This window comes from Pelobates fuscus, chromosome 1 (assembly GCF_036172605.1).
Source record: "Pelobates fuscus isolate aPelFus1 chromosome 1, aPelFus1.pri, whole genome shotgun sequence".
NCBI classification, from domain to species: Eukaryota; Metazoa; Chordata; class Amphibia; order Anura; family Pelobatidae; genus Pelobates; species Pelobates fuscus.
The window spans coordinates 158,384,437-158,456,525 of record NC_086317.1 but is presented as its reverse complement, the minus strand read 5'-3'; the positions used below and the strand labels follow the sequence as shown (position 1 = coordinate 158,456,525).

Sequence of the window (72,089 nt, the reverse complement as noted above, 5' to 3'; positions counted from 1 at the left end):
TGGCTCTGTGTGTTAATGAATGTGTGTGTTTCTGCTATTGAGGGTTAGTCAGTGTGTCAGTACATGTGTGTTTGTGTGCAGTGAGTTTGTGTGGGTGTCTTTCAAAACGTAAAAGTTTAATTAATTAAATAAATAATAAAAAAAGAAATATATATATATATATATATATATATATATATATACAGGGAGTGCAGAATTATTAGGCAAATTAGTATTTTGACCACATCATCCTCTTTATGCATGTTGTCTTACTCCAAGCTGTATAGGCTCGAAAGCCTACTACCAATTAAGCATATTAGGTGATGTGCATCTCTGTAATGAGAAGGGGTGTGGTCTAATGACATCAACACCCTATATCAGGTGTGCATAATTATTAGGCAACTTCTTTTCCTTTGGCAAAATGGGTCAAAAGAAGGACTTGACAGGCTCAGAAAAGTCAAAAATAGTGAGATATCTTGCAGAGGGATGCAGCACTCTTAAAATTGCAAAGCTTCTGAAGCGTGATCATCGAACAATCAAGCGTTTCATTCAAAATAGTCAACAGGGTCGCAAGAAGCGTGTGGAGAAACCAAGGTGCAAAATAACTGCCCATGAACTGAGAAAAGTCAAGCGTGCAGCTGCCAAGATGCCACTTGCCACCAGTTTGGCCATATTTCAGAGCTGCAACATCACTGGAGTGCCCAAAAGCACAAGGTGTGCAATACTCAGAGACATGGCCAAGGTAAGAAAGGCTGAAAGACGACCACCACTGAACAAGACACACAAGCTGAAACGTCAAGACTGGGCCAAGAAATATCTCAAGACTGATTTTTCTAAGGTTTTATGGACTGATGAAATGAGAGTGGTCTTGATGGGCCAGATGGATGGGCCCGTGGCTGGATTGGTAAAGGGCAGAGGGCTCCAGTCCGACTCAGACGCCAGCAAGGTGGAGGTGGAGTACTGGTTTGGGCTGGTATCATCAAAGATGAGCTTGTGGGGCCTTTTCGGGTTGAGGATGGAGTCCTACTGCCAGTTTCTGGAAGACACCTTCTTCAAGCAGTGGTACAGGAAGAAGTCTGCATCCTTCAAGAAAAACATGATTTTCATGCAGGACAATGCTCCATCACACGTGTCCAAGTACTCCACAGCGTGGCTGGCAAGAAAGGGTATAAAAGAAGAAAATCTAATGACATGGCCTCCTTGTTCACCTGATCTGAACCCCATTGAGAACCTGTGGTCCATCATCAAATGTGAGATTTACAAGGAGGGAAAACAGTACACCTCTCTGAACAGTGTCTGGGAGGCTGTGGTTGCTGCTGCACGCAATGTTGATGGTGAACAGATCAAAACACTGACAGAATCCATGGATGGCAGGCTTTTGAGTGTCCTTGCAAAGAAAGGTGGCTATATTGGTCACTGATATGTTTTTGTTATGTTTTTGAATGTCAGAAATGTATATTTGTGAATGTTGAGATGTTATATTGGTTTCACTGGTAAAAATAAATAATTGAAATGGGTATATATTTGTTTTTTGTTAAGTTGCCTAATAATTATGCACAGTAATAGTCACCTGCACACACAGATATCCCCCTAAAATAGCTATAACTAAAAACAAACCAAAAACTACTTCCAAAAATATTCAGCTTTGATATTAATGAGTTTTTTGGGTTCATTGAGAACATGGTTGTTGTTCAATAATAAAATTAATCCTCAAAAATACAACTTGCCTAATAATTCTGCACTCCCTGTATATATATATAGAAGGTAGTAAGAATGGCAGCACTCACGGTCTTCAAATAAAACTTTCTCTTTATTCAACAAGGTTAAAACATGGGATCAGGGGGGCGTGGCTGGACGAGCACCAGAGCAGACGCAAACCTCTGGAGCTCCGAGACAGAGAGCAAAATATAGCAGAAAAAGAGAAATACAGGAGCACCACAGGTGACATCCCTACTCACCCTCCAAAAGAGACTAACATGGGGCGCAAAAACTGAAAAAAACTGCCGCCAGCGACCCTGAGAATGCCGGACATAAGGCTCTCCTTTGAGAGACCTGCAGCCGCGACCACGGCTCCCGCCAAAATGGTGCCCGCGGCCCGAGTTGAAGAGGAGGCCTCAGAAGCGTCCCAGGAGGAGGGAGACATATCCACCTCACCTGAACCGGGAGAAGACTACCCAGAAACGGATTCCGACGAGGACTCCTCCCCAGTGACTAAAGGAGACATTAAAAACCTCCTGCAAAACATAAGGCAAGTCTGGAAAGAGGACTTAAAGGAAGCACAAGCAGACATAGGAGACCTCCGCAAGAGGATCTCCGACATAGAAAATAAAGAACAGACTAGGGAACACCAGATGCAGGACACCCACGACCAAATCGAAGACCTGGCCACGAAGGTGCAGAAACTTACCCGGTCGGTGACCGCACTGGAATCCCGCCACAGACGCAAAAATGTCCGCATGCGGGGAATCCCAGAAACAGTGGGTGACGAAGCCATGATGCCCTTCGCCCAGAGATTGGTGGACTCGATAGGCCTGAAGAGCAAAGACACCAAAGGGATGGTGGTCTCAGCGTTTAGAGTAAGGAAAGCGGCAACAGCACCTCAGGGGGCACCAAGAGACACAATAGTCATTACCAGATACATTGGGGTGAGAACCGCTATCCTCAACAAACCAGAGAGATCAAGGTGTTCCGGCTCGAGGGCTGCGGTGTGACGGTTTATGGGGACCTTCCCTTCGAAGCGCTGGTAGCGAGAAGACAACTGGCACCAGTAGCCAAGAAATTGAGAGAGGCAGAGGTCCGGTACCGCTGGGGAGACGATGGAACACTGAACATCCAAAAGGAACACAAAACACTTCGGCTGGAGAAGACCCCACGGCGTTTTGGAAAACTATGAACCTACCGGGCAAAGAACCAAGAAATACTGAGGCCTGACTCGGAGTGTTCCAGCAAAGACGTTGGAGAGCCAGAGGGCAGAGCGGCCCTATAACAAGAACTGTCCTATCACCTGCCCAACCCCATACTAAGCTACATGACTCATAGGCCACACAAGACTCACATAGAGAGAGAGAGAGAGAGCCCAACACAAGGACGGACTAGAAGATAATCCATGACACTCTGTCCCTCAGACACTTTACAAGACACACTAAGAGACGCAACACCACATAGCCCTGAAGCCCAACACCATAGATGCACATAGCTACACGAGACTACACAACATAGCCGAAACATAACAACCCACAGTAGACGAGAACACACACCAGACAATGACAAAACCCGACTGAAGGCAACCTGTGTGACATATTTGAAAGAGCAACAGAACTCTGACCTATAGAAGAGGCAAAAGAATAATACGTGCCTCCAAGACATACTCTGTATCAGTTGTATTCTATGATGAAAAACACTCAATAAAATACAAATTATAAAAAAACATGGGATCAACGTTTCAGTCTCTCTGGGAATACTTTTCAAAAATGTGTGTGTGTATATATATATATATATATATATATATATATATATATATCAATACATATGTTGCTACACATGTGTGTGTGTATAAACAAACAGTATATTGACCAAAGCATTGGGACACCTGACCATTACACCAACAGGGACTTTTATGACATTGCATTCTAAATGCACAGAACGTAATGTGTAGTTGGTCCACCTTTGCAGCTATAACAGTTTTCACTCTTTTTTTGAAAGTTTTTCTCAAGATTTTGTAGCGTTTCTGTGGGAATTTTTGCCTATTTATCTGGCAGAGCATTTGTGAGGTCGGCACTGATGTTGGACCAGAAGGCCTGGCTTGCAATATCCGTTCTAGTTCATCCCCAAAGTGTTTGATGGGGTTGAGGTCAGAGCTCTGTGTAGGCCAGTCAAATTCTTCTACAACAAACTTATCCAACTATGTGGACTTTATGGACCTCGCTTTGTGCACTGGGGCAGAGTCATTAAGATTTCCCTTCACTAGAAGTAAGATGCCTAGCCCAACCCCTAAAATAAAACAGCCTTGTTCCACCCGGGAGACATTTAGTGACAACAATCTTCCGCTCCTGCTGAAATTGACACATCCACTTTAGTTTCTGTGAGTGTGTCAAATCAACGAGGGTTTACAGAGGCACGCAGGCAAGGACGCATGTTGGGGGGTGGCAAAATGCATCTTGTGTAGTCAAAACACCTTGCACCAGTCCTGCAAGTAGGTCATGGTCATTCTAGGGTTTCATCTATTTTGATATCCCTACATAAAAATGGTCCTCTTTGAGCTATATGAATGTTGAAAAGATGTAGTTAGCACCCCAAAAAAACATGCATGACAATCCCATAAAATGCATTTTAAGGACAAGCAACAGAACATATCTTAAAAAACACTACATGGTGTACTATGATACTGATACAAGAGCATACCAGAAGAAAAAAATTATCTATTTTTTTTCTGAAAACAATATAGATACCTAGAACTAATAAGCAGCAGCCACTTTTATCACTTAACAGGAAACTAAACTTAAGAAAGGGATAATACATGTACTAAAATTCAATCTACCTATAAAACTAGAATGTACAGCTAATTTTAGATACAAACAATAAAAGCGGAATTAGAAACATAACTGACTTGCAGACATTTGAAATTTGCTTTGAATTCACTATTGATTTTCAACAATTCACACATCAACGAGTTACCTTGACAATAGGTAATTGGACACATATATAAAATAGTTTCAAGGTTGTATAGGTTAAAAATGTACAAAGGAAATAGTTAATCATTAGTAACTTTTACTGGAAAAGTTTCAGTGTAAACAGAGATATAATTTCTGAGGGCTCAAATTATGTTGTGTAGCTCTGCCTGAGAGTATTCTTTTTTTGAATGTGGAAAAGAAATATGGTGGATGTGTAACAAATTTTGCAGAATTTGTGGATGTAGACACCTCCTTCTGGAGAGCAATCCAAATAGTTCTGAGATGGGATTGCCCTAAAGTAGCTCATCAAATGCCTTGTAACTACATATTTCATGATATTTTGCATTCTAAAGCGTGTATCAAGGAAGTCGTAGCATTCTGCAACATGTGGGAATCTACCTTTTAGGTACACTTGATCAAGGATGTTTGGCTTAAAACTAATTGATATATGTAACATTAGAATTCGGGCATAAATGGGCATGTTAATTACAAAGACAAAACATTTTTTATTTTAAATGTGTATTTTTTTAACTTGAATAAGTAAAATGAAATAAACAAACAAATATTTTAGTACAAATTAAAACTGCAAAACTGGAATAGCTAACAATTGGTTAGGCATGTTAAAGTAGGAAGACAATAATATTACGTGCATCCAGATAATTATCGCTTGTTATTATCAAGATGCCACCAGTATTTACAGACTCTTGAATGCAGCGTTTAGTTTCAGGGAGGAATGTTTCTTGTTTATTGTTATAAAGATATATAGAGACAAGTTAAGGAGTACACAATTACTTTCAGCCTTTCTGCTTTTGAACAAGTTAAAACTCACCACCTATGGACCTGTTTATTTCTCTCCATTTATATATATATATATATATATATCACATTTGAACAAATATAAAACATAAATTTATGTAAGGACATTTCTGGCACCAAATCTACAATAATGCATATGATAAACTAATATAATATAAAAATATATATATAATCCTCGACCTTGAACACCTGATCTTCGGAAGATACCACCCATCTCTTCATATGTGTTGCGGTCACCGGCCCGCCGACCCTCACGGCCGTGCCCGACCGGCACGGCCGCGCCGACAACACAAGCTTACCTGCTCGTCGGCGAGCCCGGAACCGCTCCTTCCGTTCTTTCGGGCATCACGCCCGAATCAAACATGGCGCCGACCACGTGGTCGCGCCTAAGAGTAGCTCCGCCCCCGAGAATTATACCAGCGTGTGCGTGACGTCACGACGTCAACGCACACGCACGTTTTGGGGTCAGAGGTCGCCCTCTGACCAATCACAGCCTAGAGAGGGATATTTAAACCCCTAGCTTTTCCCAGTACTTTGCCCTGTCGTGGTTTCAGTTTCCTGGTTTCCTGAGAGTGCTATTTTCGTGTTTCTGATTTCCTGGTATCCTGATCCTTGGCGTTTCCCTGGTTATTCTGATCTCTGGTTTCCCTGACTTGGCTTGTTTAATCGGTATTGAGTATTTTCTGGCTTCCTTGACCTCGGCTTTCCCTTTGACCATTCTCTGTCTTTAGCGTATTAGTCCGGCCATTCTAAGGTCCAGTTTACGCTCTATCCTGTTATTTTCCTTTTCTTACTTATGTATAGGTTTACATAGTTTCTGCGTGCTGGGCCACATTACTAGCCGTGACATTACGACAGGGCCATGGATCCTGCAGAACTATGCAAACATATGATCGCCTGTGAAAATAGGGTGGAGGATATGGACCACAGGTTAGACCAATTTGCCCAGGCATTTCAGACCTTGCTCCAGAGGACTGCCTATTTAGAGGTCCCTCCTGTACCACCTGTGGTTCCGCCACCTGTAGTGGTTCCCGTACCACATAAACCACCGTCCATAACCCTGTCACCACCCCCTCGTTATGGAGGTGATTCTAAGGAATTCAGAGGTTTTTTAAACCAAATTGAATACCACTTTGAGGCCTCCCCAGGTTCATTCCCAACAGATAGATCAAAAATAGGCTATCTGATGAACCAATTAACTGGAAAAGCCTTGACCTGGGCTAACCCCTTATGGGAAAGTGGTGACGCAGTAGCCCGTGATTACAGTGCCTTTCTTACGGCTTTTAAGGCTACGTTTGAACCTAAAGGCAGGGAGAAGAACGCTGCCAAAGCCCTTATGAGAATCAAGCAAGGCAGTCGTTCTGTAGCCGATTATGCCATAGAGTTCAGGACATTGGCGTCTGAGGTTGATTGGACCAATAGTGGTCTGGTGGCTGCTTTCTCTGAAGGTCTAGCTGAGAGTATACAAGATGAGACCGCAGCTAGAGACCTTCCGGTTAATCTTAATGAGTTTATTGCCTACATGATAGACATTGATAACCGGCTCAGAGAGAGAGAGAAAAACAAACAACGTAACAGACGTTCTAATTTGTCCATAGCTCCTCGTTTCTCTAACCCAGTGGTGAGCAGCCAAACGCCTCTTCCAGAACCTGAACCCATGCAATTGGGTAGCGCTAAACTCACTGAGGCAGAGAGACAACACAGACGTAACGAGGGGTTATGTATGTATTGTGGCAAGAAGGGACATCTAAGATCGTCATGCCCGGTTCGGCCGGAAAACTTGCACACCTAAGGCACGTACGGGGACCGACCTTAGGTGTGATGTATATGTCCCCTAAATTGACTAAGAACCGTTTCCTTGTCAAAGTAACCTTGTCTTTTAAGAACACTACTGTTCAGTGTGAGGCTATGATTGACTCTGGGGCAGCGGAGAATTTCCTAGACAAAGAATTCTCTGCAAAACATCTCCTGCCGTTAAGACATAAAGAGAAACCTATAGCAGTCGAGGCCATTGATGGAAGGCCTCTTACCCAGCCTTTCATCACACACGAAACTCTGCCAATCACTGTCTCAGTGGGTATTCTCCACTCTTCTGTGCCATAATAGCAGACCAAACTCAGGCACCTGTGGGAAAACCCCCGGACAAACTGTATGTGTCACCTCAGTTCCGAAAGAAGGTACTAGATATGTTCCATGACAACCTCACAGCAGGCCATCCTGGAGTCCATAAAACTCTCTCTGCCATCTCCAGGAGGTTTTGGTGGCCTGCTCTTAGAAACAATATCAAAGATTATGTTGGGGCATGTCAAATATGTGCCGTTTCTAAAGTTCCTCCTAGATCGCCCCCTGGACTGTTACAACCACTGCCCATACCTAGTGCTCCATGGACCCACTTAGCCATGGATTTCATTGTGGATCTACCCAGTTCAAACGGGTTTAATACAGTCCTTATGGTTATCGATAGATTCACAAAGATGGCACATTTTGTCCCATTTAAAAAATTACCATCTGCTCAAGATCTAGTTCAAATATTCTTGAGAGAGATCTTTCGGTTGCACGGTGTACCCAAAAGCATAGTATCTGACAGAGGTACCCAGTTTGTTTCTAGGTTTTGGCGTTCCTTTTGTAAACAATTGGGCATCGAACTCTCCTTTTCGTCAGCATATCACCCTCAAACAAATGGAGCAGCAGAGAGGGCGAATCAGTCTTTAGAAGCCTATTTACGTTGCTTTATAAATGCCAATCAGTCTAACTGGTATGAGCTCTTACCCATGGCTGAGTTCGCCAGGAACAACGCCACTCATGAATCTTCTAATCATAGTCCATTCTTTGTAAATCAGGGTTATCACCCCGCTGTTTTTCCTTCTGAATTCTCAGACACGGAAATTCCTGCTTTGAACACCCGTTTAGAATCAATTCATGATACCTGGGATTCCGTCCATTCAGCTCTGCAAAAAGCTTCATTATGAGCAAAGGTCCAAGCTGACAAAAAACGGGGCGCTAATCCTGTCTATCTTCCAGGTGACAGGGTGTGGCTCTCCACAAAACATATCAAACTTAAGGTCCCGTCCATGAAATTTGCCCCTCGGTACATAGGTCCCTTTCGAGTTACCCAACGTATTAATCCAGTGACCTATTCTTTGGCACTTTCGGCTCATATGAGAATTGCGAATACTTTCCATGTGTCTCTGCTCAAGCCCCTTACTTGCAATCGCTACACCAGGTTATCCACTCCTCCTCCGCCCTTGGTAGTGGGTGATCAAGAAGAATACGAAGTCCGTTCTATCATGGACTCCAAATTATCCAGAGGTGTCTTGTCCTATCTCGTTGACTGGAAGGGTTATGGTCCCGAGGAACGTTGTTGGGTTCCTGCTGACCGGGTCCATGCGCCCCGTCTTATCCGGTCGTTTCACAACCGCTTTCCTCTTAAGCCGGGTCCTTCCCGCCCGGTGCGCGGTCTTCGAGTGGGGGGTACTGTTGCGGTCACCGGCCCGCCGACCCTCACGGCCGTGCCCGACCGGCACGGCCGCGCCGACAACACAAGCTTACCTGCTCGTCGGCGAGCCGGGAACCGCTCCTTCCGTTCTTCCGGGCATCACGCCCGAATCAAACATGGCGCCGACCACGTGGTCGCGCCTAAGAGTAGCTCCGCCCCCGAGAATTATACCAACGCGTGCGTGACGTCACGACGTCAACGCACACGCACGTTTTGGGGTCAGAGGTCGCCCTCTGACCAATCACAGCCTAGAGAGGGGTATTTAAACCCCTAGCTTTTCCCAGTACTTTGCCCTGTCGTGGTTTCAGTTTCCTAGTTTCCTGAGAGTGCTATTTTCGTGTTTCTGATTTCCTGGTATCCTGATCCTTGGCGTTTCCCTGGTTATTCTGATCTCTGGTTTCCCTGACTTGGCTTGTTTAATCGGTATTGAGTATTTTCTGGCTTCCTTGACCTCGGCTTTCCCTTTGACCATTCTCTGTCTCTAGCGTATTAGTCCGGCCATTCTAAGGTCCGGTTTACGCTCTATCCTGTTATTTTCCTTTTCTTACTTATGTATATGTTTACATAGTTTCTGCGTGCTGGACCACATTACTAGCCGTGACCACATCGCACAACCCCACCTATAGCTCAACGATCACACACTCCATGGATCATTGAGATTGTGTAAAAGACATATTGGACCTCTCCTCATTCATCTCTCCACTTACTCTCATCCTACGCAAAAAGATATTCCCACCGGGCTTTACACTTAAAAACTTTGCACACTATGAGGACAGGGATATTACATGTCTATGACATCCATATGCCAATAATAAAATACTAGAATACACTGACATCCCTGAGCATACTTCACTTATTAATGTTAACTTCTTTAGCTACATGATGCTTAGAAGTTTAGCATCCTTCCCCACCTTCCTCTTACATCTTTTGAACATGACTATACACACCCACCAATCAGAACAGGTAAAATCCTAGTAATATATACACTCTTGGCAATGCATATTACACAGGTTCTTTACATGGGAATCAGATCTAAGACCCCCGACAAAGCCACGGACTGGGCAGATATTTTGGAGGCAACAATTTAAGCTGGAGACAATGCGGTGAAACCGTCTCCTTTCTACATTACTGGTTGACATATCAAAAATTGGGTCCAGTCTGCCAAAGTGTAAAGACAATACTAAGCAGGGTGCTAGGTAAGCCATACCACATGAATACATGGGCTCTTACTTTCTAAACTAATTGACCCTTTTACTAGAGCTGAAAATAGTCTAGCACCAAGGATAGTGCTGCATATTCCTTCCCTTCATGAGGCAATTAAAAAAATAAAAATAAGATAGTATCGATATGGATCGGCTCACATCACAGATCAATGATACCCCATATCATTTCATAAAACTTGCGATCCTTGGCTGGATGATAAAATAATATAGCTGGTACATAAATACCTGAATTATTTCATGATATTTTTACTAAACTCACCAAAGTGCTAAAACCCAATGACCTCTTCCCTACCAGGCTTCCTTTCCCTATTATCTTAATCGTCTCTTGCCAACGGGGTGATGGGAGCACGGGCACAGACCAATCTGCATAGAAATATCTTCTCCTATTCCATCATACAAAGCTACATTTACTCCCACACTTCTCTCCTACTCTCTTACCTCCAAACACACTGACACTTTCTTCTCACCTTTCCTCTCTGACCTAAGCTAGTACACCGTGGCATGTTTCCACAACTGGATAAATTCATTATGCCATAGTGACCAACTTCTGTTTATAACGCTAGACCCCAATGAAGGAGTCTAACACTCCAGAATCCTTTACACACTGTCTTTTTAATGGTCACCTACGGGACAGCACGCTGGTCACCTCCTGTGACTACACAATTTTAAACTGGTCGGACGGGACAATGATTATTTTGCACAATACACTAGAGCACAGCTTGATGGTTCTTACAGCATTATAAGTTGGGATTACTTGAAACTTGATTCATGGTATAACTCTTGTTTGATGTACTACTATTGTGGAATGTAAACTATGATGCATCTGTAACTATTCCTAAAAACAAAAACAAATTAAAGAATACATTTTTATATTTTTATTTTTGCTGACAAGCAATGAGCAAATATACTGATTGTGTATGGAGTGCTGGATTTCTCTCTCTCTCTCTTTCTCTTTCCTACCTGTTCTATGCTAAATTTTGTGTATATTGTGTGTTAATATTGTTTATGTATTTTATTGTACTCTAATGTATCAATGCAATGTTTTGTGGACCCAGGACATACTTGAAAACGAGAGAAATCTCAATGTATCTTTCCTGGTAAAATATTTTATAAATAAATAAAATATAGTTAAAGGATCACTATCGGATCAGGAACACAAACATGTATTCCTTACCCTATAGTGTTAAAACCACCATCTAGCCCCCCTGGGCCCCTCATGCATCCATAAATATAGCACAATCTTACTGTATTCAAGCCAGAAGCTGTAACTCTGCATGCTGTTTTCCTAAAAGAAAAACAAGCAGTCTGCTGACATCATCAGAAGTGGTGGCCTGATCCAATCACAATGCTTCCCCATATGTTTGGCTGAGACTGACAAGGAGCCAGATCAGGGGCAGAGCCAGCATGATTCAAACACAGCCCTGGCCAATCAGCATCTCCGCATAGAGATGAATTGAATCAATTAATCTCTATGAGGAAAGTTCGGTGTCTGCATGCAGAGGGAGGAGACACTGAATGATGCATTTTAGGCAGCCATGACCCAGGAAGGATCTCTAACAGCCATCTGAGGAGTGGCCAGTGAAGTTATCACTAGACTGTAATGTAAACACTGCATTTTCTCTGAAAGACACTGTTTACAGCAAAAAGCCTGAAGGTAATGACTCTACTCACCAGAACAAATTCAATAAGCTGTAGTTCTGGTGACCATAGTGTCCCTTTAATACAATGTTAAACAAAAATATGCACACCAGTCAAGCCATAAGACTTGTTTTCCTATATATATATACATATACAAGGAATAATTTACTGAATTACACTTATATTTACAAAAAGATAATAAATAGAAGTTTGCACTCATGGTCTTCATTAAAATGTAGCGTGTATTTCCATAAGTTCATTCCATAAAGTGCTTGTAGTGATGCAATGTGTCAACGTTTCAGTCCCTGCATGGGAGTTTCCTCAGGACATGCTTGCTGAGAAAAGGAGCAACTGTGAAAATGCTATTCATCAAGTTTCCATACACTTGCACTGCAAGCTTTTATTTTCTAGCAAGTGTTTCAGCTGCACATACGCATAGTTACTAAACATTTCAAATTAATCCCCTACTAGAGCCATTTCCTGGTTGAATGACGTCACTGCAAAAGTAGTGGATGCAAGATTTTCTCAGAAGTTTGTACATATGGAGCTATGTGCTTTTTTATGTATTATGTATATTTAACAAAGGGGTGTACCTGTATTTATTTATGTACTTATATTCTATATATATATATATTTATTTGACAGTGCAAGTTTTAAAGTGATCATGTAGCACATTTTTCTTTATTTGTCTTTGTAGGACCTCTGCTGGTGTATCTGTGTACTGAAAAGGACAAAAAAAAAACAACCAAAAAACCGAAAAGCACTAACCAGAAACTGGAGGAGCGGGGGAAGAGGCTAAAAATAATTTTTAAATAACATTTTTGCCTCTTCCCGTACCACTTCTGGTTCCTTCAGTTTCTGCATAGAGCTTTTCACTTTTTTGTTTTTACCTTAAAATTAAGATTAGTTCTGGAGCTTGGTAGCCGCTGGGTACTTACGTTTACGGCAAACTGTGGACAAACATTGCTAAATAACATGGTACATAATATATATAGGTTGGCTGGCTTAGAGGCTTATTGCCGGTTTCTGCGGGTATTGCTCGATAGTAGGTCAGGCAAACAGAGTATTGGGGGTAAGCTGTGCATTAGGTGGCCTGTAACCATAGCCGGAGGCAGCGCAACCAATGCCCACTAGTGGCAGCCTGCAAAACCGGGGGAACCTGAGTCCATCTTGCTGTAAGTGAGAGCACCGCCGGTCCCAAGTGCCGGTGTGATCATGTACTTTACTAACCGCTCCGCCACAGAGTCCACTAACTGGGTTGTGACCTACAGGCTGTCTCAGTGCCCGTGAGTTGTAGCGCCATATGTGAGCTCTCCGACTGAGCAGCATGCCAGCTTGGAGTCGTCTCTCTCGTGAGTGCCGTGCAGGGACACAGCTGCGAGGTGGTAGGGTGCGTGTTTGGTGGCGTTGTGTGCTGTGCAGTTCAGTGCTTTGGGAGTCTGCTGGCGGGCCTGTCGGCGAGATGGTCGCTTATCCATGTGGGCGATGGGTCGATAAGCCGCCGCTTCAGCTCCAGTCCCCTGTGCGATAGGTATAATGGGGTGGGTGGCGTTAAGCTCTAAGCACCTCCAGAAGTCTCGGCAGATGCGGTCAAACTGATCTTCAAAGCACTCTCTCCACGCCTGTGTCTCTTGGCTTTCTTGTGGTTGGTGCTCGGCAGCCCAGGGGTGTATCTATCACGAGGCAAACAAGGCATTTGCCTTGGGCGGCACTTGTCAATGGGGCGGCAAAATGCCTTGTTTGCCTAGTGAGAGATACATATTTCAGCTTTAGATAAAAGCTGTAAGAAGAAAAAAAAAAAAACTATCAATCCGACGCCCCCTCGCACTTGCCACTCTCTCTCTGCTCTGCTCTGTCCCTGCTTCCTGATTAATGTCTGTTGCCATGGAGAGCAGAGAGCAAGCCGACCTCCCACAAGAAGCAGCATGCACCCTTCAGAGCCTCCTTCTATTCCAGCCGGGCAGCACATGCGGTCCGTGGAGGAGGAGTGCAGACATGCTGTCTGAATAGTTAAGCTCCGCTGAGCTGTGACAGGGAGAAACCGGGAAAAGCTGCAGTCTGTGGGTTTTTTTTTTGGGACTCTGCAGAGTGGGTGAGTAATTTAAATTTAACATATGAATGTCTTTTTTTATTTTTTTATTTTAACAGCAATAAATCCCCCATATTATTTTTTTGGCACTGTTTATAATTATTATATAATTTATTTTATTATTATTTTTTTATTATTACAACTTTTTTTTTTAAAAGGTAAATTGACTGTCCTCAAAAGTCACAATAGGTTCTCGCCTGATTGTCCCCATATGCACCCCCCTGTCCTGCACAAATTTAGTCAGGACATCCAGACATGCTATGTCTGTTGATTTTCACTGTCGCTATATCTGTTGATTTTCACTGATGCTATGCATGTTGGTTGATTTTCACTGACGCTACACCTGTTGGCTGATTTTCACTGACGCTACGTCTGTTGATTTTCACTGACGCTACGTCTGTTGATTTTCATTGACGCTACGTCTGTTGATTTTCATTGACGCTACGTCTGTTGATTTTCACTGACGTTACGCCTGTTGGCTGATATTCACTGACGCTACGCCTGTTGATTTTCACTGACGCTACGTCTGTTGATTTTCACTGACGCTACGTCTGTTGATTTTCACTGACGCTACGTCTGTTGATTTTAACTGATTAAGGGGGTGCCGAGTTTAGTCTCGCCTAGGGCAGCAAAAAACCAAGATACACCACTGCGGCAGCCATGTTGGGCCTTACATGAGGTCTGCATTCCAGGCCGAGGGATTTCAGGATTAAAGCCTGTTGGTTTCCCCAGCGGGGACCGGGATAACCCCCATGGCCCAGAGGGGAGGGGGATTCAGGTCGTAAGGAGAGCTGCTGCTTTTTGCGGGCCTCATGGTGGGAGATCAGCCGTTTTCCAGTTAGGCCTGAGCTGTAAAGTGTGGAGAGTTCACCATAGAACTTCACGAGGCGAGTGTTCATGGGTCTCCACTCGGTTCAGCACTGCTGTTTTGCTGAGCTGGGCTGCGTTTGTCGAGATTGTGGCATATATTTGCCTATATTATGCTGCGTTTATGCCAGAGCTCTCTGCAAGCACGTCTGGCTAGCTCATCTGTCAGGCCCCGCCCCCATTTAATTATATTGTAATATGTTAATGCAAGTCCATAATTAAAATACTGCACAAAACCATTTACATTTCTGTCTCACAAGATATGATTATCAATATAAAATGCTGTCTAGATAACTTTTACCATGTATTTGCTCACACAGTCAAGATCTAGATGCTTTTTGGTTGCCGCTACATGTAGAAGGGCATCAGCGGAAGCTGGTCCATACGGGCAGGTGGGGTAGCACATACCCCAGTTTTTATTGCAATAAAATAACATCTATTGTTTTGGTAAGGTCTGATGTTAGAAAAAAATCTATAGTGATAATAAGTTATGCAGTTTAGACTCACCATATACAGATTGCTGGAAAAGCTGCTGAAATGCTACTAATCAAGTAAATTATTTGGGGCATTTTTAATGCTACATTATTCTGGATATATATCACAGAGACATGCTTAGTCGCCTCTAACATGGTTTCTGTTGGTTTTACATTGGGGCCATCAAATCCTTGATGCCTAAAGGAAAGGCATCAGTGTTGTCCTGCTTTCTAGGAATGTCATTGGATAACAGCCCTCTGTAGATCACATCTTACCTTCCATTTACCACATTTACAAGCCAGGTCCCCTTGATGCCGAGGGGGAGAACTTGGTCTTCCTCCTTCTACTGTATCAGAGTGTAGCAGTGCATTACCATGATAACACTCACAGTGCCGGTGGGAAGGAGGATGGACAAGCAGATTCTCCCATTGGACCACCGAGGATCAGGAAACTCCCCTCCCTTACCAAAGGTAAGCATTAGGGAGGGGGGAAATAACGTTTTTTAAATATAACTAATATAATAAAAAATATAATAAATTATTATAATTTATTATTATTTTGTAAAAAGTAAAATAAATTTATGTTTTATACATATATATTGCCCCTATCCCCCCACTACTCCCCCATCCCCCATTACAGTTTGTACCTCCACTACTGTCTCTATCCCCTTATCACATCCCTTATATTGACATATTGTGTTAAGCCCAACGCTACGTCACAGTACCCCAATATCAGTGGTCCTACACTAATTTTAACATGGGAGATTTACATGCTAGCTTGCAATACTTACAGCTTCAACTGCTTCTATGGATTCCTCAATTTATGCTTTCCTGTGATCACATCCAAAGGGGGGCACCCATAGTTGAACAGGAATGACAAGTCAGCCAGATTAATATTACTATAAATATATATATATATATATATATATATATATATATATATATATATAATTTGGAACAGGCCAGCTCTCGCTTAGGGCTTTACCCTACCTTGGACGCCAGCCTCCATTATGTACAAAGGCCACAGAACCTCCATACAATACTCAGACAGACATGTACGATATAATGTGTCATTCAGCACAAAGAGCCATAGAGACATGAGATAAAGATAGGGCTACATACAAAGAAAGGGAAATATATATAAACGACAGAAATAGAAAACTATAAAAGATTACTGACCCTTTTATTGATTAGTGAAGCAGGCAGACATACACGACAATCAAAACACATGCAAGTCTTGCCATAGGGAGAAGGATGTACAAACTTGCCCAATTAAAAAAACAAATCATGTTGTGTATAAAAAAAGACATAACTATTTTGTTTAATTTTCTTTATTCATGTTTAGACCATCAAACACAAATTGCATTTCATTCATAAATAGGGAATAAAATAAAATAGGTTTTCTTTTGATAAATCGAGTACAACATATGTAGAGTACAACATATAGTGACTTAAATGTTATAATGGAATGATCAGTAGTTAATTGAGCACATATTAAATAGTAGAACTGAAATAAAACTTTTATTTCATCCTAATGGGAAGATTGTTCTAGCTGTATTAAAGGAGCACTGTAGTGGTTATGATGCTGGAAGTGTCCTGTAGCCCCATGTAGCTAGAGCGCAGCTAAGCGGAAAAAGGCCTTGACAGGGGTTAGGAGGCGGGCTTAGGAGGAAGTAAGCAAGGGTTGGATTATGGGTAAGTAGGATTGGCTATTTAAATGAGCAGCCATTTTAGGTGAGTCATTCTAACTTTCTACCTGGTTGAGTTTGTCCCACCCACCCTCCCTTTGTTTGTTATGTGTTTATTTAACCCGTTTCTTTCACAGCGGCGGGACGGGGAGCTGAAGGAGAGGAAATAGGCTCCCCTGGATGAACGTGAGGTGGAATAACAGATTGTGGTCATCGGTGGTTGAGAGGTTTCGAGTCCTGGAGGTGACTCAGAACCTGGTGGGGCAGGGGTATCCGGGTATACCCCTGCCGTGGTTAATGGTTGGTTGGCACTTTGGAATGTTGGTGTATGTTATAAATAAATATGTTATAAATATGTATAGGTGTTATTATATGGGGGTCATTGCCTTTTGTATGGTAGCCGAAGGAACAGGATGCGAGGGGGCGGAGTATGGGGGGCAATGACCCATGTTAAAATATGTTAATTTATTATTGTTATTATTATTATTATTATTATTATTATTATTATAATTATTGGTTAATAAAGCTGTGGACAAATTTCCCCATAATACTTAGTGTCCGTGTGTTATTGGGTTAGGTTATGGGGGTGGTTTGTCCTGGATTCCGACTGCCCAAATGGCGACTATACACCTGTCATGTCACCCTATGATTTAACAACAATTTAACTTTTTACCTGGGATCTCCTAGCTGCCAATCCTTGCCTCCTCTCAGCTGGAAGCTCTTTGCTCTCAACTAAGCCTGGCGGTGTTGGTCGTTCTTACCCAAAGAGTTTGACCTGCACCGCAGGGCTTAGTTCAGGAGAGCTAATGGAAGCTCCTAAGCAGAAACTTTTGGTTCTCCTAAAGGCTGAAAGGAAGCATGGAGTTGGCCCTAAGTAAGAAGTCAAATCGTATTAATCTGTTTGATTACTTACATTGGGGGGTGCCAAGACACTCTTGGTACCATAACCACTACATTGTGCTGAAGTTTATAGTGCTTGGGGTGTTCATTTAACCCATCCAATCTTTTGGAGTATAGACTGAAGGGAGAATGTAATTCATGAATGTAGTTGGACCAAAAGCTCTTACAAGGATTCAGTTTAAAAATCTACTTAGTCCCGGGGGCGGAGCCTAACCTTCAATGGAGTAAGACGCACAAGCCCTTAGCTCTCTCACCCCGGACAAGTAATCTGCATCCATCAGCTACACAGCGGGTGCTTCTCGCCCCCACAAATCACTCACAGACTCCCCACCACCTCCACATTACTCGGACAGATGGGGGGCACAAAAAAACGGAAGGATTCCACACCATCCGTGGCGACGATGTTTTGCGCCAAAGAGGACCGACGGCCATCTTGGGCCCAAAGCCAGGCAGACTCCGGCTCCGAAACCGAGGGGAGTGAGGCCGACCAACACCCTGCGACCACCCCCCTCACCAAAGAAGACCTCCGGGCAATTCTCAGGGAAACGTCGGCGGACATAAAAGCCTACACAGCAGCGGCCCTGGAAAAACAAATTGCAGGCCTCAAAGAAGAAATAGAGGCACTGGCCTCCCGCACGACACACAATGAAAGCTTACTGAAAGAAACGCTGACGAAAACCGCAGCCCTCGATAAGGACACAGGGATGCTTCACGACAGGATACGGCCTGGAGGACCTTAATAATCGATCCCGCAGGCAAAATATCCGCATCCGGGGTCTGCCGGAGTCTGTCCAGCCAGACGCTATACTCCCCACTATCAGGGCGATCTTTCAGTCCCTCCTGCCTAACGCTACAGAACAAGACCTATATACAGAACGGGCACACAGGGCCCTGCGCCCTCCAACCTCCAACTCAAACACAACGAGGGACGTGATAACGAAGCTCCTACACTTCCTGGTCAAGGAACATCTAATGCAAGAGGCAAGACGCCATCCGCCCATGTACCAGGGGCAGCAGATTCAATTCTTCCAAGACCTCGCACCGTCCACGCTGAGGAAACGCAGGGAGCTGAAACCTCTCACAGCGGCGCTAATTGAAAATGGCTGGCGCTATATGTGGGGGCACCCCTTTAAATTAACGGTGAAGAAGGGGAAACAAACCTACACCCTCCACCAGGTCTCCGACATGAACGACTTCGCCGACCATCTAGGGAACTCTCTACACCACCTGCCACCGGTTTCGAACCCCACCCCGACGGAGAACATCCACCGCAAAGGAGGTACCCGATCGCTCCCTGCATGTCCACAGCCCAAGCGGAGGCCCTCACCCTCACCACTGGGAATGGAGCCATCAGACACTTGAAACGCCACGCCAGCGCCACCCCAGAGCTTATACTGGGCACCAGCTTCCCACCCAAGGTCGCAGACCCAAGGTCGCAGACCACGGACAATGATTATCTGGTAGTATACTCTACGTTACACCACAATTGAATATTGTTAAGTTACACCTGTTAAACTTGTTTTACAAAAAGATTAACTGTACGGGCGGTAGAGCCCAGAGCCCCGGTCGCCCCGGGCGCACAGAGAGGGTCACACATAGATGACCTATAGATAGAGCTCGAAAACCCCTCTTTGCGCGACGGGGGATTAGATTGTCGCCTCACGAGGCCTCATAGTTCACTGCAGTTATAAGAGAATTAGCACATGCCACTGTCCTCCCGACTGGACCATTCGGCCCGGGCCCCCAGCCGCCCTGAAAAGCAGGAATTCCAATATCAATAGACCGCGGCTGAATACCACGAAACAGAAATGTAGGGGACAGATTATAGCTCAAAGTCCTCCCACGGCACAGCTAAGCCCTGATACGCCCATTATAACTTGTATACCTACCGACAAGGACTGTAACGTCCTGATTTCCAGACCCCTAGAGAGCAGAGAGCTTAAGAATTGAGGACCGCGACCATAAGGGGCTAGGCAAGCACTAGAGGAATTGACCCTATCCCCACATTACACACTACACAACCCCTCATAATCAGAGACCACCCGCTAAAGAGGCAAGCGTTTCGTACGGGTCAGCTAAACCCTGGCCTGCAAGCACAATAGGCACTCAGACCTAGCCACTAATGGACCACAACCAGAGGCCGCATCACCCAATACAGGGAGGACAGATGGCATGGCAATATCATATCATATAACACCTAAAGGCGTCTACGCTACAGTAGTTATAAACATGTCTCCAGGTCTGAACCGCACAGTCCGACATCAAGCCCACCCCAAGCACAGGGAGATCAGATGGCATTGCAATGTCCTACATTACGTACCCACAGGCCAGCAAATGTTACAAATGCAGGCCTAGAGGTCAGAACCACCTTCTCCGACTAAACACCTACCCTGCATACAGAGAGGACAGATAGCATAACATTGATCTATGACAATTTTAGATACGCCAGCTAAACTGTTTGTTTATATTACCAATGTTATAACTGTATGTCCCCAGGTCAGAACTGCATTCCAAAACTCAAAACCTACCCTGAACATAGAGAGGACAGGGAGCATAGCAACGGTTTATAGTAGGTCCAGGTACGCTGGCTAAATCTGAGATCCATGTACCAAATGTGATAAATGTATGTCTCCAGGTTAACACCGCATATTCCAGGTCAATGCCTCCCCTACGCACAGAGAACATGTATCATACTGACAGCGGCACAAGCAGGTGGGGGACTGACAGTAACGCCTCACCATACGATACCCAACCGCAGCCAAAGGGCACAGGTCACAAAAACAGGCCCTCCGGTTGGATCTGCAAAGCCCTGACTCACAACCACCCCAAGTACAGGTACCTGAATCACCACAGCTGAATCTTGTCCAGATACACAGTCTACCCCCTAAACCACCCCTTAACCGGGGATACAACAAACCAAGGACAACGGCCACCAGCCGCGAGTCCCCACAAACAAGGGACCGCCAGCACCCCAACACCTAGCTATAGTCAAGCACAGTTAATTCACAAGGGTGACAAAGACATACCCCCCCCCCCCCCCCTAAGAATCATCAAGACCGGGCCCACCCACTCTCCCGGAATAGGGAGTTATTACACCTCCCACAGCGGCCCCGAACCGCGCAAAGAGGGGAAGAAAAACAAACCCCACCGCCCGCCACGAAGGCCACTATGGGCATAGGGCGACAGGGCAGGAGTAGAGGGGCACAGACTCGAAACCCCATACACACACAGAGAAACACAGCCCCAGACTAGCCCATATCAGGCCCCGGACTGTCCAGACCGCATACATGACACAACTTCCATCCAGTACCCGGGGGACATTACACCACCAAATCCCAGCGCCTCGGCTTCACTCAGAACTTAGTACCTGACCTTGGCCAGCCAATAACGGCGACAAAAAGAAGCCATAACAGGCCGGAGACCACAGCCGCACTAGTCCTCGGCACAATAACGCACAAGCACTAGGCAGGCATAAAGCACATAAACGAGACGACAATAAAAGGAACCTGGAAAACAGCCCATTACACAGGACCGCGCAGGGACACAGAGAAAACGTCAGCCCAGCCCATCCACCAATACACCGCAGTGAGAGGGGAAACGGGAACCCCTAGCACAGCACCTAACGAAGATGGGCACTTCACACAAACACCCAAGAACAGAAAGGGGGGATTCTCCCCCGCCAAGGGGACACGAGCTACGACTCAAGGCAGCTCACATTTCCTAACACAACTCAATAACGACACACAAAGGCCACAACATCCGGACCACAGTAGCTCACACACCAAACATCAGACTTGAGCCACATAAAACTTATAAGACAACAACCCAAACGAAGGCATAACCACAAGAACAGAAAGTGGACCCACCCACACCCTTAGGATAACCAGACGGTTACACATCCCCCCCATCCATACAACAGCCCAATCATTCACCCATGCAACGGCGCTACCACAAAACCTGAGCAGACACACCCAAACGCCACACCCCTCAGAGTCGCACCCACCCGAAAACCCCGGGGTGGAGGGCGACTGGCACATAGATAGTCCATTCTCCACCCCACACACGTACAATCAACCACAACCGCCACATCCGACCCACCTTCAGAGAACGAACCAACCTAAAGCCTCAAACCGCCCAAATACCGCCTGGCAAGAGACAAATAAGACCAGGATTTCCCTCACCTACACCCCCACCCCCTAACACCTACCTCTCAATCTCCCCCTTAGGTACACAGCACATACCTCCTCCGCCCCACCAACGCCACGAAACACACAAGACCACAAAGACACCGCACTGACCAGCATGCCGGCCACTCTGACCTGCCTATCGATAAATTGCAAGGGCCTGAACAACCCAGCCAAAAGGCACCAGTTCATGCGTTGGGCAAACAGATCGAAAGCGGACATCCTCCTCCTCCAGGAAACACACTATACCCAAGCTCTGGGGGCCGCGATGGTGCCGGGCAGCATTCCCGCCCGCTGGCTCCGCTACCCCCACTGATGCTGCTCCTCGGGCCCAGTTGAGGAGGTGGAGCCCGGGCCCTACAACTGCCACGGAGGATGCGTGGCCTAATACCGCCGTGCGGGACTTGCGGCCTCCCCCTCCTGCAGCCGGATCACGGGCTGCGGCCTCTGGCGTTGGGATTCGCCAGAGGCTGTGGGAGGCGGACGGCGCATCCCGCGCCTTGTGTGGACGGCCAGAAGCCTTCCTGAACCGCCGCATGCCGGGGGTTCTATCTTGTTCACGGCAGGACGTACTTCAGGCGGGGGGCTCCGCGGGGCCAAATTATAAGGCAGTGGAGATGTGGTCGCGCGGTCTGGGGCCCGCTACAGTAAAGTGTAACCGATCAGGCCGGATGAGAGCATTTCCCTGGCGGCTTCCCGTTCATGTTACTGTCATCTGCAGGTGGGAAGGGGTTTTGGTGGATCGAGTAAGCATCGGAATGGACTTCCGTCAGGCTTTCGCCGCTCGACAGCTGTTGTATTTGGGAAAGGTAAGTTGGTAGCGGTTGGCTGATTCATCAATAGAATCTGTTCCGTTCTTGGATGTTGTGGGGTTGACATAAACGGGCCCTTTCTGCTTTCTCTTGCGGTAGATGGAATGCACAGGGTAACGGTAATTCATATATGTAAATGTTTAGACTAGACAGTTCACTCAATACCATTTGTCAGGTACCTTGTCATATGTGATGGAATATAGCAAACTTTATGCTGGTATTGGACTAACACTACAACAAAAAAGTTAAATATTTGCTTTGCTTTGCAAAAAGGTTTACTTTCAACAATCCACCAGTCAAACACAAAACTGGAACAATTAAGAATAACAATGGTGAATATGTGCTCTGCTATCAGGTTTCAAAACAGGTCAGATAATTTTGTGAATTGTTCTCAACCACTCTGTGTATAAAGCAGTGTTGGTAAAGCATATAGAATGTATACTGAACAAATATTAGATTAGCAGAAACCCTTCACTTCTCTAGAAGTACAAAAAAGAATAGTTGATTAACACTGGTTTCACCACACCAGCCAATCAAGTCCCAATAACAAAGTTTGATTTTTTACACATTTTTTATAGGTTGCCTTATTGAAAGGCTACCGTATGTAGCGCTGACATTTTTTATTCATATATTCAGGGTAGTAGGGAATAGTGACCGTCTGTCCCTTCATACTAGTTTTTGTATGGTGTAGGAACAGTGAATAGTGGTCGTGTGTTTTGACTAGGTCAGCTCTTGTGAGGAAGTTTGGGGTGTTATAATTAGTAGTGGTAAATTCTTTGGGCCGAAGGAACCCATAGAATGCCAAGTATATGGCTGTTTTGATGACCTGATTTGTGCGAGTCTCAAACGGTGAAGTGTCTAAAAGATTTGACAGTGACTGGAATAGAATGTCATGTATGGGTAATCTGGAAGGTGTAGGTGCCGGGGTGGAGTCCTTGATACCCTTCAATACAGACTTTACATGGTAAGAGGAGAGGAACCGTTGTTTATCAGGCCATGTAGTGAGGATGTGGTGTTAAATACCCGTGATGTATAATTTAATAGTGTTGAAGGATAGTTTTAAGTGAAGGTGGCAAAAAGAAATAAACGCAATCATAGTACTCATGGCAAATTTGTCAGCAATTTTGTGTTCCATCACAAATTTATTAAACATCAGAAAAGCCCTGTCATAAACCTTTTTAGTGTTTACAGAAAGTCCTAATTGTGAGAGATGATATCCGTGAGCGAGTAATCTGTTTAGTCCAATATCATCTCCTGCCACTGTGGTACGGGAGTGGGTATTAAGTGGGTAGGGCCGCCCGGAACTCCTGAAAACGAGATCGGGATAAATGGTCAGCGGCAACATTTAGAATCCCAGGAACATGTACGCAATTCAGGAAAAAACTGTATTTCGCTGCTTGCCATGTGAGATTCCTAACAAACCGCATGATGGTCAGGGAAGCGGAACGTCCCTTGTTAACAATATGGTATGTTGCCATGTTGCCCGAGAAGCACCGCACCGACTTCCCTGACCAGATAGCTCCCCATTTCACCGCTGCTGCAACAATGGGATAAAGTTCAAACAAAGCAGACGTTTCCTTGAACTCTGGTATCTCCGCAATTTCCTTTGGCCAGTTGCCCCACATCCATTCATTGCCAAAAATTGCGGCGAAACCGGAAGTGCCCGCAGCATCTGTCCAAATAGAGACAGACTCATGCGATAACACTGGTATGAACAAGCTCTTCCCATTCCAGTGTCTTAAAAACTCCCTCCACATGCGTGAGTCAGCGGTGGCATGCACATCTAACCTTATACGGGAGGAGTCGGTCTGAAACCTAGGGAATAGACTGAGTAGTCGGGATATAAAAGCCCGTCCTAGTTGCCAAGCGGCTGTGAGACGCTCTACCTATGATTTGGCCCGATTGGAGTATGAGGCCATTGACATTATGGTGGGGAGTTGGCCCCTCTGTGACAATAACCAGAAAAAAGACAGAATGGGAGTGACAGGTGAGGCCCTCTCTATGCAACCGTGCGAGGCGGCTAACTATGATTTGGCCCGAGGGGATGTCGTACCTCCGTTTGAAGATGGGTGTTGGCCTCGCGGGACCACTAACGTAAGGCGTAGAAGGCCAAGAAGAACGTACCTAGCGGCTCCTATGCTTTAGTGCCAGTGTATAACTAGCCTATGAAAATAGACGGGGAAGGGAAACGTGTGGAATCGAGGCAAAAGGGACGTACCTGTTGAGCCGAGTATTTGGTCGGGTAAGGTAATACAGGTGAACTGTAGGTCCTACAAAATAGTGAGTTTATAATTAAATTTAATTTAATAACTATTAAATGGTTATCGATATGTACCTAAATTCCCTCCTGTACCCAAGATACCTACCAGGTAGCAAAATCCTAAATTGGAACCTGGAACCAAAACCCCAAAAATGCTGCTTGGATGGACTAGCCTATAAATGTAGAAGTAACACGTAAGAATAACGGCTATGAAAAATCTGAAGTAGCTAGTTAAAATAAGAGAAAAACTGACATGCTAAACTGTACGTGTTTTTAAGAATTTTATGTGTCACATAACCAAATAAAAAAACCTCATCTTGAATGCATGTAGTATCTGGCACACGGAACATCATTATAGTTTGCTTTAACCTTGATATTATACATGTAACACAATATGTTAAAATTGTACAATATGTAATTAGCACAATATGTAATAATATCGAATGACCACAAGGGGCCGACATAATCCAGCTAAAGTGCACAATGAAGTTACTAATGAATTATAAAAGAATGGAAAATGAGTATTGTATCCTATAAGCAATATTAATATATACAGATTATAAGTACGTATAATATGCGAACTGATTTAAACGAAATCAGGAATCGAAATTAATTGCCCAGCGTACGTGCAATAACTTCCCGCCAAAATTTTCAAAATATGTGACGTAACGGTAAGTTTCCATATTTGGATAGTGGTATCCCAAGATGACGCGGATCGACCGCGACAGCCGCCCAACGGCAGCCGTGACTTACGGTTTTGCTGAAAAACGGAACCAGCCGCCGGTCGCTTATGCGGTAAGCAGAAATGCGGGGACGCCGGGGAGACAGGGAAACTCTAGCAAGCTGAAACGGAGCAACAGGATCAGGTAAGTGATTCCTCGGGGATCAGCCTGTGACAGAGGAGATTTGCACGGACCGGAAGTGCGGTTATGCAAATCTCAAGACCTGAGCCGGTAGCAGGTGAAGGGCTGGAGCTACTTAAGAAGGGGACCCAAGCCCCTCCCACAACTTCAGGCCCTGCCTTCCATATATATATATATACATTTTCCACTATGTTGTGTTATTTGTGTTTTTTAGATTGATCACGAATTGTCATTTCATTAACTGGTGCAGTATTTATTCTATGTTAATCTAGCACTGCTAGAAGTGGTGGAACAGGCCATGGCTGGTTGTGGTGGGGTCCCCCGCTGATTTTAGGTGTAAAACAGCGGGGTTGTGGTGGGGGTATGTCCTTGCCAATTGAGTTTGAGGGGTTACGTTTAAGTATATGGAATGAGATGAACAAGTTTTTTAAGGTCTCAACCTCCCCTGCTTCAAAGGTTTAACATTAGGTTGCCTGAGGTCTCGTGCCCATCGAGCGTGGATAAGGTCGGCTGATGGCGGGCATTGGAAAGATATGATTTTTATGACAAGGGGGGAGGTGAGAGGAAGTGGTGATTAGGAACCACTGTATGTTTATTGGCAAGGACGGTTGGGTCACTGTATAACACTATGTGTGGGGTTATATATGTATATATGTTAATTTATGCTTATTAATGTCTAACGTTTTTGGTTACAGAAAAAGAAGAGATTTAATAAATAAAGTTATGGATGTGTTATGCAGTAATTTAGTTTGTGATAATAAATGCTGTGGCCTGTTCATCCATACTAAGTGGTCTGTCATTATTGGGGGGTTGAATGGGGTTAGTTTTTGTTCTAGGCTGCATCGCGATTCCCCACTATGTACATACAAGGCCCTGGGGAGATAGCGCAGCTAAGCGGACAAGGGCACATGTAGGAGTGTGGGGATAGATGCATGGGATTGGCTGGGAAAGAGTGTGTGGGTGGGATTATGTTCTGTGTAAGTTAGTGTGGGGGAGGTCTTACCTCAGTGCCACTTGGTATTCGGGCCAGCAAACAGCTTCCCTCCCACCCGCCCTATTAGTATATTTAGTCACAGCTAGCCGGGGGTATGTCCTTGCCAATCGAGTTTGAGGGGTTACGTTTAAGAATATATGATATGAGATTAACAAGTTTTTTAAGGTTTCAACCTCCCCTGCTTTAGTTGTTGTTCTAGGCTGCATCGCGATTCCCCACTACGTACATACATGTATTATATGTCAGTGCAACTGCCATTGTATCTATGTGTTTGAGTGTGTTTATCTGACACTGTAATTCTGTAGTTGTCTGCCTGGCAGTATGTGTGTGAGAGTGTGTATCTGGCAGTGGGCATCTATCTATCTATCTATCTATCTGTCTGTCTCACAAACTCTTATTTGAGTTTGTGTCACAGTGCACGTGTATGTATGTGTATATATGTATGTGTTTGGGAGAGTGTGTGTATGTGTCTGGTTTAGTTTGGAGGGGGAAGCTACACTGCTAAGCATCCAAACGAGATTATTTTCCTGGCACTATAGTTTCCCTTTAACCCCTTAAAGACACATGACATGTGTGACATGTCATGATTCCCTTTTATTCTAGAAGTTTGGTCCTTAGGGGGCTAGTGTGTTGTCTGTTAATAATGAACAAACACAAATATAAAATTATAGTGTGTAGGTGCTTCACAATTGGATATAACAAGTATAAAATGCATGGTCAAATGAATCAACAGGCAGTGTGACTGAAATAGCAGTGCTTCCAAGACACTTAAAATATAGAATACCAAGAATAAAATAAATCAGTGTACACACAAAATCCCAGTGAAAATAAAAGATATAAATAATACCACCATGTAGCGATGACAAAATGGATGGTACCTAAAATATGAACATAAAACACAACATAGTGTGAACTGTATACACAAATATAATGTGAATAGAGATAGGACTACCACTCACATGGTCCAGAGCCATACCAGGCTCCATATAACAGGCTTAAGGGTGCCAATTCAGTCTAACAAATCCACTGTCCAATGGGAGAAGTATATTATTGAAAACAACATTTTATTGGGAATATAAAGCATAAAAACACGAGGTACTAAACTAGAATAGGACTGGAACTGAGCAAAAAAGTCCAGCATTAAAAAGCAAACAAGTTTCCACTCACCGCCAATGCAGTAACCAAGAGTACAGCAAAAGCAATATTAAAAAGAATATAGATTCTTTTTTAATATTGCTTTTGTTGTACTCTTGCTCAGTTCCACTCCCTCTCTATTTTAGTACCTTGAGTTTTTATGCTTGACTGCTGACCCATATACCATCCCACCGTTGCCCCCAAATAATACACTGGACACCTTTTAAGTGGATAAGGGCAACGGCCACAGCTTTATTAAACAGTAAAACGTAATTCTTAATTCCTGCCAGCTGTTGGGTGAGGACCCAACAGGCAGTTCTCCTTCTTTGTTCGCCAAGAGCCCAACACAGCCGTCGCTAGCCATCAGCTTTGCGCCGACTGTCGTCTCCCCAAGGTGACCTTGCGTCATACTCCTTTCCTTTTCGATTCCGCTGTACAGGGAAAACCGCCACCGCGAAGCCGACCTGCTGCAGCCTGATCTGCGCCGGCTTCGCGCCCCCCCCGCAGACAGCGCCAATTCAATGCCCGACTGCAGCCCCACATTAAATATGGCCAGCTCAATGGGGGTCAAGTGAACCCCATCCTTACACATCACATCTGAATTATTCCCTTCCAACTCAAAGTGCCGTACCACTATTCCGCCCAAACTAAGCACAAAGCGTGAAATAGCCACATTAATCTTACGCCTGCAGCGTTCAAATGCCTTCCCATAACCTTCCACACTGGGCGGGGCACTATCTCTGACCAGATCAACGTCAAGTCACGAAAAAGCACAAAACAGCGCGCTAGATCATGACGCATGTCGTGAATGAGATCCACCAACCTACGTCGGCCAACATCATTACCGCCCGCATGCAATATCAGCGTCCCTGGGCCAGCGACGCAGCGACTCAGCTGCTCGCACTCCCTGTACACTTGATCCCCACGTAACCCCCTCAATCCCCGCCAATGTACCCTAACTTCCTGGAACGGGAACTCCAAATTACGGCCATGCGATCTTTCCTCGGCCCTCCTAGCCGCCCAGTAAACATAAGAATGCCCCAGGATCCACACATAACGAGGAACGTGGCCTACAAAACAAAGAATAACGGTTAAACTTATATGTCTACAGAGGAATACCATCACAGCAAATGAGGACGCACGTAAAGCTGGAACCGCCCCGACTCCCAGCGCCCCAGGCGCATAAGTGCCTCCTTCGGGAAACCCAGTTCGTTCGCCTGCGTCGCCGCTCCAATTCTAAATTAATGCGTGGAATACAACCTGGGGTCCCCCCCCAACCTGACAATGCAACTCCGCAAGAGGCTCGCAAATTGAAAAAGGCTCAGTGAGGACCCATTCAGATGGACCAGCAGCGAGCCTTCAGCGCCACCCCTGGCGCCTAGGTATGCCCGCAACAAGTACCCCGGACAAATTACACCCCTAGTAAGCCCGATACGTTCCCTCGCTCCCGTACCCGCTTGATCCGTCTTGGACCGCCGAATCAACAGTGTCACGCACTCCGGCGTCACTGAGACGTCGGAAAGCTTCAGCGCTGACACGGAGCACACCCTGGGGGCCACTAGCTCACCGATCCGCAGCGCCCCAAAGAAGCAATTAAACCAGGGTGACTGACAATCTCCTTCTGACTGGTAAGTCTCCTCCCCTGCTCCCCCCTTATAAATACTTCCATCTTTGCAACATTGTTGCTCCCATTATACCATCCCACTATCCTGGGCAGCAGTCATGCTCCCCCTTCCCTATATGTCCAGGGGGACACTTTATATTCCCAATAAAATTTTGTTTTCAACAATATACTTGAAGTCCCGTCTTCTCCCTTTGGACAGTGGATTCATTAGCCTCAATTGGCACCCTTGAGCCCGTTACACAGAGCTTGGTACGGCTCTGGACCATGTGAGTGGTAGTCCTATCTCTATTAACATTATATTTGTGTATACAGTTCACATTATGCTGTTTTATGTTCATATTTCAGGTACTATCCATTTTGTCATCGCTACATGGTTGTATTATTTATATCTTATATTTTCAATGGGTTTTTGTGTGTACACTGATATATTTTATTCTTGGTATTCTTAATAATGAACAAAGTTCAATTTAATCTGACATTAATTAAACTTGTACTGAGTGGAAAAATTTGGTTCAGCTGAACCATTTTTTTCTGAAAATGAAATTCCGTTTGGGACCTCTGAAATTCATTCATTTATTGGTTAAGCTTGTCCAAATAGCATTCATGAAAACAAATTCAGGAAAATAATTCAGTTAAACAAAAAGGGAACAAAAATCCAATCAGTGTACTTCACAATATATATCTGTATATAATATAAAAAGTCTGTATATAATTTGTAGTACACTGTAATTTTACACTTGAAGAAGCCTTTCTGCCAAAAAGCATTGTGGTTTATTTTTTTTAACTTGTTTTTAACATTAAAGTATAGTTGTCATTTACCTTCTCAGTATGTTTGACCATTTGTTAAACTTTTTATGTCTTTAAGAAGTTTTATCTTCAATTGTTCCTGGCACATCCATCATCCTTGAAGAACCTACTGCATGTTATCCCTGGATAGGATTATCCTCTGGATAACTTACTCAACATTATATCCCTGGTGGGGATCATACCCTCGAAATGATTATACTTGAGCGATTTCTACTGCTCTACCAAATGTGAGTAAACTACCATTCATTTTTATGTTTATTGATTTTAATACAGTAAGCACTATTTTTTTTTTAATTCGTTATTTTGTCTTGACACGACATGTTACATACATGTACTTGCACGGATTAAACATGAGTTAGCGTGGTTCTACATGGGTTAACAGAAAGTAACATGGTTTAATACAATCATTCAACGGACATGCCATGGGATCTCTGGAATCACATTGTGAACATGTTTTCGTGTTGTTAGTTATTATTTGGCTGTTATACATTAACATACATATCTGTAACTCCGGTCTGTGCGACCCAATCGTTGTCTTTCTAGTGTCAGGTAAAGTTTGCTCCCTGCCTATGGCAAGTCACAGGTGTTGTTAAGGGCTATACAGCCGTGTCCCTCTTCCGAGGTGTCAGTTGTCCGTATGTCCCACGTGTCTGCTCCCGTGAATGCATTACGTTGGTCAAATGTTTTGATAATTCCAATTAAGATTGGAGGAAAAGAGAAAGATAGTGAACAGATTGAGAGAGGGGGATGGTGTAGGTGGGGAGATGGGGGGAGGGGTAGGGTAGCGGGGGATCCACTGCCGGTGCCGATGAGTTGCCATCGGGGCCTGGTTATGTATTAGTTACTCAGGTCAGAGTTTTCCCAGGGTTCCCAGATCTTTTGAAATGTTTTTTGGGTGCCCCTTATTCTAGCTGTCAGGTCGTCCATTAGGTGGACTTCTTTTAGTCTGTTGATGACCCCTGCGATAGGCAGTGTGCCTGGCTTAAGCCAGTCTGAGGCTACTGCCCTCCTTGCTGCTAAGGTAATCTTATGGAGAAGCTTTTGTTCCTGTCTTGTCCAGCCGTCCAGAGTCCTACTTAAAAGGAATAGCCAAGGGTCGAGGTCTGGTGCTCTGCCAAAGACCCGAGTCAGTAGTGACTGTACCTGTTTCCAAAATGTGATCATCTGTGGGCATTTCCACCACATGTGGACGTACGTCCCCCTCAGTCCGCGCCCCCTCCAGCACTCATCCGTAGACGTCTTGTGCATTTGGTATAGTTTAACTGGTGTAGTGTACCATCGAAGCATTGTTTTGATAGATTGCTCCTGGAGGGTAACGCACACCGACGAGGTATGGTTTGCCTCCCAGATCTCTTGCCACTCTATGCCTTCCAGTGTGTCCCCTAGGTCTCTCTCCCAGTGTTCTGTATAGGCTAATTTTCCCCAGTCCCTAGCTTCCGAACAGAGATGGGCGTACATGAGCGTTATCATGCCCTTGAGTACTGTTTCTTGGAGGCAGATGCATTTGAAGAACGTCAACTGTTTCCGGGCCGCTGTTTTTATGTGTGCCAAATTCGCGAAGTCTCGAATTTGTATGTATCTAAAAAAATCTGCGGGTGTGAGGTGGCCCCGCTGTCTTAGTGTGTCAAAAGCGATGACCCCTGTTCCCTCGTACAGTTGGCAGATGCGTTGTAATCCTATCCTCTCTAAGTTTTGGAAGTCTCTAGCTATCATGCCTGGGATGAAGGCTTTATTGCGTAAGTATGGCATAATAGGAGATTGGTCCGACGCCAGCTGGAATTTTAGTCTGAAGGTGTCCCATATCTGTAGGGAATTAATTATAGGTGGGCATGTGACCTTGATCTCTGGTCTGTTTTCTTTTGGTACCCACATGAGAAGCTGTGGGAGGTCGGCGCCTGTCATAAGGGATTCTACGTCGGCCCATTTGCTGTCGCTGGCGGAGAGTGCCACATTGCCGCCTGTGTCAGCTGTGTCGCTATGTAATAGTAATATATGTTTGGGAGACCCAGTCCCCCTCTCGAACGTGGTCTATATAATATATATCTGGATATTCTGTGTCTTTTGTTTTGCCATATGAAGACTCCGATCGCTCTCTGTAAGGGCTGCAGTGAGGCTTTTGTGACACGGATAGGGATCGCTTGGAACACAAATAATAATCTAGGCAAGATATTCATTTTAACGGCATGGATGCGACCCATCCATGAGATAGGCCTGTCCACCCATGTCTCCCTTTCCCGCACTAGTTGTTTTATTAAGGGCGTGTAGTTTTGATCGTATAGTTTTTCTGGTTTGGCCGTCAGGCGAATACCTAAATATTTAAGTGCGTGTTGTTCTATTTTTAGGTGGCAGTAAGCACTATTGTTTGCATTTTTTATTTTTCGGGGAGACTGACCCATATCCATCAGTGGGGATTTTACTCAGAGCTGGTCTATGGCTCTATTGAATGTGAGTGCTAGCCCAATGTCTCCATTGTGTGTCTTCCAGCTAACACCAGACAATCTGCACTATTATTGGTTATTTTAAGTTTTATTACATTTATTTACAAGCACTTTAAAGTCCAGACGGTTACCAACCAAGAATATCTCAAGTATACTTTGGACTTTTTGGACTCAGTATTTGGCGCAACCTGCATTATGTTTAGTATCTTTTCTGTTTTTGCTCTTTGTAAGGGGTTGAGGGTATCTCTTACATTCACTGATGAACTGCTAAATAGTGAAAAATTAAAATAGCATGACAGCAGGCAGGATATGTGCAGGGCCTTTACTCATCTAGCACTGTGTGGGTTTGTGCATGACACGGTAACATATACTCTTAATTCTCTTAAGTCCTGATTCACTTTGATTTATCCTGGTGGAGTGAGGGTGATAAGGCTGGAAGACTACAATGATTATGTATGTCGTCACTGGAGGTGTTTGCAAGGGACCGCAGGGGGAGATCGGACAGCCACAACATTCATATAAGATATTTCCTTATACTTGCCCCGCAGGCCAATAGTTGCCAGCCCTGCCCTTACAAAAGGGCACTCCCCATCCCCTCCCATTCCCATTCCCATCATTACCCTTCCCATCTTTTTCTTCTCTCTGTATATTTCCGACTTTAATTTTCACTTCTTATATCTATTACTATCATATCTTTTTACTCTGACTGACTTCTCCAATTCAACAAATTTGTCAGCAAAACCCCCGCACTAGTTGTGGTGGGTTACAGGGCACCTACAGATTAAACTAGGTCCGACAGGCCATCAAAAAAGGCGAACCCGTACGCTAGGTTGGAGATAGCTGATATAGCTAATCGGTGTATAAGTTAAACGAGTTGATGACTCTGGACACTTTGTCAGAGTAACAGGCGTACTATAGTCAGTCAAATTTCTTTGTTTTACTTATATTTCAAAACAGGGTGGGGCACCATGAATATATGGACTCTCATGGCCAACAAGCACTCATCCACTACATTGCTTATAGGCGGTTATTTGAATGTGCACTTTTGCTTGCCTCATTTTAATGTTGGTATATGAATATGTTCGTAGATGCTTTTGTATTATATTGTTTCTGTTGAATATGGTGTCTGACCTTGCAATAAATAAAGAATTAAAAAAAACAAAACAAAAGGGCACTCCAGTCAAATCAATTAGATGGAATGCTTATACTGCCTAAACTAAACATTATTTACTTTCTCTCTGGATAAATAAACTATATAGAACTTACTGGATACAACTGCAGTTCAGCAATGCAAAAATCAATGTAATCAAGTTAAGGTAAAGATGCATAATTGAACAGGGCTCTACAAAAAAGAATATAACATAATGAAATTGTTATTGATTTGAATCAAGCCTCTGTTTTCTTCTTCGCTATGTCTAACTTGAGGTTTTCTATCTGCAAGTAGAGATACTGAATCTGCAAGTACTTAGTCCACTCTTCTGGTGTTGAAGTGCAACTACTTAGGCTTTCTTGTATTGCCTGGATTTTTTCACACTCATCTCCCTGTGTTGTAGTTACGGGCTGTATAACAAGAAGACATATTAAATAAAATTGTGAGAACAAAGCCATTTTTGGGTAATAAAAATTATATTATTCTATATTTTATATTAATTTGGCTCAAGAGACTCACACTTCATTTTGTTCCATTTTAAGCTTAAATTACTGCTCCCTCATTTGTTATTTTAAAAAAGCCATAAAACTCCTTCCTGAGCTCTTCCTCCCCACTATAGTGATCAATACAGACGGGTTTTGTCCAATCCAGTCCTTCTCAAAGACAAGCACTGGAGACATAGCAACATGCGCTGCAATCTCCATACTAAGCGGATCCAATTAATCTCATAGAAAATCCTTGAATCCAAAGCAGGATTAACCATAAGGCCATCTTAGATAGCAACCTCGGGCCTGGGTTAGACAGGTTCTCCAGAACCATGGGGAACTTGGAATTCTTCACCATTCCTGTGTGAAGAATAAAAGGGGACCCCAAACTAGTACCCTGACTTGGGCCATTTGGAAGAGAATATTTTTAAAGCTTGAAGGTTTTAGGAAGAAAAATTACATCACAGTGTTGCTGTGGGTTACAACGCTCTTATCTCCTGGCACCTACAGACAGCAACAGCTTCCACCGGACCACAAGGGATCAGGGTACCCCGTCCCTCGCCCAAGGTAAGCACTAGGTTGGGGAGAACACAATTAATTTTTTTCTTTTAATCAACTATTTGTTTTAAGCAGCCCCCACACTACCACTACAGGCCCCTCTCCTCACATTATAGCCACTATCCCCCTTTATCACCCTACTTAAGCCCCTATCACCTTAACGCATCCAAACGCATATCCCAAACTTTTGCATATATGTCTGTGTAATATGTATATATAATGCCAGTGCTTTGAGGAAACTGGCATTGGGGCAGCATGGAGGCCCTGCCCATGTGTCATATACCAAAAACACAGTTCACAGCACAGATGTGTGCAGTGTGAAATTACAACTGAATATACTGACACAATAAAGGCACCATGTGGTTCTTACTCACCTCACTTTGTATTACAGTTGGAGTGATTAGAGTGATTGGAGTGGAATCAGTAGGAACAGTTGTGGGAATGGCTGTTAAAAAAAATGATAGAAAAAACATTATTATACACGGCTTCTGTATTGCCCCATAAAAATATGGTGCAGTAAATTACTTCATAAAAACACATATTGACCCAGCTATTTGTCATGTTTTAAACCTTATGTTTGTTTTATTTTATTTTTTTATAACATCATGGAATCTTTATATACAGCAGACATTTCAAACTGAACATAAAAATCGTGTGTTTGTCAGTTTATTACTGTATTACAGTGAATATAGTAACACCAATTATCTTTACGATACAGGGCACTGTAGGCCATTGCTGAAGTTGCATATATTCCCTGTAATATATTAGGTGCTTATAGAGACCTCTATTCCTCATCTCTACTCCTTGACAGCAAGAACAAAGCCATGAGGTTTGACCTACAAAGATAAAGGGTGCTCAAAAGGTAGATCCCCAGGTGTTGTAGAACTACAACCCCCATCATGCTTTGCTTGCCCTTAGAATGCCTCTGGAATGACAAAACATCATGGAAGCTGTAGTTTTAAAAGATCTGGGGATCTACCTTTTTGGCACCCCTGCTGTAGTGTGTGGCAAAAGGAGCGGGGATCACTGCTTAGAATTTCTTTCAAAGCTACAGAAGGACAGAATGTAGTCTTGGCATTAGAAGATATTCCTTTCTCTGCAGGGTGACATCAAGTACTTAAGCAAAGGAAGGATAAATTGGGTTTTATGGTCATAGCGACATTCAGTATTGTTTTGCAAAGCAAAACAAATGTTAGCACATGTACAGGCATTGGACTTATTGGTATTCTTGCTTCTATAAGGTATTGACAATCGTAATGTTTAAAATAGCGGTCAGTCAACTTTATACCTCATTCGGCTCAGTTTACAGCAGACTTGAGCAAAAACTAGTTTTAAGCGATTTGTCCAAACCCTGTCAGTCAACGAATGCATTGATTCTGTATGGTTTAACTTTGGCTTTACCTGTTGAGTCTACAGGTGAGATAGTTTTGGAATCTATTAATTCCGGTATAGTTTAACTCCTCAAGGATGGAGGCAATTGTACACGTTCTGATCAAAACAAATTCCAAACAAAACCTGGAATTTGACTATATCTCTGTTCAACCATAATTTACCTCTTTCATACTAAGTGCACCCACACTTATTATATATCATTTATTTCAGTGAGACATTTTTTTTGTGCATGTCATAATACTTTTAGCTTTTTTTTTTTTTTTAATTCTTTATTTTTGTAGTGCAGGAGCTTCGTACAATCACTTGTGAGGTACCCCAACGGCAATCCTCTAGTGCATTATAAAACATTTAAACATAGGAGGTACAGGATTGATCTTGCACATTTTTATATGGTTGAGTTTTGCGGTATCCGGTATCGATTGTCATTACTTAAGCATATTCACAACATAAAATAAACTAAAATAAACTAAATTGCCGTCGCTTAACTTTCTGCTCACAGAATAAAATGAAGATGCTGTGTCCAGCGTGATGGTGACTATACCAGCAAACTAGTGTGGTTGATTCCGTTTTGTGAGTCGCTTATTTGAATCATGAATCAAAGTTAAACATAACTTTTAGTACCGGCTAGGCAAGTTATGGGGTGAATATAACATTTGCGATAGTCCCACTGTAGGGCCATAGTCCAGCTTTTTACTGCCATCCCCTCAAAACTTCGCTATTAAACATAGATTAACCATGGCTAGAACTTAAGGCCATATTAGTTTGTTGGTCGTAATTTGTGTCTAGAAACAACTATATGCTAGGTAAACACGTCGTGTGGAAAACAGTTATATGCTAGGCAGACCTTTCCCGCTTAGAAACAGTTATATGCTAGGCAGACCTTTCCCGCTTAAAATAGTTATGTGCTAGGCAGACCTTTCCTGCCTAAAATAGTTATATGCTAGGCAGACCTTTCCCGCTTAAATCAGTTATATGCTAGGCAGACCTTACCCGCTTAAATCAGCTTTTTGCTAGGCAGACCTTTCCCGCTTAAATCAGTTATATGCTAGGCAGACCCTTCCCGCTTAAGTTACAGTGTGGCAGAAGTAGGTCTGTGTGTGGAGCCTGGACATGGTGTGCTGTATATACATAGGCTGTGAGGTGCTAATGAACATATAAAAACATTGCTTCATCCTGCCCATACGTCAAGGTAGCGTCCCTGCATAATCTAAGTACAGTTATTTTCTGCATTATCAAGGGTTAACCGGTCTGAGTCAAATAACTGTGATTACAACTGCTGTTTGGTGGCATGGGTGTGGGGTATCTAGGGCATCCTATCAGTGATGTAGGCATTATAAACATAACTAATAATTATAAACATGCTGAAATAGAATGTCTGACTATACTGCGACTGTGTCTCTGAGTCTCAATAGCAGCTATGGGAGTAGTAACAATATGCCCTTAGAGCAGAGTAATCGGTGGAAGTCCAGGTAAACACATAAAAGAAGGAACAAAAGATCAGTCTCAAAATACCACTGGATGAGGCCAATCTGGGGTGCATTCGTGTTCTGAGGTCTTATTGTGCAGCATGCCTCTCGTACAGTTCATTTTGGGCGCTTCAGCCTATGCCCGATGTTGGGAGGATTTGGCCACTGTGACTGCGTGTGTCTCTCTTGGTGCCCCTCAGTGCGATGCATCTGCGGCTGGGGTCAGCTCCGGTATTGCCCCTGTATACCCCAATCATGGGCATGCTGTTGGGACTTTGGGGTTGACTGACGCTCTCCTTACCGCCTGTTCGGAAGTATGTGCCCGGGTTGGTGCGATCTCTCTCCCGTCTGCGCGCTTGCCGGTGCTTAATTGGGCGGGAGCCCGCTTGGAGTGCCTGCAGTGGGGCGCCATAGTAGCGTCGGCGGGTCTCCGGGCGGATCCACAAGGCCACCGCTCGGGCCGCTTGGAGAGAGGACATACCCCTGCTGCACAGCATCTCGTGGAAGGCCGAGCAGAGCCGGTCGAGGGCCTCTAGGGAGGAAGGCTGTAATCGGATGCTCGTGGCTCCTCTCTGTGGCTTTTGGTTGGCGGCCATCTTGGGCGTGCTCCCAGTATGTATGCTTGTTCGCTTGCTCTTGTCGCTTGTCCGCGTGGGCAAGTCGTTTGCCCTGCAGGGACCGGGATAACCCCCACCGGTCCGGGGGGGGGGGAGGGTTAGGGGGTCACTTGTGGTTGCTGGGGATTCTGGCATCGAAGAGAGCTGCCGCCTCCCTCCGGCACCCACTCCCGCAGGCCTCAGGTTGTTTGTCAGCTTATATGCCCCGATAGGCTTCAGAAGGGTATCCCCCGATTCCTCGGTGCACTCCCGACGTGGGTAGCACACCGCGGGGAGTCGTTGGGCTATATAGCCACCGATATTGCCTGAAGTTTCACTCGCCCGCCAGGAGCTCTTTCCCCGCGCGTCTGCTTGGCTTGGCGGTCAGACTCCGCCCCCCCAATACTTTTAGCTTTTAATGCAATAAAATACACATATTTGTGTTCAGCAATTTGCTTCAACGTCTCATTAAACTGCTTGCACAATCCATTTAACTTGGGTTGATAGGGTGAACTATGCAGGGGTTTTATCCCACACTGCCTCCACAGTTGCTTGATGAAGTGGGCTGGAAACTAGGTATCCTGGTCAGATACAATTTTTGGATGAAAGCACACCCTGGAGAATGTCTGGAACAGAGAAGTGGCTATCATGTCTGCCTGAATATTCAACAGGACAATGGCCTCAAAATATCTGATGAAATAATCTACAACTGCTTTCTCCTGTGGACAGCCATTGTGAATGTAACCAACTTGTTTACACCTGAAACATCTCAGTCCCATTTTCTGTGGAGCACTGACAGCCAAGCAGGAAGCTATGCAGATTGGGTGGGAAGTTGGGGCTCAACAGATTCAGACTTTCTGGCATCCTGATACTCATCTGCCAGGATTGCAGCCTTCTCAACTGTTAGAGGTTGGCATAGTTGTAGAACTGCTTCAGTAATATCAACTATGTTGCATCAGCCTGGATGGTTGCTTGGCACCCCTGCATCCAGTTAACATCTGGTGTGCCCACACGGTATGCGATACCCTGGACATTTTCCAACATTCCCGAAACTTGATTCAATATGCTGGCATGTAGGGCTAGCAGCCTTTCCTTGACCCATTTGTAAATTGTACTGTCCTTATCTGGCATGGCTTGATACAGATTAGCGGCCCATCCAAACAGCGTACTTGAAAGAAAAGGGAGGCAGTCAGTTGGTTTCGCCTCTCAGTCTTGCAAGTACCCATCAATATTGTCTTTGGCCTTGTTGAACACGTTAAATAGGTCCCCCCCCCTTATTGTTATTTTTAGGGCCCCCACCCACCGCTCAGGGGTGGGGGCCGGGGGGGACAGTAGGTCCCCCCTTATTGTTAATTTTAGGGCCACCCTTATTGTTATTTTTAGGGCCCCCACCCGCCGCTCAGGGGTGGGGGCCGGGGGGGGGGACAGTAGGTCCCCCCCTATTGTTTTTTTTAGGGCCCCCACCCGCCGCTCAGCGGTGGGGGCCAAGGGGTAGGACAATAGGTCCCCCCCCATTGGTATCTAGGGCCCCCACCCGCCGCTCAGGGGTGGGGGCCGGGGGAGGACAATAGGTCCCCCCCTATTGGTATTTAGGGCCCCCACCCGCCGCTCAGGGGTGGGGGCCGGGGGGAGGACAATAGGTTCCCCCCTATTGGTATTTAGGGCCCCCACCCACCGCTCAGGGGTGGGGGCCAGGGGGAGGACAATAGGTCCCCCCCTATTGGTATTTAGGGCCCCCACCCACCGCTAAGGGGTGGGGGCCAGGGGGGAGGACAATAGGTTTAATAGACATGCCCCTACTCGCGGTATTGCGAGTAGGGGCACAATTTACTAATACTAAGTAATTTTTACTTAGTTTTAGTAAATTTGGCCACAAACAACTAAATAAAAATTAGGGCGCGGACCGAACATCGCGGATGTTCGCCATCCGTGGCGAACGCGAACACGCTATGTTCGCCAGGAACTATTTGCCAGCGAATCATTCGGGACATCACTACATGTGAGGGGTGCACCGTATGTGTGTAAGAGGGTGCACGGTATGTGTGTGAGGGGGTGCACGGTATGCATGTGAGGGGTGCTGTGTGTGTGAGGGTGCTGTGTGTGTGGAAAAGGGTGCAGAGTATGTGTGTAAGGGGGTGCATGGTATGCGTGTGAGGGGTGCTGTGTGTGTGAGGGTGCTGTGTGTGTAAGAGGGTGCAGGGTATGTGTGTGAGGGGGTGCACGGTATGTATGTAAGGGGGTGCACAGTATGCGTGAGAGGGTGCAGGGTATGTGCAGGGCCGGCGCCACCATTAAGTGAACTAGGCATTCGCACTGGACAAGCAGCTCTTGAACCGCCCCCAGCCCCGGGCAGATCCTCAAGGCGCACGAAAATGGGGGCGCCGAGAGCAGCCCTGAAGCAGGGGGCCCATGAGGTGGCCATTTGGCTACCTCAGGGCGCCCCCAAAGCCGTCCTTCAGAATGGCAAAGCTTACCTTGCTTTGCCATACTGATGGCAGATGCCTTCTTGCTTACCCTAATGGCAGATGCCTGCTCTGCCAATGAATGCTGGAGGAGAGGCTTCAACTCATCCCTTGCGTGCCATCTGTGATGCAGGGAGCCGGAATAGGGAGTCATTCTGGCCCTGGCATACTAAACAGCGCACTGGAGGAGTGAGGAGCTGCCCCACACTGGACCCCAGGGCTGGATGTCTGAGTCTGTGTATCAGTGAGTGTCTGAGTGTTTGACTGTCAGTGAGTGTCTGTGTGTGTGTCTGTCAGTGAGTGAGTGTATGTATGTCAGTGTGTCTGTCAGTGAGTGAGTGTATGTATGTCAGTGAGTGTCTGTGTCTGTGTGTTTGTGTGTGTGTGTCTGTCTGTCTGTCAGTGAGTGAGTGTATGTTTCCCATGAGCACAGTGCTGTGTCGGAGCATTGCCATGGTAATGCGCAGCAGCGCTCTGACTTGATTGTTCGCAGGAGGATCACAGCATCCTGGGTTCTCCTTCTGCCCTGCAGTCTACCGGGTCCTACATCCCTCCATCTCCCTTAACAAACTGCCAGGAGACTGGTGAGGGAGATCTTTAATTTCCCCACCGGCCCGGGAAAAGCATACAGCCGCGCGCCGGACGTTCCCCACCCCTGGAGTAGCCGTTTAGACGGGTGAAAGCATGGTGAAAGCTTAAGTGGACTGGCAATAAATTCTTGTGGACCGGCGCCGGTCTACAGACCACCAGTTGAAGACTACTAATCTAGCAGTCTTGGATAATTTTGAGGCAGTTGCTTCCCCCGACTAGCGCAGTTCGACTACACAAATCTGGTTTCGCCGCTCATCTTGTTTGTAGATAGGGCCCACTGCTCCCGGATCGCCATTTATGAGGCGTTGAGCCCATAGATGACCTGTCTGTCCCAAACACTCATTCTGCATAAAGTGAATATTAACCAGTTTTAATAGATTCGATACCCTTTGAATCTAGTCGCAGCTACTGCAGATGTGAATATGGCCAAGCCTTAATGTTGGGGTGAAACAGAACCCTTTATTGCACACCTCCAGGAGGTGATCCACATAACGCAATACAATCCTTCCCCTGCGCCACTCTGTCTGGGCTGATAAGAGTTCATAAGGTCAGATTGGGATCTAATGAAATCTCCCACCCACCTAAGGATTACCTAAAGCGGCATTGTTAATTTGGGGTTCTGTAAAACAAAACATATATCAACATATTTTGTGGCAAAATTTCTCTTTTAGAAAGACAATAGAATAGAGTAAAACATAGTTATCATAAACTTTTTAAGAAAATAGGTTTTATGCAGCTTACTTACATGTACATTCAGGTGCATTGTCACTCCAAACACCATCAGCTGTACATTGCAGTTGTGGATTCCCTATTAAAATATATCTGCAAGAGTTAAAGGTTATAATTATTGCGTACTTAAAGTGACCAGTGAAGGTTAAATTCAAGAGCAAATGACCAACCTTAGATCCTACCAGTTTATCATCTGAAACATTTCACTGGATGTAAATCTAACTCCCTCTCTAAACTCATGTGGCATTGGATTCTTCTTATAGGAGTCGTAAGTCATCTGCACTATCTCAGAACACTCCCCTGTACACACCCCAGTCACACCCCTAAAATGAATGTCTCTTTGGCCAATTGAAAGCCCCTGCAGTCTCACTGCTCAATTCACTGCCATTTAAAGCCTACACAAAAAAAAAAAAATTTTATTCAGGTCTTACAGCACAGTGTGTTTACTTTAAAAGTTTTTAACTTCTGCCCTGTTAATTGAACTTTAATCACACACAGGAGACTACAGCAGGCTCTAGCAAGCTGATAAGATAGATCTCTCTTTAGAGGAGTGTCAAGTTTAACTTGTCCCTGACTGCTCGATCCCCTGTATGCTATTTAAGTAGCTACTTTATAGTCGTTTTGTTTTCTCACGCATGTACCTCTATGTTTCATAACTACATCAACCTCTAGAAACCTAACTCTCTGTACAGTCATTGCATACATCTCTGCTGTGGATTTCTTGGTTGTCGCAGTGCCAGATGATCATGGAGGCTCCACCTTCGAATTTGGTGTCATACTCCATGACAATGCTTGAAACTATGTTAAAGTGCAGAAGACTTCAGTCACTTTGTAAAAGAGTGTTCATTTGCATGGTCGTATTTTCAGTTAAATCACATAAATTTACAACTGTTCTCGGTCCTGCATTCCTTTATTCTCTCTTATCTCTGTTATAAGACATATCTGTTATCTCTTTACAAAGAACTACTTTGTAAAGCGAGCCAAAATGCCTACCTGAGACGGAGGATCACAGCAACATCCAGTGGCGAATAGATGCTGCTTTTGCCCGATTCTGGCACAGGCTAGGAAAACGGCTGCAAGCACCTCAAGCGAACCTGCACTCCCTGCCAGATAAATGCAAGCTAGACTGTGCCCACGGGGAGAGGAGAAAGATACCACCACAAGGGCAGCCAGACCGCAAGACTGGAGCTGGGGTTGGGGGGAAGAGGCGCCCCACTCCGGGTACAGCGACTATCCCCAAGCTAACCACGCAAGCACGCAGCCCACCCAGGCTGAGGGCCGCTAAGAGACTGCCTCCACAGCATCGACCACCCTGCAGGAGGAATGCTCGCTGCAGGCGGCGATGGAAAACCGGCTCCAACTGCACCCGATATGGGAATGCCTCGAACTCACAGAGCCCTCGAGTCCGTGGTCAGACAATGCTTCCCTCTATAAGGGCATGGGGCTGGAGGGGGTCCTCGCCCCGCAATTGTCGCTCCCACACCCTTTGCCTTTCCATCCCTGATGACAACCTGCCGCGAACCGGCATGGGCTGAACGGGACTGATTTGCGAACACGCAGAGATTTCTAACTCTCTCCTCTCACTTTCTTTTTTTTTTTACTTCTCTATATCCTACTTACAAACGATGAAACGCTATGTTTATAATTATTGCCTTTAACGCAGCCTACATTATAATTGCACTGTTTTCTCCTATTATGTCGCACCACATAGATGTGCTGTTTACAAGTTTACTTTGTGGGACAAATCTTAGCCATATGACTAATCTTATAGCTTGGGCAACATTGTTGCTCTTGCAGAGCTAATCTAATACCACAACACACTCCTGCACACAATTAACATGTACCTGAACGGTACCCATAAAAGCAAATGAGGGAGTGCCTGGGCTAGCATGCTTCTTACCATTTAAACTGAGCTTAAGCAAGCCCGTCCAGGCGTTACCCGTCACACCTGACTCATGTGTTATATAATTGTTTACTATTCATGAGGTACCATAACGTGCGTAACCATACTAACCTGTACACTACTATTAAGTGCAAAAAGATATGGAAGGGCTGCGCCAAATAAGGGTAGATAGTCCAGTAAAGTATTGCTAGGGTGCCAGTAGATGGTCTAGGATACTTGATAGAGTTCCTCTGTGGATGCGTATTCAAGAGAGCTATGGCCAGCTCTGGTGTGGATTGCGTACAGCGGTATAATCCCCGCTTATGAGATATGTAGGGAGGGGGTCTCCGTCAACACCGTCTGGTAGTCCAGAGCTCGGAAAAGAAAGACAGAAAGCGACAATAGTGCTCTCAATTTTGATGTGGTTCAGTGTGCAGATAAGAAGAGGTAAAAAACTCACATTTGAGGGAGCTGTGGCCAGCTCTGGTGTGGATAGCGTACTGCGGTATAATCCCCGCTTATAGGATTTGTAGCGGCGATACGTCCGTCAGCACCGTCTGGTGATCCAAGGCTCCAATATAGAAAAATAAAAAGCAGCAATAGTGCTCTCAATTGTGATAGGTTAAGAGAGTAGTAGAGGAAATAAAATAATACTCACAAAGATAGAGCAGAGGTACTGCTCTATGGATAGGCGCTGGTGGTATGATCCCCACCTAGGATTTCTTGGAGTACTGGAACTTTAAAATTGCCAGTGGAAGTAAAAGTAACCAGGAAAGGTTAAAATGCCAGGAATAGGTAAAAAAAAAAGTTTAAAGTGCATAGAGAGTGCAATAAAAAGAGGATTGGTACAATAAAGTAGCCAAAAAACTTTTATTGATCTAAAATACACAATAAAATACAGAATTAATAACCATAAACGCGTTTCACCATAAGTGGCTTCTTCAGAATGGAAGCCACTTATGGTGAAACGCGTTTATGGTTATTAATTCTGTATTTTATTGTGTATTTTAGATCAATAAAAGTTTTTTTTTACCTATTCCTGGCATTTTAACCTTTCCTGGTTACTTTTACTTCCACTGGCAATTTTAAAGTTCCAGTACTCCAAGAAATCCTAGGTGGGGATCATACCACCAGCGCCTATCCATAGAGCAGTACCTCTGCTCTATCTTTGTGAGTATTATTTTATTTCCTCTACTACTCTCTTAACCTATCACAATTGAGAGCACTATTGCTGCTTTTTATTTTTCTATATTGGAGCCTTGGATCACCAGACGGTGCTGACGGACGTATCGCCGCTACAAATCCTATAAGCGGGGATTATACCGCTGTACGCTATCCACACCAGAGCTGGCCATAGCTCCCTCAAATGTGAGTTTTTTACCTCTTCTTATCTGCACACTGAACCACATCAAAATTGAGAGCACTATTGTCGCTTTCTGTCTTTCTTTTCCGAGCTCTGGACTACCAGACGGTGTTGACGGAGACCCCCTCCCTACATATCCCATAAACGGGGATTATACCGCTGTACGCAATCCACACCAGAGCTGGCCATAGCTCTCTTGAATACGCATCCACAGAGGAACTCTATCAAGTATCCTAGACCATCTACTGGCACCCTAGCAATACTTTACTGGACTATCTACCCTTATTTGGCGCAGCCCTTCCATATCTTTTTGTATCTATCCACCGAAGGATCCGAGGGGTTTTCCTTCATTTGGGTTGCTGCCTACCTTGACTAATTTTGTGATTACTACCGCTGAATTCTTTTTGTGTTTATCTACTACTATTAAGTGCTATTTTTATAAATCTTTATTTTTGCGGGTAATCAGAAACATATCATGTTACAATGTGTGCCATAAAGGCTTTCAAGTAAGGTTACAGTTTGCAGTAAAAACAGCGTCACTTGCATATAATATACCCAAATTTTATAATGAGAATTTTCAGATAAGAATTCCTCTCAACAGTACAGCCGGATAGGTCAGTTAGTGACTGGAGGTTGCCGGTATTTAGCGTGTACACCCTCTTTGTAGTCGGGTAAGGCTTTGTCGGGGGTTAGTGTTGTCTAGGGCGCGTGGGTGTGGGGTAATACAGTTTGTCAACTGGTAGATAAGGTCCTAGTCTACCGTGGAGGTTAGTCTATGGGAAGTCGTGTCGGCTGGGTTGGCTGTTATACGTGCCCTGGATTCTCTCGCCTGCATACTAAGGGATGGGCACGTGTTCTAAGGGAGGGGGGGAGGGTAGGAGTAAGTAGCTGGTCATGGTGGCTGGCTTGCTGCTTGCAGAGCCAGGTGTAAGGAGCAGTATTCTAGAGGTCATTATAGTCAAACCGCATGAAGATTTAAGTGAACTTCTAAACAAAACAAGTTATAAAATAAAATAGAATAAAACCAGACCCCGAATGGCAATGTGAACAACAGTAGTTACACAGTTCATGTAGGAGATTCTGGCGCGCCCGTTCTCGACCCCCTAGGCACAAATGGGTTAATGTTTGCGACAGTCCATGAAGGGCGGGTGAGCACCGGGGCCGCCTCCGCTGGTAAGCCTAGTGCTCGGAGGAACGCTGGCGCCTCCGACTTGTGGGTTAGGATGTGCATCCTGCCGTCTTTCTCCGCCATCAGTCGGTGTTGCCCCCATTTGTATGGGATGGTTTTCTCCCGCAGCTGCTGAGTGATCTGTCCAAGGGATCTCCTCCATGCCAGAGTGTGCCTGGAAATGTCCCTGTAAAAGATCAGCTGTGCTCCTTCAAAGGGGACGTGGGAGAGTCCTTGGTAGCGCCCATGAGGGCCCCCCGGTCAGAGTCCCGGTTAAATTTAACAAGTACATCCCTTGGGGCTTCTAGAGGTGCTTTAATGGCTTTGGGGAGCCGAAAGACAGAGTCCACTCCCATCTGCTTCACTTGTTTAGGCATTAGTATTGTTGCTAGCAACCGTCGGCAGTAATGAGGCAACTCAGAGTTGGCAACTGATTCAGGGACCCCTCGGATCCGCACATTCCGTGCCTTCGCCCTATCTTCCATATGAGCTAGCTGTGTAGTCAGGGCTTTACATTGTTTTTGCAGCGACCCCAGGGATGCGTCTGTGGCAGTTTGGGCCACCCCGGCACCCCTGAGGGTCTCTTCCACTGTAGCCACGCGGGTTGTGAGTGTCGAGACTTCCTCTCTGACGAGCGCCATATCGGCGTGGAACATCGCCTGTATTTCTTTAATCAGCGCCTTTATATCCGCTTTCGTGGCTGGGGCAGAGTCCCCGAGTTCCAAGGGCGACGGGGGCTTGGCTGGTACCTTCGGTGGAGGTAGGTAAGCTGCTGTCTGGCTCTCATCATCCGATGATGGCGAGGTGGAGGCCTCTGCCGGCGCCATCTTGCTTAGGCCGGGCCGCGGCCGCGAGGTCGTGCAAAGAAAAGTCCCTATGTCTCTGGTACCGGAGCTGGGGTCGGCTTTATATTTCTTGGCCTTTTTGCCCATGATGTAAGGCACACCGAGAGCGTTGTTTAGCTTGTTATTTATGGCGTTTTTCTCCTAAATTCAGCGGTATGTGGATTTTCGTAGCGGAGCTACTGCAAGGTGCGTCCTGCTTGCTCGGGTGCTGGCTCCGCCCCCTATTAAGTGCTATTTTAAATGTCACAAGATGTATCGCTCTGTTACTGCTTACCACCACACCTTTTATATGGTACATGGCATGCCTGACGTTTAACCTTGCTCCCACTGACCCACTCGAAGCACAATAACGCTATTCCTCAGTTCATATAGCATAAAATCTCATAGCACACCCTGTTATCTAGACTGAATGGTGTATACAGCGCAGAACTACCTCACTTTCGTTACGTATTACTACACTGTTGGACTTGAATATGTTTTTGCTACACGACATAACAAAACAACAAAAAATTAGGCTGCACTATTCAGGAAATGTAATTTCTCACGTTAACGATGTACTAACCCTATACTGTAAAACGTTCTTGCATTTCCCTCTCTTTATTTTGTACCCCATCTCATATGTCTCAATAAAAGAAAGATTGACAAAAAAAAATAATGAAAAAAACAAACACACTTCATGCTTTTCCCCCTCCGGGTTAAGCTCAGAGAGTGTGCTTCTGGCTCTCACTCAGCTGCACTGTAGGGGGCGAGCTGTTCCCGTCAGATGCCAAGTAAGAAGACAATCCATTTTCAAATGGTTGGATCCTTACAATGAGTGGCACCAGGGCATTCTTGGCACTACAGTGTAGTAGTTATGGCGCTTGGAGTATTCCTTTAATTACTCATAGTGCACATGATGGTGATGTAAAAAATATAAAACATAATGATGTGTTAATTTTATAAGAGATTTGCTAAAGAACAACACAATACCATACAAGATATATAGAAAGATATGTTTGGTTACTACGGTACTTATTGAACTTACCCATCATTGCAGCTGTAGTTTGCTTTGAAACCAAATGTTATGTCTGTTACTTCTACAATTCCATTTGTGATATTTTCTGGCATTTCACATGACACAACTGCAATGAATAAAAAATTATAATAAATATGGGATATATTTACTTGATTTAATTAACGCATGCACTATTGAGTTGTTTTTTAAACTATTTGCCCACTGGCTACAAGCATAAATAGATTCAATTGCATAAATACATCTTTGTTGTTAATTTGGTTGGTTCCAGGCAAAAAACCGACTGTCAAACAAGACTTTGCTATATTATTTTGTGTAAGATGCACATATCAGAATTACTGTGTTTAAAACAGACAGCAGATTGTATAGACCAAGATATGCTAATTCATGTGAAATTAAATTTCAGAAGGAATTGCCTTAAAGGGACACTGTAGGCACCCAGACCACTTCTGCCCATTGGAGTGGTCTGGGTGCCAACTCCCACTACCCTTAACCCTGCAAGTGTAATTATTGCAGTTTTTTTTTAACTGCAATAATTACCTTGCAGGGTTAAGTCATCCCCTAGTGGCTGTCTATTAGACAGCCACTAGAGGGAACTTCCTGCTCTATAGCACAGGACCTCCAGCGTCGCTCAATTCCCCATAGGAAAGCATTGAATATCGCTTTCAATGCTTTCCTATGGGGTGCGCATTAGGTCTCCTCGGCCTGTGGGCGGGATCAGTCTCGCCCACCGGCCGACGTAGGCAGAAGGTGGAGCGGCGGGGGAGGAGCAGGCAGCGACGTGGGACACCCTCAGACACACACAGCACCCTCAGACACACACACAGCACCCAAACATACACAGTGCACTCAAACACACACAGCGCACTCAAACACACACAGCGCACTCAAACACACACAGCACCCTCAAACACACACAGCCCCCTCAAACACACACAGCACCCTCAGACACACACACAGCACCCTCAGACACACACATAGCACCCTCAGACACACACACACAGCACCCTCAGACACACACACAGCACCCTCAGACACACACATAGCACCCTCAGACACACACACATAGCACCCCAGACACACACAGCACCCCCAGACACACACAGCACCCTCACACACACACAGCACCCCCAGACACACACACAGCACCCTCAGACACACACAGCACCCACACACACACAGCACCCTCAGACACACACACAGCACCCTCAGACACACACACACAGCACCCAAACACACAGCACCCTCAGACACACACAGCACCCTCGCTCACACATATACAGCACACTCCCACACACACACACACACATATATATATATATATATATATATATATATATAAATAAAATAACCCTCAGTGAGTTAACAGACAAAGAAAATTAGAAACCTAGAACACTATGCTCCCTATACACAAACTCTCTACAGCCCCTAGCCACACATATTACACCACAAACACAAATGAAATTGACCTATTTACACAATACCACACCACACTCTACACACACGCAATCCCACAAGCAGGCTCCATACACATGCACCATACACTTTTCTGGCCCTTTTGTCCTCTGGTATCCCACTTGTGGAGACACCAGAGACAATTTAAAAGCAAACTCAGCGTAAGCATGTTATTAAATTTGCTTGCGCTGCGCAGAACAAATTCAGGGCCTTTTTCTAATGCCAGAGCTCCTCAGCGGGGCTCTGCGCATTGAACTAACATGCTCACTTTGAGAGGGGCTGTGCTTGTCATTAGTGATGACAAAACACACCCTCTCTGGCCCCGCCCCCTTCTTAGGGGGCCGCTCTGATTGAAAAATGCCCAGGCCTAATTTTTTTCCCAGTCCGGCCCTGTTTTCACCCCTTCAGCAACCGGGGATTGGGGGGTGGGAGGGAGAGGAATCCTGCAGTGCCAGGAAAACTGATTGTTTTCCTGGCACTGGAGATTCCCTTTAAAGAGACATTACAGGCAGCCAGACCACTTCAGCTTATTGAAGTGGTCTGGGTGCGTAGTCTAAGGTCTCTTAACCCGGCAAAGGTAATTATTGCCGTTTTTAAGAAACTGCAATAATTATCTTTGAGGGTTTACTCCACATCTAGTGACTGTCTACCAGCCAACCACTAGAGAGACTTCTGGGTGGTTAGGTGACTTTTGGTCACCTAACTGATGCTGGGCGTCCTCACGCTATGCATGAGGACATCCAGCATTATGTAAACCCCATAGGAAAGCATTATGCATTCTTTCTTATGGGGGAAATCCTAATGCGAGTGCGGTCATTGCCCCACATGCGCATAGGGTCTCCCTCGCGAGCTGATGTCAGCGGGAGAAGCAGTGAAGGCGGAGGCCAAAGCAGCAACGAAGTACATCAGAGCTGGACTCAGGTAAGTGACAGAAGGGGTTTTTAACTTTGTTTTCCTGGCACCATAGTTTCCTTTTAAGTCATTATGACAATTGCAAATCCAGTCGACATGTGGTGATTTTAAACAAATACTGATAAACTGAAATATATCCAAAGTGTTGTAAAAAAACTGTATTTTTCGTCGTGAATAGAACAATGTAAATTACATTTTCATTTTACTCACTTGTACAAAATTCCGTTATTTCTGACCATATGAAATTCTCTTGGCATTTAACAGAGCGAGCTTGGAATGGGTCAAAATCAAAACCTGGTAGGCATTCATAATTGATATATATTCCAGCTGGGAAGTACACAGGGTCCGGCAGCTGTACTATCTCAGCAAATGAAGGTTTTGGTGGGGATGGGCATGTCCCTAAAAAAAGGATAATAAAATAAAATGAAGCAGTTTATTCAGAACATTATGCTGCAGTAAACTGAAAACGGTGTTATTAAAAAAATAGCTGAAAAAAATATTTGACCATGCAGTTTAACTGTCACTTCTCTGAAAATTACACTATTGAATAAAATTACCTATAACTTATGTTGTTGTTGTTGTTGTTTTCTTCTGATAATCTGTTTTCTTTTAGAATGTATATTAAATGTTTAGCAAGTGTCATTACAATCCAGTTCAGTCCAGGGCACACAATACAAATGAGGAGAAGAATAGTTTATTCTCTTCATTTAAACATATTAAATGGCAGAAAGAGTTTAAAAAAAAATAATAATAATAATTGTAAATGATTGCGAGTGAGTTGGAATGGAGTTGCCCAGTTCCAGAACTGATGTGCACTTCTACATTTCATTTTATTTTTCAGACGTCATAAAAACAAATTTACTGGGGCGGGGCCTAACTGCAGAGCCAAGCAGACGTGCCTGTGGCTCCGACAAAACCGAGCTTTCTAATCGTTTTATGTCCTAGTAAACCCGGAGAATCAACTCATCTTGCCGCCCAATCGAAGGAGGACTGGTAGACCTATCCATAGATACCACAATGAGGGGTTACTCACCGGCCTCACCTACTCTGCTCACGCGGCGTATGGGAGACGGGCGCTCCCCGACCGCTGAATCCTGCTGCACCCATCGATGTGGATCCCCGTTCCCCCCCCTATGGACCGGTGGGGGTCATCCCGGTGCCCAGTAACCCAACGCATCTGGCTACTCTGCCTCGTACCACCCAAAAAGATGCTGGACCGAAACGTGCTAGGCCTGGCAGCGTGACAGAGGCACCCAAGCTGCCCGAGCCCACATCACAGCCAATGAGAAGCAACTATGTGGACACTGCAATTAGACAGCTGGATAAGATATTCCAGTGTTTCTGGAAGACTCTACACCGGCGCCTGGCACAACCTCCACTACCACCCACAAGCTGAAGGAGGGGGGACCAGGTGAAATGGCAGCCCTGAGCACCCCAAGCACTCCAGCAACCGTTGCTCTGGCAGACAGACCACCCGGGCCGGTGGTCACTCGGAGACTCCCTCCAATGCATCGCCCACACCGCATGAAGACCGCACGCCGCAGGCGGCGACATCACAACGTGGCCCTCCGCTGCGCCCGGAGAGGGAAAGACACGGTCTCGTGGAGCTCCTGAGTCTGGGGGGAGAAGATGCTGACCAGCAACAGGGCCCGGATCTGGGACGAGGCCTCCACATGCCCGCGCGGCACAGCTTTACTGGCGGCTCCTAAAACGCTTACCGTCATATCGCCAAGCATGGGAAACATGGAGGATAGCTGCCCAAACATCCCTGCTCAAGCATCACAGCTGCCGATGACAGGAATCGGATGATCACCAGACCGCATCTAAACTCTGAGGACTGTTCAGATAGTAACAGCAGCTGCACACCCACATACTGTAGATATACTCCTTGACTGTTGTGCTTTTGATAAATGACTCTGTTTATTAACTGGTGCCATATAACAGGGATATGACCACACTGTTTAACATGATTTACTCTGGATTGTGGGGGTCACCAATATGGCAACCATTAACACATGCATACTATTACGGTCCCTATAAGCACAGTCAGAGGCATTACCAATGTTGTTTGGGTTAGGTGGTTTACTTAGCATGATACTTTAAGCGCAAAACCATAGCCGACAGGCTCACTATCTCATGGAACAAGCATTACATAGTAGTGAACCACCAGGTCAGAAGGATTGCTTGCATAGTTTTAATAGCCATGTAGAAGCCTGTGCCTAGTTTATTGTGTCTAGCATTTTCACCTATGGGTGCAGCGAGTTATATATTATGAGCTACGTTATACCTTAGTGTGTTCACATTAATCGCATTGTCACATGCTTAACTATAGTACTACAGATCTAAAACCTTGCATTGCATAGGCTATCTAGACAGACGTTGCTTATGTTTATAATATGTTTTCGTTAACCGACATAAAAATAAAAATTAGGCATTGCTATCCAGGAAATGTAATTCATCATTGTTAACGATGTATTAACCCTATACTGTATACCACTCGTGCATTTCCCTCTCTTTATTCTGTACCCCATTGCACATGCCTTAATAAAAGAAAGATTGACACACAAAAAAAAATTACTAAATACAAGGGATAAGTAAACAGAATATTACAAATCCTGAGAAGTAACACTGTCACTTTAATATAGTTAATTATGTTGTTAAGTGGCCATACTTCACTGTTTAGTTATTAAACCCCCAATAAGCTATAGCTTCAGCTTTTTTTTATTATTATGAGATAAATAAAACCAAATTGAAATGAGGGAAACTAGCTTATAGATTATTTGAAGTTGCGTGGCTTTTCTGGTCTAGGTTTTGCAATTTGGTTTTCATTTCAGCTTAATACACTATTTAGCGAATAAACCTTTCACTTTTAATTATTAACAGTATAAGATTTGAGATATGTGCATTACCCACTCATTTTAAATTAACAGTGCCTATGAGTTTATAAATATATTGTTTAGTTTAGTTTATTTTTTAGTAAAATCGTAGTTATGACTCATTAAATGTAAATAATTTAACGGGTAAAACGATTATCTACTGACAAGTCTTTTTGTGTGCAATACTTTTTAAATCTCTTTTACTGCCTTTTCTTTTTTGTCAACAAATATGAAATCAAACAGCAATTTAATGTTGTCCAAGGACATAAATACTTTAAGAAAAAAAAATGTAAATTCTAATTTTATTTTTCTTCACATAAGCTTTTATAGTGGGAGGGGGATAAAATGTTTATCAGAACTATTCACTAAAGGGAGAACTGTTGGGAAACCAAAGTAAATATAAAATGAATTTGAATTTAAGGTCAAAGTAGCTAAATGTGACTTGGGGATTTTTATCCAGTTTAGATATTTTTGCCTTTAATGTATAATTAACTTTGAAGTCACAATAATTATCACTTTAATGACTTAACCTTTGTGATACTATGTGGTATGCCTTATCTTTAGTGACTTAAAGGGACACTATAGGCACACAGACCACTTCAGCGCATTGAAGTCTGGATGCAGTGTTCTTGTCCCCTTAATCCCGCACTTGCAATGTAAATCATTGCAGTTATTGAGAAACTGCAATGATTACATTGCAGGACTAAGAATGTCTTTAGTGGCTGGATGTCCTCACGCTCGCCACAGATATGCCTTGGCATTTCCAGGTGGATGACGTCCAAGGAGTCAACGCGCTGACCGTGCACTGAGGGAGATGAACTTTGGAATCAGGTAAGTGTTAAAAGTTTTTTTTCACCTTTTCCATGCCATGGACGCGTGGAACTGAGGAAGTTGGCTTAACTTGTGATATTTTGTATTCTGTATCTTGCAATTATTAGTCTGTGCTGTGCATGTGTTATTCTGTGGGATGTTTGTGACTGTCTTACTTTTACATGTTGGAGAAATATCACTCCAGAAGCCAGTCTCCAGACATGTCCTGCTTTCTGGTCCAAACAAGACATACCTGCAGGCAAAACACAGTGACTTATTCAGTTCATAGGAAAACAGTAGGCACACATGGACATACATAATGCATTAAAAAGTATGCTATACAATTGAAATGGCAGTAAAGCATGACCCCACTTAAACTATGCCTTATATGGAGCATAGTTTACATGGGTCAATCAAACTCACCCTGTATGACAGGAATAACGAACCACAAAACCACTTGAAACACTTGTCATTTCAAGCTCTCCGTTATCAATAAAATCTGGTAAACCGCAGGATGTCCCTTAAAGATGAAAAGAATCCATGAAATAGCAAAGCAAGTAACAGGCTGAAAGATCACATTTCATACATAAAATAACCTTGTTGGAAAATTGGAGAGATGATAAAAGGGCCAGAAAGAAGGCTGCGGGAAATAAATAAAACAGTCCAGGAAAGTAAAAATGACATAGGGGTAAAGTCATGATGTGATGACAAAAAAAGTATGTAATAAAACAGAGAGAGAAAGGATGGACTATCAGGATTATTCACTAAAGTGTGACTTATCGTGAATTCAAAATTACATAAAACTTTACATTTTTACGACTAAATAGCTGAACTGAAAGCAATCAAACTAGTGAATTTCTACAGATCTGTTATGGTGTCCTAAAAGGTAAATTTCAATTTTATAAATATCTGACAATTAGCTGTGAGTAAGCCTGAATATATGACATAGGGATAATGTGGTTAACTAAAAATGGCAAGAGTTTTGAAGGATTTGTAAAAAAAAAAAAACAGATATCATGCAATATTATATGAATGGCTATTTTTCCAATATGTCACCTATGAAGGACGGCTGTTACATACATTTACTACTGTGAGTAAAGAAGTAATTCGCTTTTTTTCCCCATGAAATTTCCTCCCACTAATCTGTAGAAAATAGATTCCTTTGTATTTTTTTTAAATCCCCAGAGAGATTTGCAAAATGTGCTGTGTACCCTATTCCTTTTATTTTCCATGCTATACCTTTTTATAGACTTGTGTCTGACGTAGAACTTCTCTTTGGTCAAATCACTTCGATCAAAAAATAAAAATAAAAACCTATTCGGTTGTTCGATAGTTGTCCATGTGGCGGTTCAGTTTATCCTAATACTGTTCATGCAAAAATATTTGGAAAAATGATTCAGACGAACCAAAAAGGCATAATAAATCAATGTACTGCAAAATATAATTTTCTTGTATATTTTGCAGTAAGACTGATGAGCGCGTTTGGTTCACAGATCAAGTGAGAAAACGAAAGCAATAGAAGGAACCAAAATACGGCAATTTTTAAACATAGAATATATAAATATAGATTTTTATTTTTTTAACTGCCCCTACTTTTTTTCTCACTATTGTTCGCAACTGATCTGTGAATAAAATCAACATCTAATTACTGTCCATTAACCATTTATCATCTCATTTTTTGGTGCCATGGGAAAAACTCACAAATCACAAATCGAAATAACATGCTCGTCCATTGCGCGGGTTGCTTGTTTGGTTATGATATTGCAAGGTGCTTCAGAGCTACACAATGTGGAAGATTGGTCTAAAACCGAATGATTTTTATAGGTACCAGACTCTACCATTAGAATAGCCCTCTTTTTTTCAATTCTTTATTTAGACCATAGACACTAAGTGGGTGGTACAAAGAAATAAAGACATTGTCTTAACATCACATCACAAAATGACGGTAATAAGAGCCACTAACTAAGGATTGCGACTAAGGTGACACTCCGGTACTTTTACATAGCACAGTAATGTGCAATAAAAGAAGGATTCTTGGTGTGAGAGAGCCGCGTCCGGGCACTCACCAGACTGTACTGCACATATAAATGCAGAACATTTGGCAGTCATTAAACAATTTACTTATAGATAACAGAAACCGTCAGCGTATTAGTTATAAAAGAGGATGCTTAACCGTCCACTCTCTAAGGTTTTTTTTCTTTATTTGAGAAGTTTACAAGAGGGGGGAAATAGATGCCATAGAAGGGAAAAATACAAAAGACGAAATAAGAGAGAGCGAAGAGAGAGGTAAGAAAGGAAGGAAGACAAGGAAAGAAGAGGAGGTAGAAGGCAGGCCGTAGAATTGTCCTTTTTTAACTTAACAAAAAAGACTTCTGACCAAGTAAAATTACTTTGACATTTAGTGCCTTTTGGCATAAAAGGAATGGGAGAGTAGCCAGTAGGGCATTTATATAACACAACATGTCCCTCTGGATACAACCCATTGCTTAACCCTTCATCGACTCGAGCAATTAATAGAATTGGAGGTTCTGGGCAGCTTCCTCTAACAAAATTCCTAAATTAGTAACTAGTATAGATCTCAATTTACACTACTGGTTAATTAATTTCTACTGGCACATCATCTTATTCAGAAGTCAGCTGAAATATTTACTACGTTGCCATCATCTAGAACTCTTTTGCACATAGAACAATTCTCATGCTTTCGGTCTCCCTTGATAGGACAATTTACCTGGCTAGACTGGTCTACAAAATGAGGTTTGAGTAAGAAGAAAAAAAACTAACATTAAGTCATATTAAAGGACTACTATAGGCACCCAGACCACTCCAGCTCAATGAAGTGGTCTGGGTGCCAGATCCCCCTAGATTTAACCCTGCAGCTGAAAACAGGGTTAATCCAGCCTCTAGTGGCTGTCTACCTGACAGCCACTAGAGGCCACTTCTGCGATTCTCAATGCGAAAATCGCATTGAGCACGCTGAACGTCCATAGGAATGCATTGAGTAGTGCTTTCCTATGGGCTGTTTGAATGTGCGCGCGGTTCTGGGCACGCATGCGCTTTTTGCTCCACTCGGCAGCTGACGTCGGCAGGGTAGGAGAGGTCACCAGTGCCGAATGAGCTTGGCACTGGATTAAGGTAAGTGGCTGAAGGGGCTTTAAGGGTGCTGGGGACCTAATAACCCTATAGTGCCAGCAAAACAAGTTTGTTTTCCTGGCACTATAGTGCTCTTTTAAAGACATGATTTAATATTTTTGAATAAGCTTTTCAGATGATTTTATATTTTTTGATAAACATTAAAAACTTTTTTTTTCAAAATCTTAAAATACCAAAAATATACCATATATTAAAACTAGATCAAAAACCATCAAACTGTAAAATACTTTTCAAAATATTAAATAATTTGGAAAGTTTATCCAAATATTTTAAATAATTTGAAAAAGTATCCAAAAATATTAAATAGTAGACTTAATATGGCTCAAATCCCCCCTCCCCCCAGAAGATGACTGAATGCACCTCGATATACCTTGATACAGGGTTGGTTTAAGTAGCGCATGTTACATAACAGAAAGTAAAGAAGTTGTAGTTTCTTACGTTGACAGATAGGGAGAATGCCTTTCCATTGACCATCTTCCAAACACTGCATAGACGTATCTCCACTAAGATGATACCTAGGTAAAAATAAGATAATTGTCATACATGTATTTCTTTGCAAATCTGTGGTTGTTAAATACCGGTAATTGATTATGTGTAAGCTCACCCCTCATGACACGTGAAAGTTGCAATTGATCCAGGCAAAATACCAGAATATTCAACAACTCCATTGGAAAATTCAAGAAATTTACAGGGATCCCCTAGAGAGAAACCAATTAATTGGCAATTATTTATGCATACAAGATAGATATGTACTAGCTTACACATAAAGAAATCTAGGTCACGATTATTCGGAAGGTTTCAAAAGTATTTGGACAGACTACAAGATCCAGAAGAAAGACTGAAGGTCAAAAACATATAGGAAATGTAAGTACATGAGAGTGGTGGATCTGTGCATTTGGAACAGGAATAATATTTGTTAAATGGTCTTACTGTTTGTTGCCTAATCACTACTGAGAAACTTTAGAAGCTAGAGAAGAGCCTGAATTTGCTACCCACCTAAAAAATGTCAACAAGATATTGATATGTCAAACATATTGATACACGGGAAGGGTGGAGGGGTTCAGTCTTTTTCTGTTTTGTTTCCTTCTACTTATAATGGTACACATTTGTAATGAAAGCATGAAAATAGGCATTTGCCTCATTCCTAGCTGGACAGGTTGGTGGGGATGTCAAGGTCCAAGAAAAGCTTGCAAGTGGCAGAAATTTCAAGCCAATAAACCAGATTGTTGGTGTAACCACATTACCCATTTAAGGTTGGACGTTTTAATTATCTGAAAGTATGTGGGCACAATGAAGGTCTTATTGTCCTTTCCTCCTTTTAATGTTTTAAATATTGGGTCAGTGTAATTTGTATTGCTATCAGACCCCTGAATGGTCTCTGTATCTTCCTGTACTAAATCCTGTTGTCTGGTATTGTTCATAGCTTCTCATTAAAGTGCATTATCTCGAGTCATTCCTAAAAAAAAAAAAAATATATAGATATGTACATAAACTGTTATATATCTGATATGCCCTGATATCCACAAACTCACTTTGGAAAAAAAATATTAAAAAAATAATATATACACTGATCAGCCACAAAATTAAAACCACTGACAGGTGAACTGAATAACATTGATTATATTGTTACAAAGGCACCTGTCTAGGGGTGGGATATATCCGGCAGCAATTGAACAGTCAATTCTTGTGTGATGGAACGCACATGTGCCCACTTGTTTGCCCTCATTGTTTTCAGGTCCTCCTGTGGGGGATCGCCCTACCTGCTCCTAAAGGAGCCATAATCACTGGCCAGAGAAGATCCAGGAGCCTCCTGCATGCAGTTGGACTATCAGCAAAGCTAGTGGCTGCCCAAAGAGTGCTCTCTCCGGTGCTACCTACGTGGAGATATCCACCAGAGAGAGACATGAGCCCCAGCAGAATCCCTGGAACTGTGAGTTGGCAGAGTCCCACTGGCTGCCTGGAAGTCTGTGCCAGCCAATAGGAGAAGGGCTATCAATTAAATTGGTTTTGCACCCTTTCTCCCAATTGGCCGGCAAAATGCCTCCCCTGTCTGAGCACCGATTGGTGCAAGTTTTTTTTTGAGCTTTCTCCTGAAAGGCCGGCGCGAGTTAAAGGGATTATCTTGGAACACCTCCCCTCCACGAGCGCTGATTTGTCTCTGCTTGCTTTAGGCGCGCAGTTTGAATTAAACCAAGCAATTCCGTAGAACTGTTTTGGGGTATGTACAGAGCCCCAAGCCCAGACTTTACAAAATGATTTCTCGGGCTCTGTACATCCGATAGCCCCGCTATTTGCAGCGATCCTAGCTGGGACCCGGGGCTATCCCAGGATGTATGTTTTATGTGTGTGCCCCATTTCCTTCCTGGGGTGCGGAACCCCTAAGTTTTCCCCAATGTATGTGATGTGTCTTACTGTATGCAATTGTTGTACTGTTGGTATCTGCCAGAGCAGCAGAGGGTTATCCGTAAACCATCCCCCTCCAGCCTGAGACTGAGGGACTTGTGCTGGAAAGAATGGAGACCCACTGCGGGGATCTGTGCATAAATTGACTGTACCAATAAAGCATTTGTGTTAGACTCCCAGAGCTGTGTGTCATCCAGTTAATGGGGGAGAAAATGGTTAATTACTGTGCATAGCCTGCTCCATGGCAGAGAGGCTCCAGGATCCCAGTCAAGCCATAGCGACTTGGGCATAAGTGCTGAGGTTTTTCCTCTGCTCCAGATAGAAAGCGACCCCTGGTGGAGGTACCCAGCCAGGGTACAGGGAGCTCCGCTACATCTTGAATTTCATGTGTTAGAAGCAGGAAAAATAGACAAGCAAAAATATCTGAGTGACTTTGGTGAGGGCCACATAGTGATGGCTAGAAGACTGGATCAGAGCATTTCCTAAATGCCAAGTCTTGTAGGCTGTTCCAAGAAGTAATAAAAAGTCTTATGGATGTTTCAAGGCGTAATAAAAATTCACTAATTTTATTAGATACAGCTTATAAAATGAAAAATACTAAGTAAAATAACACTAACGCGTTTCACCTATTCAATCAATAAGTGACAAACTATATTACACTCCTTGTCCTCTCTTCTCCTTGCATATTGGCCTGTAAATTACAAATTTGTCCAAGACTGGAAGCTTGTTTGAGCAGAGTCCTCATCTACCCATTGCTCCTGTAATTATCTCATTTTTTGTTAAATATGCCACTTTTATAATATTATAAAGCACTGCTGAATATGTTTGCATTATATAAATGACAACAACAATAATAATAATAATAATAATAATAATAATGTGCTATGTCCCTCTTCTTGCATACAAGCATTTAACAGTGCAGGAGATGGAATTCTAAATTAAACAGAATTTGCAATAAAGGAAGTGTAAATCTCATTTTATAGTAAGTGTTTTTAGGAAGGATTTTCATGTTACTTGCAGGTGTGGCTGGGGCTGCATAAACAAAGTGGTTTAACTCCTAAATGGCAGAAAATTGAGCAGTGAGACTGAAGAGGCATGATCTAAATACCAACACCCCTTCATTAAGCTATAGAAGTCACCATTATCTAAAGGTATAAATACATTAAATTATAAATAGAAATAAAGTTAATACTTTAGTGCCTTTTGCATTTAGTAATTGTATGTATAATCTTCTGCAAACATTTAATTAACTATCATTATAACATTAGATATAAAATATAAGTGTGCTTATACTTTTCTTGACTTTTTAAAATTGTGTAAGGGTGGATCTTTAGTCTCTTTAACCCCTTAACGACGAGTGACGGACGAGGTCCGTCACTCAGGGGAAACCCTTAATGACGAGTGACGGACCTTGTCCGTCACGCGGTAAAATTAAACACAGATCGCCGCAATCGTAGGGTTAATGGTGCTCCGGTCTGCCTCTGTATTAGGGCTGTATTAGGGCTGTCCTAGTACATGTGCCTGCTCTGACAGCATGTCAGAGCGGGCACATGTGCTCAGTATACTCACCTCCGCCTCCCTGCACTTCCGGGTTCACTGTGAAGTGCAGGGAGACAGATCAGTGCTGATCCTGCCCCCTGGTGGAAAAAACCCAAAGTTAAATTAAAATCTCACCCCCCTTTACCCATTATAATAAAAAATTAACCCCTTCCCTGCCAATTGATCACTGACTACAGTGATCAATTGGCAGGGATTACATTTTACTATGATCTGATTTTTTTTTTTTTTAACCCTCAGGGGTTACATTTATTTTATTAATTAATTTAAATATTTTAAAATTATAAATTTAGCTAGCTGAGGAGGGTGGAAGTTAGTGGGGAATTGGGGGATTTAGTGTTAGGCTAACTAGGGGTTAACGTTAAAAAAGTTTTAAAAAGTTAAAAAATTAAGTTAAAAAAAGTTTTAATAACGTTTAAGTAAAAAATTAAAAAAAATAAACCCTTTACCCAGTCCAAATAAAAATTAACCCCTTCCCTGCCAGTCGATCACTGCCTACAGTGATCAAAATACAGATCACAGTATTATACTGTGATCTAATTTTTTTTTAAACCCTGAGCATTAACTTTTATTTATTTTTTAACCCTCAGGGGTTAAATTTATTTAATTAACTAATTTAAATATTGTATAATTAAATATTTTGCTACCTGGGGTGGGTGGGAGTTATGGGAAAATTGGGAATTTACTGTTAGTGCTGCTTACTGCTAGTTAGGGGTTAACGGTAAAAAAAAAAGCTTAGAAAAATGTTAAATCTGTAAAAAAAAGTTTTACGAAAGTTTAGGAAACTTTAAAAAAATTAATAAGCAAAACAAAAGTTTAAAAAATAGTTTTAAAAAGTAAAAAAGTTTTAAAAAGTTAAAAAATACATTTAATAACGCTCATTACCACTACACCTGGTACAAGCTAGCGGAAAAATGATTCCACGCTAAGGTTCAAAATATGCCTTTTGAAATACCCTTGGATGTCTTCTTTAAGAAATGGTATGGCTTTATGTGGTATTTGGATTATATAGACTGGTAAAATACTCTAAAATGGGACATGGGCACAGCGTAACAATTTAAAGTTTAAAAAAAAAATGGAATGGCTGTGTCCCAAATGTGCCCCTCCGATGTCCACATATACATGGCAAAGGTACATACGGGGTATTTTTGTACTCAGCAGACATAGCTGAGCAACATATGAAGTACTATACAGTGTTAGTACACATATGGTTTGCAAAATATACTGTGCAAACTCACTTTGTGTGTCAAAAAGGCAGAAAAAAACGCTTATTACCACTACACTTGGTACACGCTAGCGGAAAAATGATCCCACGCTAAGGTTCAAAATATGCCTTTTGAAATACCCTGGGGTGTCTACTTTAAGAAATGGTAGGCCTTTGTGGGGTAGTTTTTATTTAAAACCTGCGAAGATGCTTGGAAATTGCACATAGGCCCAGCGTCAAAATTCAAAGTTCGGTAAAAACTGATATGGCTTGGTCTCCTATATGGCACTGTAGCTTCACGAAATAGTGCCAAAGACATTCATTGGGGGCTTCTTTTTTACTCAGAAGACATAGCTGAGCATAATTTGGGGGTTTTGAACTTAGTGGCACATATGAAATATACAAAATGCCCAGCAAAAATGCAATCCGTATGTAAAAAAAATGGCCAAAATAATTTTTTACCACATACTTTGGCATATATTGGTGGAAAAATGGGGGGATGCTAAGGCACAATATGCACCTTATGAGATACCCTGGAGTGTCTACTTTTACAAATGGTAGGCCTTTGTGGGGTTTTTATGAACAGTCAAACTGTTATAATACCCCAAATGGAAGCATAGGCTCATTAAATCCGTCCCTCAAAACTCTACTGTGAATACTGAAAAGGGCAGGTCTCCTGTATGGCACTGTAGCTTCACGAAATAGTGCCAAAGACATACAATGGTGGTGTCCTTTTACTCAGAAGACTTAGCTGAGCATAGTTTGTGGGGTTTGAACTTAGTGGCACATTTGAAATATACAAAATGCCCAGCAAAAATGCAATCCGTATGTAAAAAATGCACAAAATTATTTTTTACCACATACTTTGTCATATATTGGTGAAATAATGGGGGCATGTTAAGGCACAATATGCACCTTATGAGATACCTTGGAGTGTCCACTTTTACAAATGGTAGGCCTTTGTGGGGTTTTTTTGAACAGTCAAACTACTATAATACCCCAAATGGAAGCATAGGCTCATTAAATCCGTCTCTCAAAATTCGACTGTGAATACTGAAAAGGACAGGTCTCCTATATGGCACTGTAGCTTCACAAAATAGTGCCAAAGACATACAATGGGGGTGTAATTTTACTCAGCAGATGTAACTGAATACAAAATAAAACTTTGTACAGGAATAGCACACACCAACTTTACAAAATACACATGAGAAGTTCTTTGTTATAAGTTTGTGTGCCAAAACACCCCAAAAATACAATTTTACTCCAATATTTGGCAGAGGTTGGCGGTGAAATGGCTACGTAGAAAAGCCCCAGGACCATCGGCCATGGCCCGCCGTGCGGCCGCGGGCGGGCAAAAAGGAAAAAAAAAATTTCCTTTATGGTGGCTGAGTGCAGCCACAGCACAAAGCAGCCTCAGGGCAGGCGGCCTACAGGGAAATTTCCCAGTATCCCGGTGGGCCAGTCCAGACCTGCCGCTGGTGGGCCTAAGGCTGCAAACTAGCGTACTAGCTGTGGCACGTGTGCCATAGGTTCGCATCGCTGCTCTAGAGGTATTTGTAATGTTCAAATACTCAAATACTGTGTAGAAAATATGATTTTTCAAGAAAACAATATATTATGTATCTTTAAACATGATCATATCTACATACCTTAGGTATTAAAGGAATATGTATATTTGAATCCCCTGCATCCTTTAAAAAATTATATTAGGTAATAAAAAGTTATCCATATTCTATCAAACTCTACTTCTGAATATAAGGAAGGAAAAACTGGAGGAAAAGCAATGATACAAAGGTGGCAAAATTAAGTAAAGGAAAAAAACAGAGCAATTTGTGTTTGTGTTTTTTTTCCTTCTCCTCTTATTACAGTTCTGCCGTTGGTGGTATGTTTGTTTATTGTTTGTATAATTAAAAGGATCAAATAATATAATGTAAATTTAAAAAAAACTGCTAAAGCTAAGGATATTAATTTGACATTTGTATATTCTTACTAACAGTAGAAAAGTTGTCTTACCTTGAGTATTTATGATCATTATGCAGAGTAGCATAAGTTTGAAGGTATCCATCCATTTAGCATATGAATAAAACATTGTAACTCAAAGGTGTCTTGATAACCTGAAATTTAGACCTCAGATTAATTTTATTTTATTCTCCAATGAGTGGTGCGTCATATTCAGCAAGGAAGTAAAAATACTTTTCAGAAAATAATCTGGCATAAACTATTTTGAGACGGTAGAATAGCTTTGAAAGTAATGAATTACATATTAACAAAATGTATTAAATAGCAATAACTATAATTTGTCATTGTTAAAAGGGAAACCAAAAATATAATGATGTAGAAAGTCTCTTGGTGCTGCACAAAGCAAACGTAACACATTTATATATCCATATTTATATATTTTATGGACCACATATTAAGGCAATTTTTATATATTTTATGGACTTCGATAACCATATAAGCAGATCATTTATATTTATGTAATATTTGTAATTTGTTCTTTTTATTTACAATTTTTTTAGTGTTTAATCTGAATTTTTAAACTTTTCTGTCTGAATTTTAATTTTTTTAAATAATTTTTTTGGTAGCGTTTTGACACACTATCAGCCTGAGGGACACAAGCACTTTTTATTGTTTCTGATTTTATATATACAGTGTTTTTTTCTTGCGGTGATCTACTGACATTCTCTTGAAGAGATATATATACTAGGTGTGCTGCCCCAATTGCATTTTGTAAGTTATTGATGGCTATCCCAATGTCATTTGTACGTTTTTGTGTGTATGATGACAATTGTTTCTTTTGGTGTTCTACAAATATTTATTGGTTATAATGCAGATTAACTTGTATACAAAATAGACAACAAACAAAGCAAATTAATCAGAACCTATGTAATAAGTGAAGAAGAATAAATTACTAACAAACCGGAGCAAAACACAAGGTTATTCCCCAACATGTAATTTGTTGGAAATTCAAATAAGATTTAAAACGAATTTGAAATTTTAAGTAAAAACAGTAAAATTTTTATATTTTGGCTATGTTTTCAGTTTGGCTAATTTTGCCTGAAATCTGAAAATCCCTTTCAATTAATTTTTAATTCCTGACAATTTGCACCTTCGTGAATAACCCCATAAGGACACAAAGCAGACATATTTTAAAAAACAACAACAAATGTTTTTAGATACGATTATTAAATACGTTACCTAGTAACTAGTTGGAATACATAAGCCAACTTCAAATTTTAATTCACTATTTAGCAAATATTACACTATTTAGCAATAGGTGGAACATACCCAGAAAAAAATGCGGTTTCTTTTCTTGAGAACTGGCTATATCAAAAGTAAGATCGCCTTATCAGTTTCACATGCTCTTACCTCTTCTCCCAAACCCACAAGGAATAAGGTGACCATAAAATAAATCAAAATACATTTCAAATTTCATATCAAATGTTCCCACCTCCAACATCAGATTTTATTGCTTATTTTCAACCAAAGTGAACTCAAATAAAATACTGAGCGGCTGAATTACTGACTCACCACAATTTTAATATAGCAATAAATGTTAAAGACTGTGTGCTGTTCCCACGTTACAGACACAAATAGGTTACAAAATGATGTCACAGAGCCAGGTGCACTGGCACGCACTTATATCTGAATATATATTTATATTATCTAACAAAATTATAAAAGCTACCTGGACAATTGTTGACATTTGTGCCTAGTGGCACTTATAGATGTAGCTAGGATTCACAGTGCAATTTAATGATCCTAGAATTTCTCATCTTTTAAAGGAACACTCTAATGCCCCTCCCTATTACCTATGATTTTAGCCAATCCAATGCTTCGGGGGGCTAATGTGCATGCACTGCAATTGCCGCTGTGCCAATCAGCATCTCCTTATTCATTGAGCAGATTCATTGGCTTAATGCATCTCTATGTGGAGAATTTGAAGTCTCCATGCTGAGAGTCAAGATGCCGAATGTTGTCCTGCAAACATTGCAGGACCGCACCGGGAGGCCGTATAGAGTCACAACCACTACAGGTACCCTAATGAAGCAATATAAACACTGCCTTCTCTTAGTCTTCTCCCACTTCACTTCTCTCCATTCCTAATTGCTTTCAGGTTGTCTAACAGCTTCATTATTATATTCTTAACATTATTTTCTGTGGTTAAAGGGACACTATAGTCACCAGAACAACTACAGCTTAATGCAGTTGTTCTGTTGAGTATAATCATTATATGCAGACATTTTTATGTAAACACTGCCTTTTCAGAGAAAAGGCAGTGTTTACATTGCCCCTAGGGACACCTCCAAGTGGCCACTCCTTAGATGGCTACTGGAGGTGCTTCCTGGGGCATTGCTGCATAGTAGGCAGCAGTGCCGTTCAGCGTCTCCACACACTGCATTTTCTCCCACCCCCTTGCCGATTTTATCCAATCCAATGCTTTCCCCATGGGAAAGCATTGGGTTGGCTAAAAAGCAGCAATTCTGATGATGTCATCAAGGGGGCGGGGCTGCACCGGCAGACCCGCACGGCGCTTAAAATAAGGTACGTTTTTGTCAGGGTACCTGTGGTCTCTACCTCCGAAAGAGGTAGAGACTTAGCTGTTCCTCCATCCAGACGGCCTGATGGCTTCCTTCCCCACGGTCTATCCGGTCATGCAAGGCCGGCCGCGAGGGAGTGACTGCCTTTTACAGCATCTAGGCAGGAAGTTGTCATCAGGACACTCCTCCGGAACGACCTGTCACTCAATTGCTGCAGGACCAATCAGGACGCCTCGGAGGCGTGGTTACTGCTCTGAACAGGGTATTTAACAGAGCTTCTTTCATTAGCTCATTGCCCTGTCGTGGTTCTAGCTTGTTCTAGTCACTCAGTGCTTGTGTATTCTATTATCCCTTTTGGTTTTGACCCGGCTTGTTTACCTTACTCTGCTTATCTCTGTTACCCTTGATTCGGCTTGTCTCTCGCTTACCTGTCTTCTGTTACCCTCGACCTCGGCTTGTCTTTGACCATTCTATACTGTACTACTTACGTTAGTCCGGCCATTCTAAGGTCCGGTATACGTATCTGGCTACTGTTTGTACTCTGCGTGTTGGATCCCTGTCCCGATCCTGACATTACGACAGGGCCAATGGATCCTGCAAGTACAAACAGTCAGCTGGCTTCTCCTGATCCTAGGTTTGAAGCCATGGATCACAGAATGGATCAGATGGCGCTTGCGCTACAGGCTCTATTATCTCGTGCCAATAACCCACCAGAGGAGATACGTAATACCCCTGTTTCTCCTGTCGGTTCAGGTCTAGAGGTAGCCACAGTGGGTGCTTCTTCTCACATTACCCCCCCAGTACGCTATGGTGGGGCTCCTGAGAAGTGTCGTGGTTTCTTAAACCAAATTAGTATCCACTTTGAATTGCAACCTCGCTCTTATCCTACAGATAGGGCAAAGGTAGGATTTATTATCACCCTACTTAGTGAGAAAGCTCTGAGATGGGCCAACCCATTATGGGAGAACGATAACCCATTAGTTTATAACTATAACGCCTTTGTAGCTGCTTTTAGAAGAACATTTGACCCTCCAGGTAGAAAGGTTAATGCAGCCAGATTACTGTTGCGTCTGAAACAGGAGAACCGAACACTGGTGGATTATGCACTAGAGTTCAGGTCTCTGGCGTCAGAAGTCAAGTGGAATGAGCAGGCGTATATGGATGTATTTTTGAATGGCTTATCTGAAGTAATCCTTGATGAGGTTGCTACCAGAGAACTCCCTGAGAATTTAGAGGATTTAATTTCGTTCATCTCTCGTATAGATGAACGTTTAAGAGAGAGACAGAACACTCGAGAGAGGAACCGGAGACCTTCTTTTAGGTTAGCCCCCGCTTTTCCAAGTCCTGACTCCACGGTATCTTTGCTTCCTGAACCTATGCAGATAGGGTATACCCGCCTCTCTGAGGAGGAAAGACAGTACAGGAGAAGAGAGGGTTTGTGTATGTATTGTGGAGCTAAGGGTCATTTACTCTCGAACTGTTCTAACCGCCCGGGAAACGCTTGCACCTAAGTCTCTCTAGAGGACAGGCCTTGGGTGTTTCTATTTTGTCTTCTACCCCGAATTATAAAGATCACAGGCTTCTGCTACCAGTTTCCTTAACTTGCGGGAGGGAAGTAGTAAGGGCTATGGCTTTGATAGATTCCGGTGCTGCTGAGAATTTTATCGACCAAGCCTTTGCTAGTAAAAACAATTTCCCATCCCAGCTAAGGGAGACACCCTTGGCCGTTGAGGCCATAGATGGTAGACCACTACTAGACCCTGTTATCTTTCGTGAGACCATACCCATTGATTTAAATGTTGGTATCCTACACGTGGAGAATTTATCTCTTCTGCTCATTTCGTCTCCTTCCGTTCCCATAGTTCTGGGGTACCCATGGTTGAAAGAACATAACCCTATTATCGATTGGGAGTTAGGGGAGATACTCTCGTGGGGCCAGGGCTGCCAGGATCGGTGTTTGTGCAAGGTTTCTCCATTAGCTAATATTAACATACAGGAGAATCCTACTCAGTCCACAGAAAGACAAATACCAGACCTTTACCTAGACTTAAGGGCAGTGTTTGACAAGAAGAATGCCGATTCTTTGCCGCCACACAGGTCATTTGACTGTAAAATTAAGCTTCTACCCGGGACTATGCCTCCGAGGGGCCATGTATATCCTTTGTCTGTTCAGGAAAACTCGGTTCTAGAGGAGTATATTCAGGAGAATTTAGAAAAGGGATTCATCAGGAGGTCTTCTTCTCCGGCCGGGGCGGGGTTCTTTTTCATTAAGAAGAAGGATGGCACGCTGAGACCTTGTATCGATTACCGAGGCTTGAATAAAATAACTGTCAGAAATGCCTATCCTATCCCACTGATTACCGAGTTATTTGATCGTCTTAAGGGCTCCAAAATCTTCACCAAGTTAGATCTCAGAGGGGCTTACAATTTGGTGAGAATCCAGCAAGGTCACGAGTGGATGACGGCATTCAATACCCGGTATGGCCATTACGAATACACTGTTATGCCATTTGGACTATGCAATGCTCCTGCAGTATTTCAAGATTTGATTAATGAGGTACTTAGGGAGTTTCAGCATGATTGTGTTATTGTTTACCTGGACGACATACTAATACACTCTAAGGAGATTGAGACTCACCATAGACAGGTCAGAAAGGTGTTACACAAACTTCTGCAACATGGTCTATACTGCAAATTGGAGAAGTGCAGTTTTGATCAGTCTCAGGTAGACTTTCTTGGGTACGTGATTTCTGGGGAAGGTTTTAAAATGGATCCTGGTAAACTCCAATCTATTTTAGACTGGCCTTTGCCCAAAGGACTCAAGGCTATCCAAAGGTTTATTGGTTTTTCCAACTACTATAGGCGCTTCATTAAGGGTTACTCCTCTATCATTGCGCCTATTACCAATATGACCAAACAAGGGGCTGATACTAAGTTCTGGTCTGAGGAAGCTCTTGGTGCTTTTAAGACTCTCAAGGAACTTTTTGCCTCAGCTCCCATTCTAGTTCATCCTGATACGACTCTGCCTTTCTTGCTCGAGGTTGATGCTTCTGAGACAGGAGTTGGGGCTGTTCTGTCTCAAAGGTTAGGGGTGGATAAACCGTTACACCCTTGTGGTTTCTTCTCTAAAAAAATTTCTGGGCCTGAGAGCAGATATGACATCGGGGAGAGGGAACTGTTAGCGGTCATTAAGGCTTTAAAGGAGTGGAGACATTTACTGGAAGGGACACTACACCCTGTTACTATTCTAACGGATCATAAGAACTTGTCTTATATTGGGGAGGCTAAGCGCTTGTCCGCCAGGCAGGCTCGCTGGGCCTTGTTCCTCACTCACTTTAATTATGTACTTACGTATAGACCTGGTTCTAAGAACTCTAAAGCCGATGCTTTGTCTCGTCAATATGAACCATCCACTATAACTGAACCACTTCTGTCCTCCATAGTTCCTAAGGGGAATATCATCGCGAACACGAATCTCAGGATTCACTCTCCATTGCTTTCTGAGATCATGAAGTTTCAGCATTTGGCACCCAAACAGACTCCTGGGGATCGACACTTCGTTCCTGCCGCTCTCCAACTGGAGGTGCTACGCTGTCTCCATAACAGCAAGGTGGCTGGGCATCCTGGCATCCGCAAGACTTATGCGCTGGTCTCTAAAGATTTTTGGTGGCCTGACTTACGCAAGGATATTAAAGAATTCATCGGGGCATGTGAAGTTTGTACCAAGACCAAGCTACCCCATTCGCTTCCATGCGGATTTCTGCACCCTTTAGAGGTTCCTGAAAAGCCTTGGTCCTGCCTGGCAATGGACTTCATTGTTGATTTGCCTATCTCTAAAAAGCAGACTGTCATCCTCACTGTGGTAGACAGATTTACTAAAATGGCTAACTTCATTCCCTTACCTAAACTCCCATCTTCGCCCGAATTAGCGGAGATATTCGCCAGGGAGATTTTCCGTTTGCATGGGATACCTTCCCAAATTGTCTCTGACAGAGGCTCCCAATTTGTTTCCCGTTTTTGGAGATCATTCTGCTCCCAACTAGGCATCAAATTGAATTTCTCCTCTGCCTATCATCCTCAGTCCAATGGAGCTGCTGAACGCACTAACCAAAAAGTTGAACAATATTTACGTTGTTTCGTTTCAGAACACCAGGACGATTGGGTCGGTTTGATTCCTTGGGCGGAGTTTGCACATAACAATCTCATTTGTGATTCTACGCATTCTAGCCCTTTTTTCTTGAATTATGGCTTTCATCCTTCCATCCTTCCTTCGGAGTCTTCTTCTCAAGGGATACCGTCAGTGGATGTTCATGTTGCCAATTTAAGAGAGTTGTGGGATCAAACTCGACAAATCCTTCTGCACAATTCTACGCTGGTTAAAAAACACGCTGACAAACGTAGAAGGGCAGCACCGGTGTTTGTTCCAGGCGATAGAGTATGGTTAAGTACTAGAAACATTCGGTTAAAAGTGCCGTCCATGAAGTTTGCTCCTCGATATATTGGACCTTACAGGGTACTGTCTCAAAT

At 43.4% G+C, this 72,089-nt stretch overlaps 1 protein-coding gene across 1 annotated transcript; it reads right to left on the bottom strand.

Annotated features, from left to right (window-relative positions):
- Positions 1-32,934: 32,934 nt before the first annotated feature.
- Positions 32,935-66,404, bottom strand: LOC134608440 (complement decay-accelerating factor-like). Its single transcript, XM_063451247.1, has 12 exons — positions 66,391-66,404; positions 65,035-65,135; positions 58,462-58,555; positions 58,296-58,372; positions 55,131-55,227; positions 54,884-54,960; positions 51,232-51,420; positions 48,667-48,763; positions 42,401-42,477; positions 35,523-35,593; positions 34,116-34,515; positions 32,935-33,525 (listed from the first exon to the last, which is right to left on the bottom strand). The coding sequence occupies exons 2-11, from the start codon at positions 65,108-65,110 to the stop codon at positions 34,342-34,344; spliced, it is 1,029 nt and encodes a 342-aa protein (XP_063307317.1). The 5' UTR covers positions 65,111-65,135; positions 66,391-66,404; the 3' UTR covers positions 32,935-33,525; positions 34,116-34,341.
- Between the last annotated feature and the right edge of the window lie 5,685 nt (positions 66,405-72,089).

What these genes read in the sequence shown, in the direction of transcription:
- LOC134608440 (XM_063451247.1), bottom strand. Translation starts at nt 65,110, where the DNA reads ATGTTTTATTCATATGCTAAATGGATGGATACCTTCAAACTTATGCTA. An exon ending in TATTTCTCCAACATGTAAAA is followed by an intron (nt 51,421 to 54,883) that starts GTAAGACAGTCA and finishes TCCTTTTTTTAG; the next exon opens with GGACATGCCCATCCCCACCA. An exon ending in CAATGCACCTGAATGTACAT is followed by an intron (nt 35,594 to 42,400) that starts GTAAGTAAGCTG and finishes TTTTTTTAACAG; the next exon opens with CCATTCCCACAACTGTTCCT.